This window comes from Diceros bicornis, chromosome 17 (assembly GCF_020826845.1).
Source record: "Diceros bicornis minor isolate mBicDic1 chromosome 17, mDicBic1.mat.cur, whole genome shotgun sequence".
Taxonomy (NCBI): Eukaryota; Metazoa; Chordata; class Mammalia; order Perissodactyla; family Rhinocerotidae; genus Diceros; species Diceros bicornis.
The window spans coordinates 2844532-2916379 of NC_080756.1; the positions used below are offsets into that span (position 1 = coordinate 2844532).

At 42.2% G+C, this 71848-nt stretch overlaps 2 protein-coding genes across 2 annotated transcripts; both read left to right on the forward strand.

The window, feature by feature from the left end:
• Positions 1-7674: 7674 nt before the first annotated feature.
• IL22 (interleukin 22) lies at positions 7675-12100 on the forward strand. The gene is made up of 5 exons (XM_058557444.1): positions 7675-7860; positions 8294-8359; positions 8483-8626; positions 9544-9609; positions 12023-12100. Exons 1-5 carry the CDS (start codon positions 7675-7677, stop codon positions 12098-12100), a joined length of 540 nt encoding a protein of 179 aa, XP_058413427.1.
• Positions 12101-31395: 19295 nt separating this feature from the next.
• On the forward strand, positions 31396-57766 carry IL26 (interleukin 26). The gene is made up of 5 exons (XM_058557445.1): positions 31396-31566; positions 31652-31708; positions 31883-32017; positions 57528-57593; positions 57680-57766. Exons 1-5 carry the CDS (start codon positions 31396-31398, stop codon positions 57764-57766), a joined length of 516 nt encoding a protein of 171 aa, XP_058413428.1.
• Positions 57767-71848: the final 14082 nt, after the last annotated feature.

The following is a 71848-nucleotide window of genomic DNA, read 5'->3' on the forward strand; positions in this document are numbered from 1 at the left end:
ATTTTTAATGACAACTCACACTTGTAGTGATTCCAGTAATACAAAATGTCAGTATAATTATTGATTGAAAGAGGGAAAGACCCTAAATCAAGAGATATCTCAAAGGGAGAACAAAAGGATTTAAGACAGTTTGACCACACAGGATGAAGGAAAAGGGAGACTCACGCTAAAATTTCAAGTCAAGAACAAGACTCATTAATTCATTCAACACATTTGGCCTGTCCAAGGTAAAACATCTAGTTAAGCTGCAGAATCTCTATTTCCCGACTCTTGGCTCTAGGCTAGCTTATGACTATTTCCACTCCTTTCTCTTGGCTGCTCCGTATCTTGTCCATGAGGAGGCTCCTTATTGTTAATAGCTAACGTTTCCCGAATACTTACTCTGTTGCAGGCACGAGCCCAGGCACTTCATACAGATCATCAGCAACTCTGTGTGGTAGGTGCTATTATTATTCTCTTTTTACAGAACATTTAGATAACTTAACTAAGGCCGTCCAGTTCATAAGAGGCACAGCCAGATTCAGATCTAAGCGGACTGACTAGAGAAACCACACTCTTTTTCTTTTTTTGTGAGGAAGACTAGCCCTGAGCTAACATCCGATGCCAATCCTCCTCTTTGTTGCTGAGGAAGATTGGCCCTAGGCTAATATCCGTGCCCCAAAATCTTCTTTATGTGGGATGCCGCCAGAGCATGGCTTAACAGGCGCTGCGTCAGTGTGCACCCGGGATCCAAACCGGCGAACCCCGGGCCACAGAAGTGGAGCTCGAGCACTTAACCACTATGACACCAGGCCGGCCCCCAGACCACACTCTTAATGGCTGCCTCCTGGCCACACCACACACTGGACCTTATGTTGATCACGGGACCTCAGTTCTTGAATTCAAATCCAATTCCGGCCCTATCAAACGTATGGCCCAAAGCGATCTCCAGCAATGAATCTGAAGAAGAAACCAGATTGAAGAGGATGAGAAAGGAAAGAGAGAGAGAGGGAGTAAAGGCAGTGGTGGTTTAGTTGGAAGACCTGATCTCAGTACTGGCTTTCTCTTGATGACGCTGTGGCTTTGGGCAAGTCACAAACAGATCTCACTCTTCGCAGCTGAAAAGGGCTAAAACAACTTGCCTTTTCTACAATGGAGGGTGGGTGAAAGGATGAGAAGAGAAAAATGGTGAGAGTTATTTTTTCAAGATATATTCATTTGTCTCCTCAACTAAGAGAACAATTACTAAATGCCCGCTGATGCCAGGCACTATGCTAGCAGCTTCATAAATGGAGTGGTCAAGAGGTAGTTATCACTGTCATCAGCAAGTCGCCTTTGCCTGTAATTCACTCAGTCATCCAACCAGAACTTACCGAGGGCCTCCGCTGTTCTATGAACTGCGCCAGATGGAGTCTGTGCTCTTAGGAAGCCAATGTTATAGTGAATGAATGAGTGAGTAAACGAATGAATAAAGCACATTGCCCCCTTTTCTCTCATCCAGCACTCTGCATGGCTCTGTCTCTGCTCTTTTTCCTGGGCAAACCTCAACCAGATGTTCCTTCTTACACTCGTGCATGCAAGCTGTTCCTTCTAACAGACAATACCACTGTGAGGTTTTATTATTTATTCTAAGTCCTCCCGTTGTCAGCCTGCTAAGTATTCCAAGCACTATTTCCACCTGGTTCTCATATTTAATTCCCTCCCGTCTTATTCAAGGGTTTGTAGATACTTATACTTTCCCTAAAGGCGTCTTAATTAACTTATATGAGTACAGTTTAAATTCCAGTTCTCTAATCAGAATTTAGGTACATTCTATGCTTCCCGCTACAATGGCATTATGATGTTAACTATTACTGTATTTTTTAAAAGTATTAAATACGGGTCCCAGAACCCCTACCTGGTAAAATGTTCCAATGGTAACCAAACAGATATTTATTAAATGGAATGAAATATTATTAGCTTAGTTGGTTTGGCTGTAAGAGTTTGGAAGAGATAACAAAATTGCACCTCTTTTAGAACATCCTACATTTCAGACTCGCCGCTGCTTCAGAGTGACCTCTCCTCCAACCAGCCTCCACTGGTGACACTTCTCCCGTCTCACAGCCCACACAGCTTCTGATGTAGGACAGCGACAAAGAGAAGGGGAAAGGGGCGTTTTCTCAGGACTGACATTTGCGATATTTTAAAACCAAATCACCTCAGAATTGGAACTGTGTTTGACCATTTGTATTTTGAAAAGTTCACCAGGGTCGTGAGAATGTAGGCGTGTCGAGTTTACGTGGCCCCCAGTTTCCCAGCGGAGGCTGAGAGGGTCTGGTAAATCTGCACCAAGAGCCCAAAACACGTAAAATATGAGTTTTTTAAAGTTATGTTTTAAAATAGTATTTAACCTGTGCAAATGATTGTGAGAAACATTAATAATTCTAAAACTGGTTGGGGAATTGGGATAAAAGATCCACTGATGTTAGTTAATTAACTATGACTTTGAATGTCTGGTGATATAAGCAAGTGTATTATAATTTTTTTATACTTATTTACTAGTTAAAAATAATAAATGAAAAGAGAGACTGGGATGGATCTATGGATTTTTTAAAATCTATGACAGCAGAGGGCAGGCATTAAGAAGCCAATGTCAAATTCTGTTTTTATGCACTAAAGTAGCGAGGAATTTGCATAAATGTTGCTTTCTTCTATAATTTAAACTGATTTCAGTACCTGGTACTAGAATATATACTCGTTTATATCATGACACGTTCCCGTGGGTATAGTCTTCCCTTCCAGATGAGGTACAGACAGAGTCACACGATTTAGTCCTCAGGCAGAAAAGAAAGGTGCTATGGTTGACAAGTGTCTTTGTGGGCAGAGTGTGAACGGGGCGGGGTGGGCTTGGTGGGAAGTTGTTCCTGGGTACCGTCAGGGTTATCGTTGAGTGAAACTGGGAAGTAAATAAAGTTCATGTCTGGAAACACCCCTCTCTGGCTTTGTTCTTTGCTGGTTACCTCTATCTCTCCTCTCTCCCGACCTTGAAAAAAGCACATGCTCTTCGTGTTCTCGGGAGATGAGTATCCCCACAGTCTCTTTCTCTGAGCCAGCTTGGTGTTCATTCACACCAAAGTGAAAGTGATTAATAACAGCTAATACCTTACTTCTCCTGTAAAGTAACTAAGAATGAAAAATAATACACGAGACCTCAGTGGAGAAAATTTTGATACACTATCAAAGGGTATAAAAGAAGATCTTAAGTAATAGAGAGATGGTAAATACTCTTGGATGGAATGAGTTCATATTATAAAGATGTTAATTCTCCCCAAATTATTCTTTAAATTAAATGATAACCCAATCAAATTTTCTGCTGCATTTCTCAGGAACTTGACAAATTTATTAAAAAATGTAAGTAAAATATATATGAAAGGTTCATGAATAGTTAAGTCAGCCTTGAAAAAGTAGAGCAAAGAGGGTAGACTTTCCTGTCTAGATATAAAGACGCTCCTCAGTAATAAAAATACAGAACTGGCTCAAAAACAAAAATAGAAAAATAAATTAACCAGTGGAACAAAACGGAGAGCTCAGAGAGGGCTATTTATAAACGGGAAATTCACAGAGGATAGGGGACTCACTGTTTAGTGGACTGTGTTGGGAAAACTGGCTCGCTAGGTGAAGATAAATGAAACTGGATTCTCCATTTTCCATCATATGCAAAAAGACAATGAAGACACGATTGTGAAAGGCAAGAACATAGAGCAAGTAGAAGAAAAAAGATAGAAGAGTATCTTTGTTATTTACGGGTGGAGAGAGGCTTTTTAAACAGTCTTGAAAAGCGCAAACTGTATAATGAAAAACAATGTCTTAGACGACATCCAAATTAAGTTTTCTGTCTAACAAAGAACAAATAGACAAAGTTAATAGAGCACAAATCGGGAGAAGAACTTGGTATGCCTATGACCAAAAAGAGAGTCATATATAAAATATACACGGTACTCTTAGAAACCACCACCACCACCAACGAAGGCCACTAGAACAACGGGCAACCAACGTAGATGATCAGTTCACAACAGGGGAACCCAAGTGGTTACAAATGCATGAAGAGAAATGCAAATTAAAGCAACAATGAGACATCATTTTAAGCCTCCAAATCTGGCAAAATTAAAGCTGAGTAACACCAAGTGTGGGTGGTGATGCAAGGAAACGAGACCTTTCTCCACTGATAGGAGAGAGCAGATCAATGTTGCCTTTGCAGAGAGTAATCTGGCCTATCTGGTAAAAGTAAATGACCCTATGCCTGTGACCCAGGGCACCTACTCCTGGGTAACCATTCTAAGGATATTCTCAAAGAATACCATTGAAATGACTGGGATGAGGTTGCTTAGTGCTGCAATGTCCATAGAGTGGGCAATTGGAGGTGGTTTAGGTGCCCATGAAAAGGGAACCAAATAAATAAAATGTGGGTACATTACGGAATGTCATGTTAGCAAGAGGAGCTACCCACCACAACACAGATGGATTGTAAGACCATAGTGCTGCGTGAAAGCTTAAGAAAGAGAATCATTCCTATAAAATAAAAATACCTACACACACTAAACAATACTGCATGTTTTACAAGGATGCATATGTATTCAGAAATGTATATCACCTACACGAGAGCAGTGGCTCTCGGCAGGCACAGAGGTGGTGGTTGTTGTTTGGAGCAGAGGGAAGGGGAATGATGAGGGTGGGATCACACACACACACACACACACTCACAGAGACACGCATAGATACAGGCACAGACACAAACACACACAGACACACACATACACAGACAGGCACACATACACAGACACATACACACAAGGAATCTTGTATGAAACAATGATCATGTGTATTGTACTGAGGAGTATGATGAATACAAAACTTTTTGCCTGAGATACCTAAAGTCTTACTTCTCCTAGAGAGATGTGTACAGTCATGGGCTGCATAATGACCTTTTGGTCAACGACGGCCCACAGATATGACGGTGGTCCCATAAGATTAGTGCCATATAGCCTGGGTGTATAGTGGGCTGTAGCATCTAGGTTTGTGTAAGTACACTGTAGGATGTTGGAGCAACGAAAAAATCGCCTAACAACTCATTTCTGAGAAAATGATCGTCATTAAGCGATGCTTGACTGTACTTTAAAAGAATACATTGTGGATTTCCAAGCATTGGCCAACACGTTGGATAGTAGTTTTCTCATTCAGTCAGTGAATATTTATTCATCACCTGTCAGGTGCCAGGCACTGCTCTGGGTGCTAGGGATAGTCTAGTGAAAGAGACAGAAAAGCCCACCTTCTGATTGGGGATTCTGGTTGGCCCTCCCTGGTATTAGGCCAGGTAAATTGTTGCATATATCTAAGATCAACCGTGGGTGTAGCCTTTGTGGGGCCTGGGAGCACGACAGTGGGGTTGCCCTTTATCTGGAGTGGCTTCCGGGGAAGACTTGAAAATTCACAACGAAACAACTGAAGAGAAGGCCCATTATGATCTGGAACTATTTAGTACACATATGTCTCCAGCTATTTTTTCACAGGAGCAGTTTTCTGCCATATCCACAATATCTCTTAATAACAAATATTTCTGAGACTCCTGATGTGATGGTTCAGAAAGCCACATAAAGCCCCAGAGCAGATTTTCACGTTAGTGGGTTTTGGTGAAGCTCACTAAAACCTAAGATCTTGGTTCCAATAACACTATCTTGTTAGTGGTTGTCCATCAGGGCCATATAATGAATAATAGGCTATCACGGTTATTACAGACTGGTGTGCGATTTTCTAGCGTTCTATTTTTGTTTCACAACTATTTATTCCCTATTCAGGAACAATAATGAAACTGACAAGTAGCACTGGGTCAAATCCCGATTTTAGAAGTACTATAAAGGCAGTCCCAAAATTACCTCCATGCATGTTCCCAAAGATATTTAGTAAATTATTTAAATTCACAGATCTATTTATCTGTTCATTCAATATGTTTCTGTTGAGTCCTTCCTATGTATGTAGCACAGTTCTAAGTGTTGGAGATACAAAGATGAAAGAGACAGAAACTCTTCCCCTAAAAGCATATAATTCAATGATGTCAAAACTTATTTTCCCATGGGAACGAAAGTATATATGCTTGTCAGTGTCCCAGGCAAACCAACAAAAGCCTATGTAATCCATAGTATAGCTTAACTCTAGTGCTAATATACAGAGTTCTGGACCCAGATGGCAGTATCTTGTGTAATAGGAAATTGGATAAAGAAACGTTTCCTCTTTTTGGGGTCATGAACAATCCCAAGCAAACGTTTGGAAAGGATCTAGTTTTTATTTACTCTCTGTCATCTTCCCTTTTGCATCTTTCTCCTGTTCTAATCCTTCACTGTGGCTCCTCGCCTAGGTCTGTGCCATCTCACAAAATGCTTACGATCCCACCATTATTCACTTCTCTTTTTCTAGTTCTTCAACACTCCTGATCCCAACTAGCTCTGAGGAGAAAAAGCTGGCCAATCTGATTTGCAGGAATTCACATTCCTTCCCCACAGATTGGTGAACTTGCTTCCTGCTCCTGCCCCTCGGAGGGTTTCCAGTCTAGTTTTTAGGTGTTATTTAGAATTCAGTGCATTTTTAATAATTTAAAGTCAACATGTAACTACTATATTGCCAGATGCTTTTCTTCAGACATCCACATATATAACAAAAGTTGTTAGAAAATTTTTGGAAATCTCATTTTGAGACTTAACTTGTGTGTTGTTTCGAATGAGTGCAGATAAAATTTCAAGATGAACTACTACGACGACCGTGTTCTTAAAATACTTGCATGATAAGAAAAATATCGATCAGGTTGTTCAACACTAAGATTGTCAAACTTAAATTGATATTGATTACAATTTAATGAAAAAATTTTAAGGTATGTTTGCATCTACCCTGATTGTTATTACCACTTGAAAAAAGCCACCAAATGGGAGGAAAACTGTGCTTAGATTAGCCAACACTTATTTTTAAAATGTGAGTCTTCTTCAGGATTCAGCATATTAAAAAATGACATAAAATTATTTTTAAAAATGGAATTACCCCCAAGCTGTCATTACTGTTTCTTTTAAAGCAGAGGATATAGGACACAGGTCCTTTATTTCTGATCACCTCTAATGAGATAAGAATCTAAGAAGCTGGAAGGAAAATGAGACCGTGACCAAAAATGCTTACTCAGTTACTATAGGAGATCAAAAAACATTATACCAAATCTGGAATCTACGAAGATAAAGCAATTGTTTTCTCTGAAAACTATGTAGGGTTTAGAAAGTTTCTGGGATTTGTCTGTAACAATACCTTCCGGGCCCTACTGATGACGCTTTAGGGAACGCTCGCCTATCAAGATGGAAGGATAGGAGGTGGCGTTTGTGGCCTCCCGTGGTGGTTAGGTAGTTCTCAGAAGACAGTACTGGAAATTAGATAATTGTTGATGTCATGCTTTTCACAACCAAAAAAATTTGGTGTCGTGGGGGCTATAAAAGTGGCAGCGTCTACCTTCCGATCACAAGCAGAACCGTGAAAACAGGTAAGTGTTTCAGCAAAGTGGGTATGATCGGTCGGTTTGATACTTCTTGATACTTAATTTTTTCCCTTTATGTTGACTTTGCTTCTTCTTCTCTTGATCCCAGGCTCTCCTTCCCTCGTTGCCAATTGCTGGAGTTAGATTTGTCTGCCATGGCCGCCCTGCAGAAATCTGCGAGCTCTCCCCTTACGCAGGCTCTGGCTGCCAGCTCCCTCCTTCTCCTTGCCCTGTGGGTGCAGGGAGGAGCGGCCGTGCCCATCAGCTCTCACTGCAGGCTCGACAAGTCTGACTTCCAGCAGCCGTACATTACCAACCGCACCTTCATGCTGGCCAAGGAGGTACCCATCTCAACTTCTCTCGCTGTCACATCTTAGCTACTTGGAGCCCAAATAGTTGTTAACAGTTTTCTTCAGAGCACATCTAAAATCTTTAAGAACCGCTCATTCATCTCTACAGGTAGACCAGAGATCATTCTCTATGTCTCTTCATAGACTCTTTGGAGATGGGGCTTTACCAAAAGACCTTCCGCCTTGGCCTTCAGGATACATACATTGAGTTTTACCCAAAAAAAGAGACATTTAGCAGCTCATCTGACTATTCATTTTTTTCCTTTCCTCCTGTGAGCATTATTTTAAACTCATGCACACATCTGAATTCTTTCTTTAGTCTTCGTGGAGTGGCTCTGGGGAAAGGGGTAGAGTCCATCTCTACTTACAGACTTTTCTTTTCTCTCCTCGATGTCCAGGCACTTAGTCTTTTCTTCTCTTCCAGGCTAGTTTGGCAGATAACAACACAGATGTTCGGCTCATCGGGGAGAAACTGTTCCGCAGAGTCAATGTAAGCCGCAGCTGTGATGAGCAGGGCAGTGTGCCGTCCGTGGATATGTGGAGCAGTGGGATGGTGGTTTGGGTCTTCTGGATGTCCACTAATATGACTCTGCTACTCCACTTTCACCTGCAGATGAGAGAGCGCTGCTCCCTGATGAAGCAGGTGCTGAACTTCACCCTTGAAGAAGTGCTGCTCCCTCACTCCGATCGCTTCCAGCCCTACATGCAGGAGGTGGTGTCCTTTCTGGCCAGGCTCAGCAACAAGCTAAACCACTGTGTAAGTTCTCCTCCCGGCCCAAGCCTGCCCACTCCTGGTGGCCTGCCCACTCCTGGTGGCCTGCCTTCCGTCCTCCTCCCACTTAGAGCCCTTTCCCCCCCCACCCCACAGCGGGCAGCAACGCCGTTATGGGAGCCATCTGGAATCACAGAGTGTCTGTTTTTGCTTGAATTGAGTCACATTTTGAGTTTATGGTGATGAATGGGGTTGAAAGACAAGGGCAGAGAAGGCTCATTTGTCCCTGGGGAAAAGCATCTCAGGTTATGTGAGATGAGAAAGCTGTTGGGAGCTGTCAGGGAAAACACCTAGATGTGGAAATGGATCCACCAAGTGTAAGTGGATGGAGGGAGGGGATGGGAAAGAGATAAAGAGGGAAATGAAGATTTACTGTTCAGTGGTGGGTGGGCAAAGATTGCGCCCTTTTGATGTCGTGGGAAGTGACTAAATCGGAGGCGTGTGAACTGGATGCCTCTGAACATTTAAAACTATGAAAAAGTTTTAAGTGGAGTGGGCAGAGCGAGGGAGATCCTGTATTTATTGAGGAGGGCCTGCTGTTCACACGAGATGTTTTGTGTACGTTTCTTGTTCTGAGCACGAATTTCTGATGAGGTACAGTTAGGGCTTTATTCTTGACTGAATTTGCATAAACCACTCCACTCTTTCCACAAGCTTAAACCTCAGGAGGATTTCCGAAAGGCGAAGAGAGGTCCCAGGTGAAGGAAATGACTGGATTTTGATGTCCAAGGGAATTCAAGAGCTCAGAAAATCTAGGTCACTGGTGAAATCTAGGTCGTTGTGGGCAAAATTGCTAAGAACTGTAATTGCAGGTGAATTGTAATAATCCTCAGTTAGGGACCGAGGGTCATAAGCTTCAGTGCAACCATGTGAAAACAGCTTCTCCGGTTTTCATTTTGTAGCATGTTGAGAGCAATGACCAGCACATCCAGAGAAATGTGCAACAGCTGAAGGACACAGTGAAAAAGGTACCGCTAGTAACTGTTAATGCTATATCAGTAAATACGAGAGACAAATGTTGTTTTTCTCTTTTTTACTTATTTTCTTTTTTCCCACTGTGTCGTGATTTTTACTTGATTCTCTCACCATCGGGTTGATTATGTAGGAGCCTATGTGCGTAGATGTGTCTATATGTTTATAAATCAATTTCCAAATTTAATTCTAGAACTGGCTGGGAAGTCAGGTTGTCTGGTCTCATCACCCCATGTTCCAGCGTGGCCAGGGGCCCCACAGGGCTGGAAAGCAGGTCTCCTGAACCCACCCAGGCTAGTGCTTTTTCCAGCAGCCATATACATTAGTGTTTGTATTATTAATTCTTGGGGAAATTTAAGAATCCTACTGAGTCCTGTAATTTGAAGAAGGATTTGTTAAAAAACAGAAAAAATGCCTGGGGCACATGTATTTGAAGTGATTTTTGAAGTCATTAGTTTGACAATTGAAAACTTGGCGAAATAAAACCCAAACAACAATAACAGAAGAACTGGACTTGCAGATAGGATGAATTTCTGGGATGACCAATACTTATATTTAATTATCATAATATAATACCCAACAGCTATTGATTTTAATTTAAAAGCAAGAGTGAACAACCCCTGATTTCTTTTACACAGTTTCAAATACAATGAAAATAATAGTAAGGGATTTGTGATAGTGAAATGAAGTCTGAATTGGAAGTGCTCCTTTCTTCCTCTCTCCTTTCACCTTCCTTTCCGGTCTTCTTCCCTCAGTCAAGCCCCAGTGAACATCTGTCTGGAGTAGGCTAGTGTAGGTGTCTACAGCGGATGATACAGTCATTCGACCTATTTGGGGGGGAGGCTCAGACTAGCAGTTGTGACTCATCCACAAACCAGAGGAACGATTAGTAGCAGTGAAAGTGATGCTCTTGTGAGCAGGTGCAGTTAACCCTCAGAAGCCCTCCAGCTCTAGCTGGTGGCATTTTCAGTAACGAGCGTAACCTCGGTCCTCCCTTGTTTCCATCTTGATTTTTTTAAAAAAATATTTCTTCCTGAGCATTAACAAACGTGACTGTTTCTTCCTTTGATAATTGAAGGCTTTGCAGTTTTTCATTGTGAAGGTCGATTCTCTTGTCATAGAACATTACCTACGCATAGAGGTATTGGCGTGAACTTGCAGGGCCTCACCAAGAGGTGCTTTGCACTTCTGGCTCGAAAAGTCCCTGATGTCAGCTTACTTTGTTGTCTTTAAAAAGGCGAAGTGTGGGAGGGAAAAATCTGATGGTGATCTGTGTGGGAAAAGAGAGATTTTAAAGCTTTTATTCCATCTTGAGAGAATCGACTTCCACATTGCAGTGTGTGGCCATGTGGAAGAATGGTTATGCTTTCTTTGGCCTGTAGCTCCAGAAACCACAGGCGAGAGAGGAATGTAATTCAGAGAAAGCTGAACTTGAAGAGCAGCTGGTCAGCACTGTCTGAAATGGGGGGGCAGAGCTGGGCAGTGTCAACTCCCTGTCAGTGGAGGTAGAAGCAGCGAGCAGGCTGTGGTCGAATGGGTGACAGACAGCAGGGTAAGATTAGCTGTAAATTCTTCTAGCCTTGGGAGTCTCTGAGATATAAAAAATATCCCTTGGCGTTATGTTGAAGGAAGCATGGAAAGGTGGCCTGGAATCCTTCAAAGCAGGGTGAGAAAGGAGAAGAGAGAGGACTGTGATGCCTTATGGTTTTTCTCAAAATAACATAGAACAAATTCAATAGATTAGATGAATTTTAGTGGTGGATGCTTTGGACTTGAATTTGGCTTCTCTCTCTCACTGACTTTAAAAGCCTTATTTGCATACTACTTGGAAGGAGAGGGAAAGAAAGGAAGTTAGAAAGTGTATCTGGCTTTCTACTCATTAAAGCAGCTGGATAGGACTTATTTGGTATTTTCCCCACAAAAGTGAAAACTTGCTTTTTTTCCCTTTGTCAGGAAGATGGGAACAGAACAAGCCCACGTCTATTGGGAAGTGCATGGTTTTGATTCAAGGCTGTTGGAGCTGAGTTAGAAATAATTCGTTGGTCATAGACCGGGTGAGGCTGAGGCAGGGCAGGGCATAACGGGTGGCTCTGCGTCCCCCGGGTACAGCACAGCTTCAGTCCGCTTGCTCTGCTTCGGAAGTGGCTTTAAACAGCTTCATTAAGTGAGGTACTGAGACCAACGCCTGTTGGTGCCCTCTCCGTTCAGATAGCCACAATTTTAAGTTCTTTGGCACATCGTATTATACTCTTGCTATAAGGCTATAATTATAATGATTAGTCTTTTACGAAAGGCTAAAACTTGATTTCTGTCTCCAACAACCTAAAGACGCCATCTCCCTCTAATTTGTTGCTCTTTAAAAAAAAATGGCATACATGCTCAAATACTTGTGCGCTCTTACTTCCACAGCTTGGAGAGAGTGGAGAAATCAAAGCAATTGGGGAGCTGGATTTGCTGTTTATGGAGCTGAGAAATGCCTGCATTTGACCAGAGCAAACTGGAAAACGGATACCTAACCCTTCTTGCCTGTTAGAAATTACAATAAGATCCCCAAGGGTTTTCTTTTACCAAAAGGAAGATGGGAAGCTAAACTCCACAGACATGGATGGATTCTAAAGAAACTCCTGCTGAACCTAAAAAGAGAACAGTGTCACAAGGTCGCTTGTGTCCATACACCAGAAGGTAGACCTTCTGAGCATAATGAGATTTATTGATAACATTTTATTGTAGCTGATGTTTTATACACAGAAATTTATTTTTTAAGCAATTTTCTATTCCCACAAGAAAGATTACTTCCCATTCCTTTTGGGGAAAAAAACCTAAATAACTTTATTTCGATAATCAATACTTTATATTTATGAATTTATTTATTGTTATAAGTACACATTTTATTTATGTCATTTTATTAATATGAATTTATTTATAGAAACATATGATATTGCTACTTAAGTATGAGGTTAATTTTAATATTTATGACAATTTTTATGGAGCTATAATCTGTTTATTTAACCTCAATAAACACTTTGATATCTTAAATCTTGTGGATTTGTGATTTTTTTCCCTTTAATATCATCATTGTCGTCATCATCCACATCCTCATCATCACCATTATGTAATCATTCCCACTTGCTAAATGGGCCAAGAACCTCGTATAAATGACTTTGTTCTTGATTCTAAGCAAAGGTGGCTATTAGTATTATCCTCATGTTACAGGTGAGAAAACTGAGTCAGAGACATGTTAAAAAACACTAACTATTAGTAGTTGACCCTCATTGAGCCAGGTCTACATGATTTCTGGGCTCTCTGTGACGTTGTTTACATAGGCGTATTATGTTGATTCAGCATGTAATTCCAAAAGAAAAAAGGTAAGAAATTGAAAAGAATCCATCTGCATCCTTAGGTTCGTGGGTAAGAGAAAGGAGTGAGACTGCCAGATGAGAAATCTGTGCAGCCTCTAGTGTTGTAGATGGACTGCTTTATTTCCAGCTCCAGCCTAGCAGCGAGTGTATTCTCTAATTTTCCTGTAACTCAGGAAATGAAGGGGAAGCTGACTGAGTCTGGGGGGTCTTAGCTGCTAGTGAGTTTAGTACTGATAGAGAAGTCTTGTGGGTGGAAGATGGGCAAGACACTATGAAGCACACTGAGAGGCAGCGACAGCTGTACGTCTTCAGGATTTGTCCAGTGGTACAAAGAAGAGAGAGGAGAGGTAGAGATAAAGTCGGACTAGTCCTGTCTAGAAGAATGAACAAGTGACACCACACTGAAGAATGTGTAGGACTTTCATAGAAGGTGAAAGCCAGCGGTCAGGAGAGGTCAGTGGTCAGCTGTTAAAGTGTTTCCTTCTCCAAAAAATCAGGATCCCTGGGTTTAGTCTACAGCTCACTCCCCAGTCGTTTGCCAAGTGCCTGCAGGATTAGTCCAGCCTGGTGGCGATTGCTGAGCACATGTGGAAACTGCAGGTCCACGTGTGGACAGAGTGGAGTTAATACTTTTGGGTATGGGCTCCAAACGCTCAGAGGTACCAAAGCTAAGCTTCAGGGAGGATAGAGTTATAATTCTTTCTGGGATAAGCTGGGGTTTAGGACTCTTTCCTCTCTTCTTCCGAATGAGTCTCAGTGTAATGACTTGAGCAAAATTTGGAATTGTATTTGTTTTTGACCAATTGAAATTGAGCCATAATTGGAAGAATATCCTTCAAATTAGATTCACAGATGCTTCCATCCTAGGGCAAGGAGTCTGAAATAAAGAGACTTAAAAATTCTGAATGCCAATGAACATACAGCGTTAAGGTGCCAGGATCTTCTTCAGTTCTAGAGGGCAGTGCTGACAAATTGGGCAGCCACGGGAGATGGTCCAGGTCCCTCGCAGGGAGTCCTGGCATTGTGATCAGCACCTGCTGCACCAATTATTTTTGGCGTCGGTGGTGGCGGCTAGCATTTGGCTGGCACAGCCCTCTGCTCTTGTTTCTGGCGTTGGCGGAGGCCTTGAGTGTCTCCTCCTCTAGTAGCAGATGGCAACACCCACGTGTTCAAGAAGAGTAATCTGTGAGCTTGTGTGAGACGCAAGCCCCCGAGACACTCAACAGCGTTTAGAAGTGATGAGAAGCCACTGGAGGGTTTCGAGTGTGGGAAAGACTTGCTGTGACTCAGGTGCTATAAAGATCACTCTGGCTGCTGGGTGGAGAGTAGATCGGAGAGGTAAGTGTAGAAGCAGGCCAAGGCGACAGTCGAGGGACAGCTGATGGCTGCACTGGAGTGGGTGAGAGCAGAGCCACAGAAAACCGCTGTGGCTCTCACTGGCGCACGCAGCTCGGGTTGCCTGGGAAATAAGAGCTGTGCGTGGGTCGTATTCACTAACAGGAAAAGTGATCCTTAGTTTTTCTTCTGGCCCTTCTTTAGGCTATATTACTCATTAGTGTGCAGTGCTTCATATGGGAATAGAAATACAGACAGACAAGTGATTTTGTTCTGAAAGGAGGTTAAGATCTTAAGATGTGAACGAAGACGCTTAGTCAGATGAGGAGAATGAGCCATACCAAGGCTTGACAGCTGAGGTCCTACTGTCTCTGAGGCAACCACAGCTGTAGTGACTTTACCCTTCAACTCTACTTTCCGGGAATATTTATTGCTGAAATAACAGGCGGAGAAGGCTGAGAGGACTGATCCTGGTCACCAAGAGGAAGCCGTGTTACCGCTACACCAGGACGGCTAGTGGACTGTGGCTGCTCCCAGGGCATTCACTGGGCTGTCTCATCAACAGACAACTGCATCAACCCAAAAGAGACAGGATCATCAAGAAGTCCACTTCTAGAGGAATGAGAGTTTAAGTCACTTCACCAGGTGGAGGAGCCCATCCACTGGAGATGCAGGCAGAGGCAAATGGACTGGATGGTGGAAGAAGCAGTTCACAATGACGAGTTTAGGTCCTGTGAACAGCTCTAGAAGCAGAAACTATAGCAGATATGGTTTCCGCTAATAAATTATTTGTTCCCTTTCCTCCTCCTCCCTCCTCCCCACTTTTATGAAGAGTACTTGGGGAGGCTAGTATTTTAGTTTTCAGGTGGGAAGATGGCCACAGTGACATCATCCTATAAGGATACGGGAGTTGATGACATTCTGAGTATTTCCTGTGTTCGAGACATACGTTTTTTGTGTTTTTGTCTCTTTTCCTAATATTTTAATTTTATTATTTTATTGAGGTCATATTGGTTTATAACATTGTGTAATTTCAGGTGTACATTATTATATATCAGTTTCTGTATAGACTGCATTGTGCTCACCCCCAATAGTCTAGTTTTTATCCATCACCATATATATACACTCCTTTACCCCTTTTGCCCTCCCCCCCGACCCCCTTCCCCTCTGGTAACTACTAATCTGTTCTCCTCATCCACGTGTTTGTTTATCTTCTGCATATGAGTGAAATCATATGATGTTTGTCTTTGTCTGGCTTATTTTACTTAAGACAATACTCTCAAAGTCCATCCATGTTGTTGCAAATGGGACGATTTTGTCTTTTTTTCATGGCTGAGTATACATACATTCCATATACAATGGAACACTGTATATATATCTACCACACCTTCTTTGTCCATTCATCAATTGATGGGCGCTTGGGTTGCTGCTACGTCTTGGCTATTGTGAATAACGCTGCAATGAACGTAGCGGGGCATAAATCTCTTTGAATTGTTGATTTCATGTTCTTTGGATAAATACCCAGTAGTGGGACAGCTGAGTCATATGGTACTTCTATTTTTTATTTTTTGAGAAATCTCCATCCTGTTTCCACAGAGGCTTCACCAGTTTGCATTCCCAGCAGCTGTATACGAGGGTTCCCTTTTCTCCACATCCTCTCCAACATTTGTTACTTTTTTAATTATAGCCATTCCGACAGGTGTAAGGTGATATCTCGTTGTAGTTTTGATTTGCATTTCTCTAATAATTAGTGATGTTGAACATTTTTTCAAGTGCTTGTTGGCCATCTGTATATCTTCTTTGGAAAAATGTCTGTTCATATCTGCCCATTTTTTGATCAGGTTTTTCTTTTTTTTGTTGTTGGGTTGTATGAGTTCTTTATATATTTTGGAAATTAATCCCTTGTTGGATGTATGATTTGCAAATATTTTCTCCCAGCTGGTGGGTTGTCTTTTCCTTTTGTTCATGGTTTCCTTTGCCTTGCAGAAGCTTTTTAGTTTGGTGTAGTCTCATTTGTTTATTTTTTCTTTTGTTTCCCTTGCCTGAGTAGACACTGTATTGGAAAAGATACTGCTAAGACCGATGTTAAAGAGGGGACCGCCTATATTCTCTTCCAGGATTTTTATGGTTTCAGGTCTTACATTCAAGTCCTTAATCCATTTTGAGTTAATTTTTGTGTATGGTGTAAGATAATGGTCTACTTTCATTCTTTTGGCTCTGGCTGTCCAGTGTTCCTAAAACTGTTTGTTGAAGAGACTTTCCTTTCTCCATTGTATGTTCTTGGCTCCTTTGTCAAAGAGTAGCCTGTCCATGGATGTGTGGTTTTATTGCTGGGCTTTCAATTCTGTTCCATTGATCTGTGTGTCTGTTTTTCTGCTGGTACCATGCTGTTTTGATTTCTATAGCTTTGTAGTATGTTTTGAAGTCAGAGATTGTGTTCCTCCAGCTTTGTCCTTTTTCTCAAGACTGCTTTGGCTATTTGGGGTCTTTTGTTGTTTCATATAAATTTTAGGATTCTTTATTCTACTTCTGTGAAGAATGTCTTTGGGATTCTGATAGGGATTGCATTGAATCTGTAGATTGCTGTAGGTAACATGGACATTTTAACTATGTTTATTCTTCCAATCCATGAGCATGGAATATCTTTCCATTTCTTTTTGTCTTCTTCAATTTGTTTCAATAGTGTCTTATAGTTTTCCGTGTATAAGTCTTTCACCTCCTCTGTTAAATTTATTCCTAGGTATTTTATTCTTTTTGTTGTGATTGTAAATGGGATTGTATTCTTGAATTCTCTTTCTGCTAGTTCATTATTAATGTACAGAAATGTAACTGATTTTTGTAAGCTGATTTTTTACCCTGCAACTTTACCGTAGTTGTTGATTATTTCTAATAGTTTTCTGGCGGATTCTTAGGGTTTTATACATATAGAATCATGTCATCTGCAAACAGTGAGACTTTTACTTCTTCCTTTACAATTTGGATACCTTTTATTCCTTTTTCTTGCCTAATTGCTCTGGCCAAAACCTCCAGTACTATGTTGTATAAGAGTAGCAAGAGTGGGCACCCTTGTCTTGTTCCTGTTCTCAGAGGATGGCTTTCAGTTTTCCCCCATTGAATAAGATGTTGGCTGTGAGTTTGTCATATATGGCCTTTATTATGTTGAGGGGACATACACTTTTCACCTAAACAAATACAAGAGTGGCTGCTGAAGATAAAAGGATGGACTGTGCCAATCTGGCCATCCAGATCCATCCTCTGTTTTCTTCCCCTCTGCTTTGTGCTCAGAGAGGCTGGCAGATGCGAGTTGCCCCATATATGTGCTTGCTCTCTGGCTTTTGATTGCATTTGGCACGTGGGAGAAGTTAGTAGGCGATTGAAGAAAGAGAGCAAAGTCAGAGTATTTATTCCTCTGGAACCCTCCTGCCAGAGTGCCCTGCAGGTTGGTTGTGCACTTCTACCAAACCTCAGCTCCTTGCAGATAGCCCTCCTCCACGCAGTTCTCTCTCCTGGTTCCGGAAATTGCTCTCAACTCTGTTTCCTACAGACTTCCAGCTATTGTTAGCTTTAGGGCAGTGCACTACTTCTTGTAGGGGTCCTTACACTCTTTCCACACCTTAAAGAAAATCAATCCCTTATTAAACTCTTCTCCATTACCCAATTTGAGTGTAATGTATGTTTTACGCTGGGATTCTGCCCTGCACATCCTTTTTCTCTCTTCCATTCTCCTGCCATCAGCTTAGCAGCTGGATGGAGTCTGCTAATTTAGATATCACTTATGGACAATAAAGAAAGCCAGTTTTTGGCATATCTGAGTTGTCTGTAAATTTTTGACCCTGCAAGAAAGCAAAATCAGGAACAATAGTATTGTGGTTTCTAAAATTAAAAGTTTTTTTAATAAAACAAATCCTATTTCTCCAACAGATTTCTCTACGGGGAAGTAGAGGTGCTTGGGCCAAGGGCAGTATGGCCACAGGAACCGAAGAGCTCTCTCCTCTTCTTTGGGGCAGGTGCACAGACCTTCCTTCTGCGCCTCCGGTCCAGGACCTTCCTTCTGAGCCTGCCCCCTGCTCCCACACACGGGAGCACACACGGGAGTCTTTAAGTCCGGCTACTCTGCCTGCTAGAGGATGGGAGGGTCATCCCACCTGAATAATCCTGACTCCTCAACCTTGCGTCTGGTGGCTTCTCTTGTGTGTGGCCCTTCTTTCTCCTCTTTTCTTGTCACAGCTGCCAAGGATATTCAGGGTGACCCTACCTGCCTCTTTTAGTTACAGTCCATTCCCGATTTCCATGGGGTCTAACCGTCTGGGTCATTCTCTGCATCCTATATCTTACTTCAGCATTGTGTGTGCAGGTTCAACTCCTAGAAAGTGACTGACTCTGACCTTACTGGCAGACGTTGTTTCTTTTTGAAACCCGCATGCTGTGAGATGCTTTTTGGAGCTGTTGTTTCTTCTGTGACATTTTCATCTTGCCATCGCTGCAGATGCTATTTTTAGGCACAGCGACTGCCCAGGAACTTTATGAGTCTTGCATTGCTGCTTGACTCAAGGACACCCTTAGATATCTCAATTCAACTTAGCTCAGTAAGCAATTCTTTACATCACAGGGTGTGCAAGAGCCCCCTGTGCGAGGGGCGGTGAAACTCTAAGGTTAGAGATCGTTTGGATGCTCTCCCCAGGGCCTGCAGTCTTGAGAGGGACACAAGCAGAAACTGTCTGGGGCACAAGGGCTTGAAATGTGCTGTGGGAAGGGCACCCACACGATGACATTGTCACTGCTGAAGGCACCGGAGTTGTCTTTGAGCTGATCTTCTGAAGGGTAAGAAGGATTTCAACAGGTTCAAATGTCTTTCCTCTGTGAAATTTCCCCTTTTTGTTGCCCTTTGCAACCTCGGCATAGTTAATTGTTCTTTCTTCAGGATTCTCAAAGCACAGTTGACCTCTCTCTCTCTCGGCGTTTATCACACTGTGGTTTAATGATTTGTTTTGTGTCTCTCTCGACACATAACGAATGTGGTTTTTCAAGGACAGAGACTGCTGTTGATCTCTGTGTTCCAGGACCTGAAAACGCCCGGCGCTTCACAAGTGCTTGGTAGACAGGAGGTGGGCGGATGCAAAAATGATTGCACAGCATTTTGGGCCCAAGGACCTGGATGAGCAGAGGGTGGAGACATGACAGGGGACAGAGAGCTGCGAGGGCCAGCGGTCCAGTGTGACAGGAGCACAAGGTGTGTGGGCTGATGCAGGGGATGACCAGCCGTTGGTAACCTTAATTCCATACGGCTTCCTATCTCTAGTCCCTGGAAACTCAGTCGTTGATGGGACTGATAAAAAGCTACTCAGTGAACTAGCAGGAGTTTTGCTCATGCCATGCCTGGGCCTCAGCCTGAGGTGAGCTGATAAGATGATTGCATCAACACTCTGTTCTTTAGCTTTCTCCTTCTGGAGTCGGGACAATTGACGCCCACTAACACTTCCCACCACAACTGCCTCACAAGAATGACGGGAAATGTGATGTTGCTGATGGTGTGGAGTGAAAGTCATTCAAAAAGCTAAAACAGGGGGCCGGCCCAGTGGCACAAGTAGTTAAGTGCGCGCGCTCCGCTGCGGCAGCCCGGGGTTCGCCGGTTCGGGTCCCCAGGCGTGCACTGACATGCTGCTTGTCAAGCCATGCTGTGGCGGCGTCCCATATAAAGTGGAGGAAGATGGGCATGGGTGTTAGCCCAGAGCCAGTCTTCCTCAGCAAAAAAAAAAAAAAAAAAAGAGGAGGATTGGCAGATGTTAGCACAGGGCTGATCTTCCTCACCAAAAAAAAAAAAAAGCTAAAACAAAGCAATTAAATAGCTTCTGACACAGCCAGATGAGCAATGTTACCTCCAGGAGCACATTCAGCCTGTAGGAGGCCATCCTCAGCCTCCTGGGCCCCTTCCGGTGGTGAGCACTGAGGTGTGGAGGCTGCTGGGAGCCCTGGTCCAAGGCCATGGCAGCACGTCCCCAGTTCTCTGTCCGTGGTTTTGTCTTCAGAAAGTGGTTCCAATGTACTGGGGTTTGTCCCCAGAGCAGGTGACATCTTCTCCTCACTGCCTCATAAGCTTTGAACTGTGGATTCCTTGTCCTTAAGACGGGGAGAGTGACACCTACTCTCCTGTAAGAATTAAGTCACTCCATCTTGGCTGGAAGTGGAAATTTCTAAGTTGACTGTTAATGATGTTCAGAAAAGGGAAATAAGATGTGGCACCCCCAAGCATCCCCCATCCCCAAGTGGGGAACCTGAGGAGTTACCTATTTCCCCCACTTTCCTCAAAAGTAGGCACGCCCCAGGCAGACTTTGCCTCATGTCTTTTTGGCCAGAAATGGCACAATCATCGGCTTAGATTAGGGATGGGAAAACTTTCTCTGGAAAGGGCAAAATAGTAAATATTTAGGCTTTGTGGGCCACATATGGTCTCTGTTGCGTATATTTCCTTCTCCTCCTCCTTCTCCTCAACCCTTTAAAAGTGTAAAAACCCTGCTTAGCTCACGGGCGTTACAAAAAGAGGCTGTGAGCCAGGTTGGGGCCATGATTGGCCAACCCCTGGGTAAGATCATTCACGGTTCATATTCTGGCTCTAGGCACATTGACGCCCAAACAAAATTCTGTGAGCTGGGTTAAAAGGGAAGGGTTTTGTGGGCAACTAATGAGATCTTCTATGAGCAGCAGAATGACAATACTCAGCATTGAGTTAACAAAAAGTGCATTAAATTTTCCTATCAACCAGGAGTTGTTATAGCAGAACCATGACTATAGGACTGTTTCATCTTATTAGTCATTTTTTAAAAATAGACTTCATTTTCTTAGAGTTTTAGGTTCACAGCTAAATTGAGAGAAAGGTACAGAGATTTCCCACATACCTCCCGCCCCCACACACGCATAGTCTCCTCCATTCAACGTCCCCCCCAAGAGCAGTACATGTGTTACAGCAGGTGAATCTGCATTGTTCTTAGCTATTTTTGAGGACAATGATTTTTTTTTTTATTACAATAGAAAGTAAATCTCTGAATCACATGTTATGGGCCATCTCAGACTCTCTTGGCCTCTCTTGTTCCCAGCGGCTGCTGCAGTGAAACTTCTGGCTCCTGCTACGGGACTCAGAAAAAGTGCCGTGCGGCAGGTGGTGGGGTCTGTCTTTCCCTGACCTGACGGGGCCCCGTAATACTCAGAGGTGTCAGGAGTTAACGCCCCAGTGGCCAACCTTCACGGGAGGAAGCTGGCCTCCCTCCGGCCCCTGGTCTGGCTCAGGCACGGCGTTTCTGCGCAGCCCGTCTGAGACGTCTCACCTGGGCGAAGGCCGGCTGCCTCTCTTCATAAGGGACCAGCCAGACCACTGACGTGCCGCTGCGAACGTGCTGCCCGTCCTGGTGGCCTCGTTTCTCCTTTCTGCCGTTCTTGCTGCTCCCTAAGGAGCATCGGCACACGAGCTTCGCCTCAGGCCTTATTTCTGGGGAACCTGGGCTACGGCAAGTCCTCGCTGGAATCTCAGCTCCATGAGGGTAGGGATTTTGGTTTGTTTTGCTCACTGCCTAGAATGTTGCCCTGTAGGTGCCCAATATATATCAGATCTGTATGTGTATCTTGTATATAAGATCTGCCATGAGCAGTAGAGTGACATATATATATATATATATATAAATATATATATGTATTTGCATTGCATTTTGCAAGAATCAGTGAGTGCACTGATTCAGGGCAGAACCCCTGGAGGACATTAGCACCAAAACAAGTTTGTGGGAAGGATGAGACCTCTTATTAGCTGATTCCTGCATCAGAGAGCCCCCAGGCCTGCCACACGAAAACACGGATGTGTGTAACTGCAGTCAAGTGACCTGCTGGAGTGTAGGAAGTCGTGAGACAAAGACACAGAACAAAAGGAGTGGTGGCATCACTCTGTGCGAGGCTGCCGTCAGCACGGACGCTCGGCTGGCCCCGTCCTCCTACACTTCTGGTCTGGTCTGAAATGCAGAGGAGAGGCAGGAAACCATCCTGAAGGCAGGGGAGGGGAGCCCGTGTGGGCTCTCCGGGTCTCAGAGGCACACGGAGAAGACACAGACTGCTGTGGCTCACAAACGTCCAGAGTGGCCCTCCCCGAGCAGAGCTCATTGTGGTCATGTCAGCACCCAAATACCTTCCTGCCTCCTTCTCAGAGCCCGGACTGCCCTCCGGTCTTTCTCACCTCACGGGGATCCTGTGCTGATCCTGTTGGGGTGTAGCTGGTAATCCACTGAGCACACGCTCTGTGCCAGTCACTGTTTAGATCTGGGGTGACACCAACGAACAGACACACAGAAGTCCCTGTCCTGACAGAGTTTAGATTTTCGTGAAGGGAGACAGGAAACAAAAGCTAAGTAAAATACACCATATGTTAGATGATGAGAAGGGCCTTGGGAAAAATGAAACAGAAAAAAGAGCCAGAGGGGCCAGAGAGGGTTAATTCTAATTAGAGTGTTGCAGTTGTCTGCCAGGCTGCCGTAACAAAGTTCCTCGACGGGCTGCTTAACCCAGACGTTTGTGTCTCACAGTCCGGAGGCTGGAAGTCTCACATCGAGGGGTCACAGGGCTGGCTCCCTCTGAGTCCTCCCTCCTTGGTGTGGAGACGGCCGTCTTCTCTGTGTCCTCACGTGGTCTTTCCTCTGCGGGGTGTGCCTGTGTCCTAATTTCCTGTTCTCATAAGGACCCCAGTCAGATTGGACTAGGGCCCACTCAGACGATCTCATTTAACTTGATTACCTCTTTAAAGACCCTATCTCCAAATCTGGTCACATTCTGGGGTACTAGGGGTTAGGACTCCATTATAGGAATCTTGGGGGGACACCATTCAGCCTGTAAGAGGTATCCTGGGATAGTCTTGCTGAGACAGTGGTATTTGAACAAAGGCTTGAAAGCACTGGCCATGCAGACATCTGAGAGAAGAGCATGTCAGACAGAGGGGACAGCAAGTGCAAAGGCCCTGAGGTATGGGCATGTTTGGTGCGTATGCAGAGCATCGAGGAGGTACTGTAGCCAGAGTGGGCAAGCAAGGGGAGAGCAGCAGGAGAAGAGGCCGGAGGGGAAGGAGAGCAGCAAAGGTGGGTGGCCCTCAGGCCGGAAAGGACACTGGCTTTTACTGGGAGTGTGAGGGGACGTCCTTAAGGGTGAGATGGTGCTGCCGTTGGCCCCCAAGTTCAGGCGTGTCGCTCAGTCTGAGTCGAGTGGATCAGGGGCTTACGCGGGTGCCCTGGGGCCACAGTGCTGAAGAGATGGGCTAGTGAGTAATACGTCTTGACAGACAGATCCATCCATTTCTGGGACCCTCAACACCACGCTTCCTGAACTCTGCCTCAGTTCTGCTGCCACTACCGCGAACCTTCTTTTGACGCACGTAGAAAATGAGACAGAAAGGCTATTTTTCAGTCCTATGTGCTTTGATAAAACTCTGGAGGGAGCTCGGAGGTGTGCGTGTGCCTCCTGTCTCTCTCTGTCACTTCGCTGGCTGAGAGTGATGGGGACAGCAGCAGAGGTCTATTCTCTGTCTCCTTTGTGGTGGGCTAGCATGGGAAGTCTGCTCCTGACTCCTTATTTTTGTTGTGGAAATCATGTTAGGGGACCATAGGCTTTGCAGGTTTTACGGATGATGTGCCTTTCATTGCCAGAGAACGAGTGGCCGATATCGATGACACCAATGTGTCAAATCTGAAAATGCTAAAATAACCAAAAACCCATACAGGTTTGAAGAAGACCGATACTGCTAAGAGCTACTGGAAAATATAATAACTTTTTTAATGGTAGGTTTATCCTCACACTGCCCATCAGAAGATCTTGGGCTTGTACATAAATCATGTTTATTTATTAACCCAGAGGCAAAATGCTCCAGTGGAAATACCGCTGGGCTTGCTGCGGGGAGATGGGGTCAGGGCCCAGGTGTGCTGCTCCCTGGCTCTGCGCCTTCAGGCAAGGCAGGTCCCCTCTCTGTCTCAGCTCTCTCACCTGTAAACTGGGAGAAACAAGACCTCCTTTACCTCTCATGGAAGTGTTGGGAAGACCAAGTAAAGGAACATCTTTGTGAAGTATTATATAAAATTAGATATTTTTATAACACGTATGCAAGAGCTATAAAATACCACAGAAATTTAAGTTTTACTATTCCTTAGGGGATTTTCTTCTTGCTCCTTTTTGCTTAGGTCACCGTCCCATCTCTTATTTTCTGTAGTGTCCACCACAACGTCAGATGTTGTTTTGTCTTGCTCTCCAGTGGTGGGGGGGAGGCCGCATAGGGAGGGGGAAACACGTGGGCTTTGGGGTCTCACAAACACGGATGGAATCCTCCCCTCCTTGAGCTGGGAGTCACTGGGCGTGTGACTCAACTTTCCTGGACCTCAGATCCTTCTTCTGTAAAAAGGAGCAACACCAGATGCTCTAAAACTAACTACATTCCTAAGCATAATGGGAAGCATTTAGTTATGCCTCATATTTTAAGATATAAAAATTTCCTTCTTAAAAATGTTTTTCTCAGGGGTGGCCTGGTGGTGCAGCAGTTAAGTTCGCACGCTCAGCTGCAGCGGCCCGGGGTTTGCAGGTTCGGATCCCGGGTGCGCACCGACGCACGGCTTGTCAGCCCATGCTGTGGTGGCGTCCCAGATAAAGTAGAGGAAGATGGGCATGGATGTTAGCCCAGGGCTGATCTTCCTCACACACACCCAAAAAAACAAAAAAAATGTTTTTCTAGAGCTCCTAAAATGTTCACATTTACAACATTGTTATAAAACATTCTCTCCTGGATTGTACAAGAAGGGAAGTACCAGGACCACAGACATGGCTCACAGCTGTGACTCAGACACGGCTGCGTCTGTCCTGCTGCATCAGCAGCTGGGCTCGCCTCTCTTCTCTTACTGTTCTTTCTTTGTTTCTTTCTCTTTCTTTGTCTTTTCCTTTCTTCCTTCCTGTCTTCCTTTCTTTCTTCCTTTCTTTCCTCCTTCCCTCCCTCCCTTCCTTCCTTTCTCTTTGTTTCTTTCTTCTTTCTCTGTTTTTCTTTCTCTCATTCTTTCTTCTTGTTTTCTTTCTGTCTCTCTGTTTCTGTCTGTCTGTCTCTCTGTCTTTCTTTCTTTCTTCTCCTTCCCTCCTTCTCCTTCCCTTCCTTCTTTTCTTTTATTGAGGTGAAATTCACATAACATAAAGTTAACCATTTTAAGGTGAACAATTCAGTGGCGTTTAGCACATTCATAATGTGTGCAACCACGTTAATTGTCTAATTTCAAAGCATTTTCATCACCCCCATGGAAACCCCACACCCATTAAGCAGTCACTTCCCATTCCCCCCTCTTCCCAGCCCCTGGCAACCATCAGCCTGTTTTCTGTCTCTATGGATTTACCCGTTCTGGATATTTCGTATAAATGGAATCATACAGTATGCGACCTTTTCGTGTCTAGTGTCTTTTACGTAGCATACTGTTTTCAAGGTTCTTCCATGCTGCATGTATCAGTACTTTATTCCCTTCTATGACGGAATAACATTCCATTGTGTGGATATACTACATCTGGTTCATCCATTCATTCGCTAATGGACATTTGGATCCTGTTTTCTTTTTAAAGAACCTAAGGCAGACATATAGCTCCTTTCCTCAAATCTCCCATATGACCCAGAGTGGAAGCCAAAGTCCCACTATGAGCCTAAAAGGCTCTGTGGGATCTGAGTCCATGTTTCCTCTCTGCTGTCACATCTCCCCACCCTCCTCACTTGCTCTGGTCCAGTGAACAGACTTCTAACTGTATTGAACATGCTAAGCACGCTCTTTCCCTAAGGTCTTTGCACTGACTGTTTCTTTTGATGTAACAGGTATCCCCATAACTTACTCCCATACATCATTCTGGCTGTTGCTTCAATGTCTTTTCACTGAGGCCTTCTGTGTTTACCTTACTCCAGTCTTCTCCTTCTCAGCTCAACGCCTCCATCCCCTTTACTCTGCCCATTCTTCCCAAAGCATCTAATATTTTCTAGCTGTATATAACTTATATCTATTATTTTCAATCATTGTCCATTTCTCCCTCCCCACCACCACTAGAATGTGTTATGAAATCAAGAGTGTTCTCTGTTTTGTTAATTGATGCATCCCAAGGCCCAGTAAGCACTCAGTAAGTATTTGATGAATGAATGAATTCGTTACGAATGGTGAAAACCTACAGGGTACAAGTCACGCAGCACAGGGACCACTGGCCGAGGCTCTCAGTGAATTTCCATGTGCTTCTCCTCTCCATACAGCTCCATTTATGGAGCTTCCATATCTCCTTTCCTTCCCATCCAGACCATTGGCAGCACTCTTCACCCCTTCTCTAGCCTGTTCTCATCCATCCCTCCATTGACGTAAACATGTGAGTAGCAGGTTTCCTGGGTGGAATTGTCCCATAGAGAGAGACTGCCTTTTCTGGAGGGACAAAAGCAAGGTACCATTGCCTCGAACATATTTATCTATAATTATTTCTTATCTACATCTTCTGGTTTTATCCTGGAAAAAACATATTGAATTTCAGTGTTTTTTCAGGATGACTGGTTTAAAATAGATCCACCTACTTCCTATTTATAGCTGTATTGATTTTAGGATTTATGACCCTATGGAATTATACCAATCATTGATGTAATTAAATATCGCATTTTGACAAATTTAAGATGCCACCTATTGGAAGTTGTACCATTATTTTATTTACCACTAAGAAAGGAAAAAAGTGTTGCTGATTAAACTATGACATGATGCTTTCTTAACATTTAGCACTTAGTTGTTGCTTTGCAAGAAAATTTGTAATTTTGGTCATTCCTCCAGAGACAAATATTTACTTCTCTAACATCAGATTTGCATCCTGCTGCTGTTCTGTGCCTTCCTATGATCACATTAACTATCGATTCAATGCTGAATCACAGGGTAATCTTTCCAAAGACATCTGAACAGCAATTAAACTCAACACCTGTGGTGACAACCATGTACACCGTTCAACCAAAGTGATGACATCATTGGCGCCTGCACAGGAGGACACAACTGCACATGGACTGTGCCTCGGTGACATAACTGTAAGACTCTGTGGATCGTAAAACAGGTTGTGATTTCAGAGATATTAAAGTGTGAAAAAAAAGTGTCTTAGAGTCAGTTAAATGCAATGCCTAGCAATTTAGGAATCCCACTTGTTTTTTTCTTCCCTCCTATAGTAGAGCAGGTATGAAGTTGCATCCCTGAGGACTCAGAGGGAACTGTGATCCTCTGCATGCCTCAGTGAGCTCATCTTGCTCATTGGGCATGCTTGACCATCCCAGAGGGCCGCTAGAATCCTTTTGGGTGGGAGGGGACTTAAATTTTAAGGGAAATGGCTGCCATGCAGCCAGTTGTGCTTTTGGGCAGATCAGTTTGGTCTCCTGTACTCTGCTAGGAGTAGCAGCCCTAAAATATCCACTTCATGGCCCTGGTCATACCTACACACTCTGAAAGATTGTCAGATCATTGTTTGTCCTTCCCTTTTTGTCAATTTCCTCAATCATTTCTCAAAGCTTCTGAAGGCTCCTGGTGAACTTTAACATTATTCAGAGTATTATACATGCATTTTGCTGTGGTCTGAATGTGTGTCCCCACCAAATCCGTGTGTTAAAACCTAGATTCCAAGGTGATGGTATTAGGAGGTGAGGCCTTTGGGAGGTGATTAGGTTGTGAGGGAGATGCCCTCAAGGATGGGATTAATGCCCTTATAAACGAGGCTCCAGAGAGATCCCTGGCCCTTCCACCATGTAGAGACACAGGAAGAGGTTGGCAGTCTGCAACCCAGAAGAGAGCTCTCAGAAGAACATGATGATGCTGACATGTTGATCTTGGACTGTCAGCCTGCAGAACTGTGAAAAATAAATTTCTGTTGTTTACAAGCCATCCAATCTGTGGTATTTTGTTATAGCCCCTGAACGGACTAAGACACATTTATTATTTGAAAAACAATAATGCAATAGCTACCACTGCCAGGGTGCTTCTAGAGCTGTCATGGTGCTAAGCATTCTATTTATATTACTCTAGTCTTTGCTCATGACAACCCTCTGAAGTAGGTATAATTATTGTCCCATTTTAATGATGACAAAAACTGAAGCTGAGAGAGGATTAATAACTTTCCCACAGCCAGACAACTAGTGAGTAGTGGATCTGAGTCTCAAACCCAAATCTCCTTGTAATTAAATGAAATTTTTATGCAGTTCTGTATAAGAAACTTGTGAAAGTGATATAATAAAAACACATCCAAATGAGCAGAGACTTGTCTTTAAAATTGATGTCCAAGGACATTCTGTACTTATTCTAATGGTTCTTCTGTTATTTAAGACATTTTTGGGACCCCCTTTCAGAACTGTCTTCATGACCTGTGTTTTGAGTATCCTTTATATTGATCACTATTCATCCTTTCAGGTCAGATTGGACAGTGTAAAGAACCCTAGGGAGGCAGGTCTGCTGATTAAGGTGTCGGATGATTATGATCAACAGGGTGACATAGTTTTGACCACAGTTTTCTTGAGGTGGCTGTAAACCAAAGCAGAGGCATCCTTGGGATATGTATGATCTTCCTTGGGGCATGATGATTTGAGGGATATAAGACATTTATGGAAATGCAACTCTCAGAGGTTAAAAAACAGTCAGAACCCACATTGACTTCACTTATCAATATCAGCAATTTGAGTTGCACTTACGTTTTGTTGGTACACATCAGGGACCCTGAATCAGCTGCTCGAGGCCGTATATGACTGCTGAAAGTATTTTGTGTGGTCCTTCTGTTGCACCCACGCAGTGTGTTAATAGGCTGTACAATGAGGCAGACTTTAGGCTTGGTGGGGATATGATTTAGCCCCAACTGTCCTACATCCACCGCTCAGGGTGTTCGTGTTGACCCCACACCCTCGGAAGGCATCTGGGCTTCAGACCCCTGGTGTTCACAGTCTTTCGTCCAAGGGAACTTTGAATAGTTGGCGTCCCTCTGCTAAAAAAACTCTTAGGGTATTTCATGTCCCAGGTCAAACACTCTTTAAGCTACTCCTAGCTAAAAATAATTCTTCCTGTTCCTGAATTTTTATAACATTTCAGTGAGCCTCCGTTTGTGCTCCCAATCTGCTGTCTTCTGCTGTAGCCTTTTGTGAAGGGTCCTCAGCTCATGTGGGAGGGTGTGTCCCTTACCAGCAGTGCTGCTCCTGTGGAGCCCTGGCTTGGGCTTCAATAGATCCGCTCACTTTCGGAAACAGCGGAAAATACTCCCACGTGTTTGAGCCTCTCCCTTTGTGCTTGCTCCTCGCTTCTCTGCCGGCCCTGATTGCCTTGATTGAGAACTTGGTCTTGGATTCTGATGTTTCCCATGGACTCTTTTGAAGAATCTCTTCTTACTCACATTCAGATCCCCAGGGTTGACTTGCCCGGGTACCACATTAACTCTATTCATGCTAGGCTTTGGTGACCTCTCTCTGCCTCTCAGTATATGATCCGGGGCTATGTCCACCTCTTATCTTGAGGCTGCTGCCCAAAATGAACCATACTTATGACCATGGGAAGAACTGGGTTGGAATTGAGGATGAGAGTCCATGGAGCATCCACTGTCATAGCCCCCTAGTGATACTGACCAATGGACTTGCTCTGCTTGCCGTGATCTGAGCCAAGTAATTACAATGAGTTAGAGATCAAGAAATGAAGTTTAATTAGATTAGCTGGCAAATCAGAAGACAGGTGACTAACGTCTCAAAGGCCCATCTTCAAGGATTACAGAATTTTGAGGTAGTTACGTAGGAAAAATAAGCAGTAAGGAAGGGGTTCAGAAATATATATGACGGACTCCAGGATACCTCATTGTTCTTTTCTTCTGTGGATGATGATGAATATTCTACGGGTGTTCTTTCTTCCTGGAGTCCATCTCATTCCCTGGGAAAATTCATTAAAATTGTTAAGAACAAAGCTATCAGAGTACCTCAGCAGGGGTAAGGGCACAGGATCAGGGCCAGAAAATCATGAGAGCATGAGACAATCTATAATAATCACATGCTAGAAAGGTTTCAACTAAGAAAGGGTTATTTAGTGTAACAAGATGGCCTTACCTATGTTCACTTACACTAGTACCCAGCATTGTTTTTTATATGGGCAGATCCTTGATAAAAATTTGTTGATGGAATAAATTAAAAATAAAGCTAAAGTTTTAGTGGTGTCTCCTGATGTGGAAAGGAAAATATTTATTCAACTAATATTGGATATGCTTCTTTAGATGAGTCACCATGGCAGGTGCTGAGGATTCAAGGATGGAAAGATAGGGTCTCTGCCCTCAAGGAATTCGCACTCTGCTGGAAGTCTAGAGCTAGAGGAAAAGTCTGGGTGGTCAACTTGGACAGAGATGATAGAGAATCTACTCAACTGTGGGTCTTAATCCCAGGTCTGGTTCCAAACAAATCTTAAATATGTAGGGGAGTATTTATCTGAGCTGGAAAAATTCTTGAGAAAGATTGGAAAACTTTCGTCTTGCATCTTGATGCTGGCCGCAGAACTATGGCTTCTGAGGGTAGGGGAGGGGCCAGGTGAAGTATTTGGCCAGGGGTGAGTGTAAAACCAACGTGAGTTCGCTAGCGGTTTCCCAGAGCCGCACATTCTACCCTTTGGTTAAATTTTTCTGGGATACTGGTTAGAAAAGTGGATTTTTTTTTTTTCACGTGGGAATTAAAAAAAATCACACATCCTCCTGGAGTTCAGGTTCTCTTATTGGCATGGCACGACTCTTAAAATAATGAAATCCGTTGTGACGTACAGCTGAAGTTCTGACTTTTTTTGGAAATGGGGCCCCAACCTTGCCAGTAAACTTGAACTTTTAGCTAACATCACAGACGGTGTGGTCAGTGGTTTTTGATTATGAAGCAAGCTCTAAAGAAATAGAACAACCAAAGTGATCTTTCTCTATATCAACTGTAAGTTATCTTTCTCAGCATCTCATTGGAGAGGCGGCCTTGAGGGCTAAAATAAGTAGGTTATCCTCTCATCTAACCCACAGGAGGGACTCTGGCTGCTGTGGGTGACACTGGCCCAGAGCGGGTGCAGGGAAATGCGGGTGAACTGCACATTGAGGTCTGGGTTGCTCTTTGTCACTCTGTCTCTTGCCATTGCCCAGGACAAGCAAGCTTCCTTCTCCAAAAGCTGTCACCCAAGAGGAACACTGTCCCAAGCTGTTGACACACTCTATGTCAAGGCGGCATGGTTCAAAGGAACAATTCCAGTAAGTATTAGGCTCTGCTTAGAATGATGACCTAAAGGACATTTGCAATTCTGGATAAAGCTTATTTCTCTTTGTTTTATTGTAGGAAGACCGCATAAAAAATATACGATTATTAAAAAAGAATGCAAAAAAGCTATTTATGGTAAGCCAGAGGGTCTTTTTCTTTTTCACATTTCTACTTGTTTGAGGCTTTCTTCCTTGTGTTTTAATTTTTCCAGATGGTCATTAAGTAATAACCAGGGGTATGTTTCTGTGGCATTTTACAAAAGCTATTCATGGTTTACCTTATGCAACTTCTTTTATCTTATATTTATAGAAAAACTGCAGATTCCAAGAACAGCTTCTGTCCTTCTTCATGGAAGATGTTTTTGGTCAACTCCAACTACAAGTTTGCAAGGAAATGCACTTTGTGGAAGACTTCCATAGCCTCAGGCAGAAATGGAGCCGCTGTGTAAGTATGCACAGCACATACGGTGAGTTTGATCCTAGAAACCTATCTAGAAAACTGATGTAGGAAGCCGTCTCCACACTGAAGGGTGAGTAACAGGGGCTTCTCATTGTTGGCTTGTGATCCAGAGGGAGAATCCGTCACCAGGGAAGCAACATCACTTATAATGACACTGTTTATTATTTCTTAAGGAATAGCACACAAAACATACTGAAGAGAGGTAAAATAACATGGAATGCTCCTCAAAAAATAGTTATTTTTTTATCATGCCCTCTTTATATGATTCCCAAGTAATTAATTCACTCATTTAGTAAATATTTGTTAAGCACCAACTATGTGCCAAGCACTATTCTAGGCTGGTATTATTTTCTATCTCTCCCCTTTCTTCCTTCCTTCCTTCCTTCCTTCCTTCCTTCCTTCCTTCCTTCCTTCCTTCCTTCCTTCCTTCCTTCCTTCCTTTCCTCCCTCCCTCCCTCCCTCCCTCCCTCCTCCCTCCCTCCCTCCCTCTTTCTCTCCCTCCCTCCCTCCTTCCTTTCTTGCTTTTTCTCTCATATTGAGAGATTTTAGATTGCCTTTTTCTTATTTATTTATCTAATTTTTTATAGTTATACCTTTTTTAAGGCATAGTCTCAGTTAAAACTTAAAAAAGGGGGGTATATAAATCTTTGGTACCTAAATTATTTGATGCTGCAGTATGGTCACAGTCACCATAAGCAATGGGGAATTAATCAAGAAGGTAAAAGCGACCACATTTCTACAAAAACATTCATAGTAATAAAGACAAGTGCAGAAAACCCCCCAAAACAAACATAACCCACAGTCAGCCAATCCAGGGTCTGTGCAATAGTAGGTGCACTTCCTCTGCGGGGAGACCTCGTCTGGGTGGCAAGCGTGCTTTGTCCCGCCTCCAGCGGGTGCGCCTCTCACCGGTGCCCAGGCGGGCAGTGCTGATGACTGCCATCCTGGGGGCGCCAGCTGGAAGTGAGCTCCCCACCTTCCAGTGTCGTGCTCATTGAGGCTTCAGGGCTGGATGGCTGGAGGTGGATTTTTGTTTTTTAAGAGTTAGGACGTCTTTCTTTTTTCTGTGGTCTGTGAAGTGTTCAATAACTCAAATTCCAGTCCATAGTACAGAGGCTTTTTATGAGGGTGAGTCGGTCAGTTAGGTAATAAATGTCAACAAACTTACACAGTCTTTTTCTTTGGTTAGTTTGTGTTAAAGTTGTGTCCTTGATTGGGACTTGGTTTGCACGGTTTTTGAGAAACTCTCCTATTCCGCTAAAGCAACAACAACAATAAAAACGACAAACCGGTACTTTGCAGAACACAGAGAGAATGCTCCGGGCCCATTCCCTCACCTGGAATAATGGAAAGATCGTCACTTCCCTGGCTTATTCTATCCTCGATCTATGAGGTCATCTTATTAAAATAGACAGTGAACAGTACTAAGGTCTCTTAAATTAGAGTTGAGTTGTTATATAACTTTATATTTCACTTTGCCCCCAGCTGGTTAGGTTATTACTACCCAGTGAGTTTCCCCACTGAAGACTTGAAGGGGAGGAGAACAACCCATGAAGGACTTGATGTTGGGGGAGAGAGTGGGACACTGGCATCCTCCAGGGACAGCAACCTTCTCTCTGTCAGTATCTGGAGACAGGATCCTCGTCAGCCTTTTTTTTTTTTTTTAAAGTACTTTCTGTTTCTCTTTCTGCTAGAGACCTTGGTTCCTCTGTGTGGGTGCTGTCCAGGCATTAGCCATCAGGTTTAATTTAATGTTATTCTAGATGAAGCTTGTTAATGATGGTGAGGCACCGGAGGACATCCTTGCCCGACACAGTACAGAGTATCCAGACACCTGGAACCCCCAAAGCCACGTCTGTTTTTACCATTGATTCAGTTTCCTTGGTTCAAACAGCCAGAGAACGCATAATGACAGCTGTAACCAGATCCAAGCAATGTTCTAGATGAAAGTTCTAGAAAGCATAGAACTGTCTAGGGACTCTGGTTTTCCTCGATTTGTTTTCGGAGAAGTCTTTTCCAAACCGGACCTCAGTATGTTAGGAGTGATGCTTCTTTCTGGGCCGCACGGCAGATGGGAGCCAGGCGACACATGTTGCTGGTCGTGGCGGCTTTCCACGGTGGCTGGCTCCCCCTTTCGACCAAATACGAGCACACCACCCGATCACCCTCCCCCAGGCTTCCCTTCTCACCGTCTCCCTCCTGAGGCCGACCACGGTTCACTTCGGTCCCTGTGTCTCACATGCTGTGGGGTGTACCAGCCGCCTCTGGGAAAAGAAAGTCAGAGGACCAGCCTGAGCTCTGGGGAGCCTTCGCAGACAATGCTTTAGGGAAATACGTGCTTGCCTTGCGTTTCATCTTCTGGCCAAGCATAACTTGATATTTTTGGTAACAGAAATTGGTGTCTTAAATTTACTGAGCATCTGCTATAGGTGGAATTCTAAATTAGTGGTTGGGACAGGGTTTAGCAGAGAGAAGTTATAAAATATGAAGTAGGCAACATTAACTTCAACGTGATAATTTCTTAATAAAAATGGGCACTAAATCTAGTCAATAAATAAACAGCCTATATTTAGAAAATAATTACACTTGCTGTATTTCCCTTGCTATTGGGGCTGTTATGGAGAAAATGAGGAAAACACAGACCTTGCCCTCTAAGAGTTTTACAGTGTGTGTGTGTGTGTGTGTGTGTGTGTGTGTTTGTGTGTGTGTGTGTGTTGGTAGGAGGATTCTAGGGGGAAAGAAGGGGAGGGCAAGGTTACTTCACAAACAATTATAACAAGAGGAGGAAGAGAGAAGTGCTATAGCAACAGTTCCAGTAAAGCTCTGGGGATTCAGAGCAGGCGTGGAGCAGGAAAGGTTTCGAGGAGGGAGGGCTTTGAGAGGGGCCCGGGATCTGTGGGTTCTACTTCCACAGAACCTCGAGATATTTCAAAACTAGCCCAAGGCTTCTTTCAGGATCTGGAAACAAGGGGAAAGGGCCCAACCCCTGTTTCCAGGACCCAGAACTCTAGACTACTGCTCAGGGTAGTGTGATGATATAGGTACACAGGATTTCGAGGGGTTGATTAAAAAATGAACACTGCATTTGTGATGTTGTTTCCAGAGTTAAATGCTGTCTGAGTTCAAAGCAGTTGACTTACATGCAGAATTTTGGTATATAGTCCGTTTGCTAAGGTGTGCACTTACTTGAGATCTGAAATTATGCCAACAGTAAAGCCTTCGTGAGTGCTCTTCTGAAAAAGACATTTTTCCTCAAAACTTGGAAAAACAAAAAAAGCAAAATATGTGATATAGATTGCTCCATAAAATTTAGAGAATCCAACAATTATTTATTTTGTATTTTAATACATTGAAGATAGTAGTAAGGATTACTATAGCTCTTTATAAATTGTTACCTTGTAATGGTATTTTTAAATGTTATGGTTCTATGTGAATGTTTTATTTCTGTTGACACTTTGTTAAGTGTTGTCCAGAATTGTTAAAAAAAGATTACTCTGCTAAAGATGCCAAGATATTTTAATTTATGATAATACAGTTTTTCATATCATAATCTGCCCTATTTTACCAAATAGGATTTGACTCTGGGTGAATTCATTGATTAGATATTGAACTAGGTGGAATTTTTCACTTATCAAGAGCAAAGTACTAAATTCCTCCTGTAAAATTGACAGTGCACTTCCTTGGTATTATTAGGACCATTTGGGTTGGGGAATTATTTCAGTCTCAGTGATGGAATACTGAAATATTGTATGACCAAATCTCATTAGCTTGGGAGTATAACCTGAGTTATATCTGAGTTATCCTTGGTGGGGTTTGTTTTGTGTCATCAGAGAAAGAACTTAAAAACTACGTCTATCCAACCAGGAATTAGACAGTGGATCACATGCCGTCAGCTGGAGACGATCAATCTCCCTCTCCATTTTGCGGTTCACGTGGAACCTTAAGATTACTGGCTGTAGATAATGGCGCAACTGTTTTGACGTTAATATCACCAACCAACTGTTGAACATTTCTAGGCTTTTGATTTCTTAGTTCTGAATTCAGATACAAAATTAAGATGTCATGGCAAATTAATAGTCCTGTTTTTACCCTTTACTTATTCTTTTCCAGGTAACTTTGTGCCACTTATTACTGTGCGACAAAGGCAAGGAAATAAATAATTATCCACATTTTGAGAGTTTATGGGTTTACACTTGATGGGTAGCCATTACGTGGCTGGGACCAAGGGTTTTTCTTCCCCTCTTTCATTCTTTACTTCTTGCTTCCTCCCTCCCCCTACGTCTCCTTTCCCCAAATGTACACTCAGAATATTCCATGTACCTGTTCTAAGTCAACTTGCTAAATAGTCAATTCTCCAAATGACCAACTTTTTGAATCTATTGTTTCTTTTATTTATTTAGTTTTAATTGACTGGCTTTTATTTTATCTTCATATGAAAGAATTCCTTTGTTTTAAGGAATATTCTAATTTGTCTCAGTTCTGCATTCCTACCTTTGGAATTGGAGACTGAGTAGCAGAGAGAAGGGAGACCAGGGGAATAGAAAAGAATCATAAGAAATGAATATTTTTGAACATGCAGATTTCTTATGAATCTATTTAACATTAATATATTCTTATGCATGGGAAGAATGCATTTGTAAGAATTCTCCAAAGTCAAGACACATTCAAGTATATGTACCAATTTCAGTGTTAGAGAAACACTAAGTGTTGTAACAAATCCTTCCACAAATTTTAGCAGCTTCCCATTTTAGAACTTTATTTCTTACTCATGTAAAATTTCAGTAGGGATTTTTCTGGACGAGATCACTTTCTTCCACATTATGACTCAGGGATCCAGGCCCCTTCCACGTGGCAGCTCTGCTATTCTGTAGGCCTTTTGCATTCAGCAGGTGAAGGGGAAGAGAGCAGGAAGAAGACACATCAGCTTCTTATAAGCCTTGCTCCCAACAGGACACCTGTCATTCTCCTCATATTCCATTGGCAAGAACTAGTCACATGGCCGCAGGAACTGCAAGGAATCCTGGGAAATGTAGTCTAGCTGATGGCTAGGAAGAAAAGGAAATAGATTTTGGCCAAAAGCTAGCAGTCTCTGTCATAATTACTCAAGAATTTTTCATTAGTATATTATTTGTGGCCAGGGCCATGCTCACCTTCTAGGATACTTTTGTGCAAATTAGGAAAAGGATATAGCCTTGTGTGAGCATGGTACAGTGAAGGGAACACTCCCTTACACTGGGCACTCATGTGCCACGATCTGCACAATGGTACAGGGTGGTTCTGTTCATTTGTGCAGTCAGCGAATGATTTCTTCTTATGAATGTATTCTCATGAATAAGAAGGGGACTGAGGCAGAGGAAAATTGAACTTTCCTTAAAATGGTGTTATAAAGACAAATGAAAACCCAATCAACTGAAACTAAATGGTTAAAAGAAACAAGTAAATTTTGTAAATTGACTTTCTACAAATTTGCTTATAGCGGCCTGGGCTGCTTCTCTGTGTTCCAGGCCCTGTGCTGGAGCTGGGTCAGAAAGGCCAGCGTGGTTTGGTCCCTGCTCTCCAGGGCCTATGCTCTTATTGGGAGAGCTGTAAACAAAGAAGTTCAAAGGATCATGAGCGGCGACACATGGGAAGGCTGTTTTCTGTCTGACGAAGTCACTGTGGAAGCACAAAGGAGGAAGTTGTTAGTTCTGTCTGCTCTGGGGCTTGGGGTGTATTTGGGGAAAGATTCGAAAGAGTGTTATTGAAGGAGGTCATGATTGAGTTTAACTTCCGGGGAATAAGGGGCAGGAATGGCCGGGGAGAAGCTTGAATAAAGGTTTGGTGGTGTGAAACACCATCCTATATTCAGGAAGCTGCACGTAATTGCGTATGAATGTAAAGTGGCTTGGGGAATATGAGGAGCAGGCTGGTTGTTTGGATTTTAGCCAGAAGATGCTGATAGGGCCCAGGTTATGAAAGGCCTGGTAAGGTTGGCTAAGGAGTGTGGATTGTATCCTGAAGAAAATGGGAAGCCATGGAGAGGCACGGCATGATGAAATACTCTACGCTTTAGAGAGACCTCTTTGGTGAGTGCAGAGGGGTGTAGGTGGGGATGAGACTCGAGGCAATAAGGGGAGCAATCACGTGCCCGAACTAAAGTGGTGGCACACTGGTGTCGTTGGGAAGGGCGAGGAGAGTCTGAGGAAGATAGCAGAGCCTGGGATGACCCCAAGCTTTCTACTGGGGGCGCTGGCTGGTGGTGTTGTCATTCACTGAGAGTGCAGAAGGAGAAAGCCTGGAGGAAGGTTAGTAAGTTGCTTTAGACCTGCTAAAAGTTTGAGGAGTCCGTGCATAAGTGTAATCATGAGTAGGATGTGTGCTCTTCATATATATTTCATGTATGCTTAATATTTATGATGCATTTATTAACAGATTTATTGAGATATAATCGACAATTAACTGAACATATTTAAAGTCTATAATTTGGTAGTTTTGACATATGTATACACTTGTGAAACCACCACCACAGTTAAGACAGTGAACATATCCATCACCCCCAAAAGTTTCTTTGTGCCCCGTGGTAACTTCCTGCCTCTCTGTCCCTGTCCCTCCATCCCTAGGGAACCACTGATCTGCTTTCTGTCACTATAGATTTGTTTGCATTTTCTAGCATTTAATGTAAATGGTGTTACATGTGTTATACTCTTTGACATCTGGCTTCTTCCAGACAGTGTAATTATCTTGAGATTCATTCATGTTGTTGAGTGTATCAATAATTCATTCCTTTTTGATTGCCAGGTAGTATTCCATTGTAATGGTATACCAAAATTTATTTATTTATTCACCTATTGATGGATATTATTTTTTTCCAGTTTTTGGGTATCACAAATAAAGCTGCTATGAATATTCGTATATAAGTCTTTGTTAGGACAGGTATTTTCATCTCTTGGATAAACACCTAGGAGTGGAATGGCTGGATCACAGTTTAGGTGTATATTTAATTTTGTCAGAAATGGTCAAACTGTTTTCCAATATGGTTGTGTCATTTTATATTTCCACCAGTAGTGCTGCCCAATATCCTTGCTATCACTTGGTGTGGTCAATGTTTAAAAATGCTAGCCCATGTAGTGGGAGAGTAGTGGTATCATATTATGTTTTCAGTTTGCATTTCTGCAATCATTAATGGGGGTGAGCGTCTCTTGATTTGCCTATTTATCATCTATATATCTTCTTCGGTGAAATGTCCAAATATTTTGCCCATTTTTAAAAATTGAGTTGATTGTTTTCTTACTGAGTTTTAAGTAAGTATGTTTTAAAATATATTCTGGATACAAGTCCTTTATCAGATAAATGATTTGCAAATATTTTCTCCCAGTCTACGGCATATTTTCATTATCTTAATAGTGTCTTTGAAGAGAAGACATTTTAAATTTTGGTGATGTCCAATTTATCATTTTTTTGGTTTAATGGATCATGCTTTTTGTGCCACATTTAAGAAATCTTTACTTAACAGAAGGTCTCAAAGAATTTTTACTATATTTTCATCTAGAAGCTTTCTAGTTTTAGGTTTCACATTTAGGTCAATGCCTTTTTGCATCTGTTGAGATGATCATATGATTTTTACTTTTTAGACAATTGATACAAATTACACTGATGGGTTTTCAAAGTTAAGCCAGCTTAGCATTTCTGGGGTACACTCTATTTAGTAATAATGCATTATCCCTATCATACATTGTTAGGTTCAACTTGCTAAAATTTTGCTAAAAATTTTTGGATCTTCATTTATGAGGGATGTTAGTCTGTAGTTTTCTTTACTTGTAATATATTTGTCTCATTTTGGTATTAGCATAATGCTGGTCTCATCAAGATGGAAAGTACTCTCTCTTCAATTTTCTGGAAGAATTTGTGTAAAATCTGTCTTTTTTTCCCTTAAATGTTTGGTATAACTTACCAGCGAAGCATTTTTGCTTCATAGGGGTGCATATATATTTTTGAATTAGTGTTTTCAATTTCTTTAGATAAATACCCAGAATTGGAATTGCTGGATAGCAGTTCTATTTTAAATTTTTTGAGGAACCTCCGTTTTGTTTTCCATAGTGGCTGCACCAATATACATTCCCACCAATAGTAGAAGAAAGTTCTCTTTTCTCTACATTCTTGTGAACACTTGTTGTTTCTTCTTTTTGATAATAGTCATTCTGACCAGTGTGAGGTCATATATCGTTGTGGTTTTGATTTGCTTTTCCCTGATGATTAGTGATGTTGAGCATCTTTTCATGCACCTGTTGGCCGTCTGTATGTCTTCTTTGGAAAAATGTCTATTCAGATCCTTTTTCCATTTTTTAGTTGGATTCTTTGATTTTTTGTTATTGAGTTGTATGAGTCCTTTATATATTTTGGATATTAACCCTTTATCAGATATATTATTTGCAAATATTTTCTCCCATTCAGTACGTTGCCTTTTCATTTTGTTGATGGTTTCCTTTGCTGTGCAGAAACTTTTTGGTTTGATGTAGTTCCACTTGTTTATTTTGGCTTTTGTTGCCTTTGCTTTTGGTGTCAAAACATCCATTTATTGATTTTCTCTCTGGATGATCTATCCATTGATGTAAGTGGGGTATTAACATCCCTTACTATTATTGTATTGCTGTCAATTTCTCCCCTTAGGTCTATTAATATTTGCTTTATATATTTAGGTGCTCCTATGTTGGGTGCATAAATATCTACAAATGTTATATCTTCTTGTTGGATTGACCTCTTTATCATTATGTAATGCCCTTCTTCGTCTCTTATTACAGTCTTTCTTTTAAAGTCTATTTTGTCTGATATAAGTATAGCTACCCCAGCTTTCTTTTGGTTTCCAATCTCTTGTGGGCAGCATATATATAGGTCTTGTTTTTTTTCCATTCAGCCACCATATGTCTTTTGATTGGAGCATTTAGTCCATTTACATTTAAAGTAATTATTGGTAGGTGTATACTTATTGCCATTTTGTTAATTATTTTCAGGCTGTTTTGTAGTTTATCTGTTCCTTTCTTTTGTGGTTTGATGACTTTCTTCAGTGTTATGCTTAGATTCCTTTCTCATTATCTTTCGTATGTCTACTATAGGTTTTTGCTTTGTGTTGCCATGAGGCTCACATATAACAGCCTATATATACAACAGTCTATTTTGAGTTGATAGCAAGTTAAGCTTGAACACATTCTAAAACTCTATGTTTTTACTCCCCCCCCATGTTTTTTTTTCTTTTTCCATTTTTTTTTTTACTGATGTTTTAATAGTTTATAACATTGTGAAATTTTGGGTTGTACATTTTCATTTGTCCATCACCATATATATCTCTCCCTTTACCCTTTGTGCCCACCCCCTACCCCATTGCCCCTGCTAACCACAATACAGTTTTATCTGTCCATGTGTTGGTTTATATTCCACATATGAGTGAGATCACACAGTGTTTGTCTTTCTCTTTCTGGCTTATTTCATTTAACATAATACCCTCCAGGCCCATCCGTGTTGTTGCAAATGGGACAATTTTGTCTTTTTTTATGGCTGAGTAGTATTCCATTGTATATATACCACATCTTCTTGATCCAATCATCAGTCAAGGGACACTTAGGTTGCTTCCACTTCTTGGCTATAGTGAATAATGCTGCAACGAACATAGGGGCACATAACCCTCTTTGGATTGTTGATTTCAGGTTCGTGGGATAGATTCCCAGTAGTGGGATAGCTGGATCATAGGGTATTTCTATTTTTAATTCTTTGAAGAATCTCCATACCGTTTTCCATAGAGGCTGCACCAGTTTGCATTCCCACCAGCTGTGTATGAGGGTTTCTGTTTCTCCACATCCTCTCCAACATTTGTTGTTTTTTGTCATGGTGATTACAGCCATTCTAACGGGGGTGAGGTGATATCTTAGTGTTATTTTGATTTGCATTTCCCTGATGATTAGTGATGTTGAACATCTTTTCATGTGCCTATTGGCCATCTGTATATCTTGTTTGGAGACGTGTCTGTTCATTTCCTTTGCCCATTTTTTGATCGGGTTTTTGTTTTTTTTGTTGTTCAGTTGTGTGAGTTCTTTATATATTATGGAGATTAACCCTTTGTCAGATATATGTTTTGCAAATATTTTATCCCAGCTGATGGGTTATCTGTTCATCTTGATTCTGGTTTCATTTGTCTTGTAGAAGCTCTTTAATCCGATAAAGGCCCACTTGCTTAATTTTCTTTAGTTTCCCTAGTCTGGGTAGGCATGTCATCTGAAAAGATTCCTTTATGACCAATGTCAAATAGTGTGTTGCCTATATTTTCTTCTATGAGTTTTATAGTTTCAGGTCTCACCTTCAGGTCTTTGATCCATTTTGAGTTAATTTTGGTGAATGGCAATAGCAGATGGTCCACTTTCATTCTTTCGCACGTGGCTGTCCGATTTTCCCAACACCATTTATTGAAGAGACTTTCCTTTCTCCATTGCATGTTCTTAGCTCCTTTGTCGAAAATTAGCTGTCCATATATGTGTGGTTTTATTTCTGGGCTTTCAATTCTGTTCCATTGATCTGTGTGTCTGTTTTTGTACCAGTACCATGCTGTTTTGATTACTATTGCTTTGTAGTATGTTTTGAAGTCAGGGATTGTGATGCCTCCAGCTTTGTTCTTTTTTCTTAGGATTGCTTTAGCTATTCGGGGTCTTTTGTTGCCCCATATGAATTTTAGTATTCTTTTTTCTATTTCCGTGAAGAATGTCATTGGGTTTCTGATTGGGATTGCATTGAATCTGTAGATTGCTTTAGGTAATATAGACATTTTAACTATGTTTATTCTTCCAATCCATGTGCATGGGATGTCTTTCCATTTCTTTGTGTCATCATCAATTTCTTTCAACAACGTCTTGTAGTTTTCATTGTATAGGTCTTTCACCTCCTTGGTAAGATTTATTCCTAGATATTTTATTCTTTTTGATGCAATTGTACATGGTATTATCTTTTTGAGCTCTCTTTCTGTTAGTTCGTTATTAGCATACAGAAATGCAACTGATTTTTGTAGATTGATTTTGTACCCTGCGACTTTGCTGTAGTTGCTGATTATTTCTGATAGTTTCCCAATGGACTCTTTAGGGTTTTCTATATATGAAATCATGTCATCTGCAAATAGTGAGAGTTTCACTTCTTCGTTGCCTATTTGGATTCCTTTTATTCCTTTTTCTTGCCTAATTGCTCTGGCCAAAACTTCCAGTACTATGTTGAATAGGAGTGGTGAGAGTGGGTAGCCCTGCCTTGTTCCTGTTCTCAGAGGAATGGCTTTCAGTCTTTCCCCATTGAGTATGATGTTGGCTGTGGGTTTGTCATAAATAGCCTTTATTATGTTGAGATACTTTCTTCTATACCCATTTTGTAGAGAGTTTTTATCATAAATGGATGTTGTATCTTGTCAAATTCCATCTCTGTGTCTATTGAGATGACCATGTGGTTTTTATTCTTTGTTTTTTGATGTGGTGTATCACGTTGATTGATTTGCAGGTGTTGAACCATCCCTGTGTCCCTAGTATAAATTCCACTTGATCATGGTGTATGATCTTTTTAATGTATTGCTGTGTTCAGTTTGCCAATATTTTGTTGAGGATTTTTGCATCTACGTTCATCAGCACTATTGGCCTGTAATTTTCCTTCTTTGTATTGTCTTTGTCTGGCTTTGGTATCAGGATGATGTTGGCCTCGTAGAATGAGTTAGGAAGTATTCCATCTTCCTCTATTTTATGGAATAGTTTGAAAGGGATGGGTATTAAATCTTCTTTGAATGTTTGGTAAAATTCACTGGAGAAGCCATCTGGTCCTGGACTTTTATTTTTTGGGAGGTTTTTGATTACTATTTCAATCTCTTTACTTGTGATTGGTCTATTCAGATTCTCCATTTCTTCTTGGTTCAGTTTTGGGAGGTTGTATGAGTCTAAGAATTTATCCATTTCTTCTAGATTGTCCAATTTGTTGGCATATAGTTTCTCATAGTATTCTCTTATAATCCTTTATATTTCCGTGGTATCCGTTGTAATTTCTCCTCTTTCATTTCTAATTTTATTTACTTGAGGTTTTTCTCTTTTTTGTTTTGTGAGGAGATCAGCCCTGTGCTAACATCTGCCAATCCTCCTCCTTTTTTGCTGAGGAAGACTGGCCCTGGGCTAACATCTGTGCCCATCTTCCTCCACTTTACATGGGACACTGCCACAGCATGGCCTGCCAAGCAGTGCGTTGGTGCGCGCCCGGGCTCCGAACCAGTGAATCCCGGGCCACTGCAGCAGAGCACATGCACCTAACCGCTTGTGCCACGGGCTGGCCCCTCTCTGTTTTTCTTAGTAAGTCTGGCTAAGGGTTTGTCAATTTTGTTTATCTTCTCAAAGAACAAGCTCTTTTTTCATTAATCCTGTCTACTGTTTTTTTGGTCTCAATTTCATTTATTTCTGCTCTGATTTTTATTATTTCTTTCCTTCTGCTGACTTTGGGCTTTGTTTGTTCTTCTTTTTCTAGTTCTGTTAGGTGTAATTTAAGGTTGCTTATTTGGGCTTTTTCTTGTTTGCTAAGGTGGGCTTGTATCGCTATGAGTTTCCCTCTCAGGACTGATTTTGCTGCATCCCATATGATTTGGTATGGCATATTTTCATTTTCATTTGTTTCCAGATATTTTTTTTTTTTGTGAGGAAGATCAGCCCTGAGCTAACATCCATGCTAATCCTTCCCTTTTTGCTGAGGAAGACCGGCTCTGAGCTAACATCTATTGCCAATCCTCCTCCTTTTTGTCCCCCAAAGCCCCAGTAGATAGTTGTATGTCGTAGTTGCACATCCTTCTAGTTGCTGTATGTGGGACGCGGCCTCAGCATGGCCAGAGAAGCGGTGCGTTGGTGCGCGCCCAGGATCCGAACCCAGGCCACCAGCAGTGGAGCGCACGCACTTAACCACTAAGCCATGGGGCCAGCTCCAGAATTTTTTTGATTTCTCCTTTAATTTCATCAATGATCCATTGGTTGTTCAGTAGCATGTTGTTTAATCTCCACATTTTTGTCAATTTCCCAGTTTTTTTTTTCGTGGTTGTTTTCCAGTTTCATAGCATTATGATCTGAAAAGATGCTTGTTATGATTTCATTCTTCTTAAATTTATTGGGGCTTGCTTTGTTTCCCAACATATAGTCTATCCTTGAGAATGTTCCATGCATGCTTGAGAAGAATGTGTAGTCAGCTGTTTTTGAATTGAGTTCTTTGTATATGTCTGCTAGGTCCATCTTGTCCAGTTTTTCATTTAAGTCCACTGTTTCTTTATTGACTTTTTGTCTGGATGATCTATCCATTGATGTAAGTGGGGTATTAAGATCCCGTACTATTATTGTGTTGTTGTTAATGTCTCCTTTTAGGTTTGTTAATCGTTGCTTTATGTACGTTGGTGCTCCTATGTTGGGTGCATATATATTTATAATTGATATGTCTTCTTCGTGGAGCGTCCCTTTTATCATTATATATTTCCTTTCTTTGTCTCTCTTAACCTGTTTTATCTTGAAGTCTACTTTGTCTGATATGAGTATGGCAACACTTGCTTTCTTTTGTTTGCCATTAGCTTGGAGTATTGTCTTCCATCCTTTCACTCTGAGCCTGTGCTTATCTTTAGAGCTGAGATGTGTTTCCTGGAGGCAGCATATTGTTGGGTCTTGCTCTTTAATCCATCCTGCCACTCTGTATCTTTTGATTGGAGAGTTCAATCCATTTACATTTAGGGTAATTATTGATATATGAGGGCTTAATGTTGCTGTTTTGTCATTTATTTTCTGGTTCTTTTGCATTTCCTTTGTTTCTTGTCCCATGTGTTTCAGACTGCCAGTTCAGTTTCCTTGTTCTGTTTTATGACTCTTCTAGTTTTCTCTTTGTTTATCATATGTGATTTTGTTTTGATTATTTGTTTAGTGGTTACCTTGAGGTTTGTGTAAAAAATTTTGTGTATGAGATAGTCCATTATCTGATGGCCTCTTATTTCCTTATGCTAAGTCAATTCAATCTTTTTCCTCTTCCCCTTCTAAGTCGTTCTTGTTATAACTTATTCTATCTTGTGTTGTGGGGGTGTGTTTACAGTGATGAGGTTAAATTTATTTTTGGTGAATTCCTTCCTTTGATCTTTGAATTTGGTATTTAAGTGGTTGCTAACTTATTCCGGTAAAGACCTACTATTTTTCTGAGTTTATCTACCTATTTTTCTCCTTGCTCCAAGCTTTGTATTCCCTTTCTCTTCTTTTTTTCAAGCCTGAGGGTCTTCTTGAGTATTTCTTGTAGTGGGGGTCTTGTGGCCATGAACTCCCTTAGCTTTTGTTTATCTGGGAAAGTTACTAGTTCTCCATCATATTTGAAGGATATTTTTGCTGGATAGAGTATTCTTGGCTGAAAGTTTTTGTCTTTCAGTATTTTGAATGTATCATTCCAGTCTCTCCTAGCCTGTAAAGTTTCTGTTGAGAAATCCACTGAGAGCCTGATGGGAGTTCCTTTGTACATTATTTTTTGTTTTTGTCTAGCTGCCCTTAATGTTGTTTCTTTGTCATTGACTTTGGCCAGCCTTACCACTATATGTTGTGGGGTGGGCCTTTGCCTGTTGACGTATTTAGGCGACCTATTGGCTTCACTTACTGGTATTTCCTGCTCCTTCCCCAGATTTGGGAAGTTCTCAGCTATTATTTCCTTGAATAGGCTCTCTGTTCCTCTTTCCCTCTCTTCTCCCACAGGAATACCTATAATTCTTATGTTACATTTCCCAATAGAGTCAGATATTTCTCAGAGACTTTCTTCATTTCTTTTTAGTCTTAGTTCTCTCTCCTCTTCCTTCTGAAGCATATCTGTATTCCTATCCTCTAAAATGCTAATTCTTTCCTCCATTTTGTCAGCTCTGTTCTTTAAAGATTCCAGATTCTCCTTTATCTCCTCCATTGTGTTCTTCATCTCCATCACCACGGATTGGTTTTTCTTTATGATTTCAATGTCTTTTGTGAAGAAACTCCTAATCTCATTGAATTGTTTGTCTGTGTTGTCTTGTATTTCATTGAGTTTTTTTATGATAGCTATTTTGAAATCTCTGTCATTTAGGTTATGGATTTCTGTGTCTTCAGGGTTGGTTTCTGGGTGCTTGTCATTTTCCTTCTGGTCTGGTGATTTCACGTACCTTTGCATTGTGGTTCCTGTATTTGCTTTGTTTTTCCTCATCCTGGAAATATCTGGTTGCAATTTCCACTCGCCACCACCATGTGGGGGTAAAGGGCTGTGTAATCTGAGCCCCCTGTGCTCTGCCCTGGCTGTTCGCTGTGATCCGCCGGCCACTTCGTCTGGTCTGGTCGGCTGAGCTGCAGGGTCTGGCATGCAGGGGTGGGGGCTCTCTCTTTTGCCCTCTGGGTCCCTGGAGTGGGGGGCTTCTTTCTCGCTCCTTGTTATCTGCTCTCCTGGGGTGCTCAGATGTTGATGGTACCCCTGTAGCAGTTCTGAGTCCTCTCTGTGGGAGTTTCCCACTGGCTGAGAGAGCCCGAAGAGCTACGGTTTCCCTGCAGAGGGCCGCCCCTGCCCCCTCTCTGGGAGCCGTGCAGATCGCTGATCTGATGGGGAGGGAGAGGAGTTCTCCTTACCTCTCCCCACTTCCTCCTGGGGCCCCACACATTCCACTCTCACATGTGTGGCAGTGTGGATCTTTCCAATCTTGCTTTTCGCTGTCTAGGATTCCATTGTTGGTCTGTGACTGTTCCTTTTCTTGTATCTTATTGGGGAAGAGTTTACAGGAAAGCTCACTCTGCCATGACACTGATGTCCCCCCTTCCCATGTTTTTTGTGTTTGATGTCACATTTTACACCTTTTGTTTTGCCTTTTCCTTAACTAATTATTGTGGTTATAGTTATTTTTACTACTTTTGTCTTTTAATCTACATACTAGTTTTGTAAGTGATTAATCCAGTACCTTTACTATATGTTTACCTTTACCAGTGAGATTTGTACTTCCATATGTATTCCTGTTACTAATTAGTGCCCTTCTTAAAGAAGTCCTTTTAACATTTCTTGTAAGTCCAGTTTAGTGGCGATGAACTCCTTTAGTTTTTGCTTGCCTGGAAAACTCTTGATGTCTCCTTTAAATGATAACCTTGCCAGGTAGAATATTCTTGGTTGGAAGTTTTTTTCTTTCAGCATTTTAAATATATCGTGCCACTTTCTTCTGGCTTGCAAAGTTTCTACTGAAAAATCTACTGATAGTCTTATAGGGGGTTCCCTTGTATGTAAAAGTTGGTTTTCTCTTATTGCTTTTAAGATTCTCTCTTTATCTTGAACTTTGACATTTTAATTATAATGTATCTTGGTGTGGATCTCTTTGAGTTCATCTTATTCGGAACTCTCTGCATCTGGATGTCTGTTTCCTTCCCCAGGTTAGGGAAGTTTTCAGCCATTATTTCTTCAAATAAGATTCCTGTCCTGTTCTCTCTTCTCCTTTTGGGACCCCTATAATGTGAATGTTGTTCTGCTCGATGTTGTCCCATAGGTCTCTTAAGCTATCTTCATTTTGTAAAATTATTTTTTCTTTCTGTTGCTCTCATTAGGTGAGTTCCACTGCCCTGTCTTCCAGATCACTAATCCTTTCTTCTGCTTCATCTAGTCTGCTGTTGAGCCCCTCTAGTGTATTTTTCAGTTCAGTTATTGTATTTTCTCCTCTGTGACTTCTGTTTGGTACTGTCTTATACTTTCTCTTTGTTGAAGTTCTCACTGTGTTCATCCATCCTTCTCAGTTCAGTGAGCATCTTTATGACAATTACTTTGAACTCTTTATCAAGTAAATTACTTACCTCTGTTTCATTAAGGTTTTTTTCCTGGAGTTTTATCTTGTTCTTTCATTTGGAACATATTCCTTTGTTTCCTCTTTTTGCTTGACTCTCTGTGTTGTTTCTATGTATTAAGTGAAACAGCTCTCTCTCTCAGTCTTGAAGGAATGACCTTGTGTAGGAGATGGACCTCATTGTTCAACCTTGCCCTAGCTCTTGAACCATTGTGACTATCTGAGCAGCCTGATTTATTTTTTATATGTCCTGGTTGTTGAGGTTGTATTCAGACCTGTCAGTGTTCCAAAGGGAGGGATCTCAGTCAACACCTAGTTTCAGGCTGATTGGAAGCCAGATTCTAAGGCAGCAGCTTTTTAAAATATGCAAACATGTTTAGTTCTGTGGGACTACAGTCTTAAACCCTGCTGGCCTCCAGACAAGGTGTGCCGTTGGTGACAGTTGCAAAAATTGGGGCTCCAGACGGGTGTATAAGTTCCTTTTGGGGAGGTACTGGCGAGCTGTAGTGAGGTCAAGGGAGAGGGCAAAGACAGCATCTCCTGACCTGCATTCCCTGAGAGCACCTCTGAGGCCTATAGATTTGTGGTAAGTCTGAAGCCTGCCCCTCAGGCTGAAGCTCCAGGTCAAGTAATCAGGCCTTTTTCACAAGAAAACTGGGGTGTGTTTTGGTCTTCTGTCTGTGCCACGCCCTGGGGATGACAACCTGCCAAGAACTGTCTCCCTGATGGTTTCATTTTCAAGGGGCCCACAAACACAGGCCTCCCTGGGCACCACAGCCAGGTGCCCAATGTGTCCTCTGTGTGGACTGTGCAAGCCCACTGGCTTTAGCAGAGCAGTGAGCATGCCTGGTAATTTTTGATTGAAAGTCAGACAATATAAATGTTACCTTATTGGGTCCTAGATACTTTCTGTATTTCTGTAAATATTCTTGAACTTTGTTCTGGGACAAAGTTAAATTACTTGAAAAGTTTGATTCTTTCAGATCTTGTTTTTAAGTTTTGTCAGTTAGGACTGAAGCATTGCTTAGTGCTAATTTTGCTCCTCTATTGAATCAACACATTTCTGTGAACTTTACCCAAGTCCCTGTGATTTGTCTTTCCCTTCCTCTTTTTTTCCTCCTCCTCCTTCTTCTTGCAATTTATTTGTTAAAAAAATTGGGTCATTTGTCTTATGGAATTCTCATAGTCTGTATTTTCTGATTGCATTTTCATAGGTTCACTTAATATATTCTTTTCTTTATTTTCCATACATTGGTAATTACATATAGAGACTTGATCAGATTCAGGCTTGATGTTTTCGCTAGATCACTTCACAGGTAGTGTTACACTTTCATTAAGAGGCACATAATATATAACCTCTGTTTTTATGATGTTAGCAGTCATTGATAATTATTGTCCAGATCTATCAATTCATAAGGCGTTGAAAAATGATGCTTTTAAAGTTTCATTATACCTTCTTTATTTATAAGCAGGGATAATTCTATAAACAGAAACTACCCCTTACTATTTGGCTGTCCTGAAGAACTTACCACACAAGGAATGTGGTACTTAATTCTTTTTTCTATATTTACCAGTTTTCAATATAAGGAGCTGATTTTCTAATATTCTTCCAAGGTGATCAATGAGTTGTTATTTTCTCTTCATTTCATTATCAACTCATGGACTTAAATTATTTTTATTTTTGAGAAGGCTTCTTGACTTGTATAAGCCATCTGCCTTTTGGGTTTCTTTGCTGGTCTGCTAAGACTGGCATCTTCTTGAGCCCCTCTTCAGATACAGCACCATGGTAATCATCACGATAGACCCCAAGATCTGGAATCCTAGTGCCGCTGTATTTGAATGTCATTCATCATTTCCAGTAACGTGCTATGCATTTTGTAGCACCTAATAAAATATTATATTTTAAAATTAGTCTGATTTGGGTATAATTGTTCAAAGAAAACAAGTTATGGGTCATGTAAACATCTTTATTTTTATAATCTTTGCTAGCCACAGTATTTGGCTAAATGGTATTTGCAAAGTTGACTTATGTGTATGTAAGAAGACATTTTAAAGATTCTTATGGAACTCAAATACTTTCAGACTTGAAAGGGAACCTACAGTTGCTGAGTTGAATTCATAAAATAATTTGCCTAATTGTTAGTGATCAAAGTTGAAACTGAAAAAAAAAATTCCATTAGTTTTCAAGATTTCATTATCTACTTTAATTAACATTTTGAGAGCCTAAATAGTAATTGGTAATTAGAGAGATAAATTTCTTTATATTGATTGTATGTAATTAATTTTGAAGTCTGGTAAGTCTCAGCAAATAGGATATTTGTGTCTCCATTTCTTATAGTGTGCTTGGTAAGTAATTTGTATCATTAATTGCAACTATCTTAGCTACTTATGAAGCATTGCCAATTATTTGTCTTTGTAATTTCAAATTTTTTTAATTGCAATTGGTTAACTGATAAAACTAGAAGTAGGAAATGTGACCAACCCTGTTTTATTCTTTCATTAACTGCAAAGTCCAAAACCTGTCTTCAACAATACCAATAATCTCATCTTGTGGTTGTTGGAAGAATTAAATGAGATAACATATTGTTATGCCCAGCATGCACTAGTTCTGCAAAATTGTTAGTGTCTTTCCTTATTGCTTTCCATACATAGAACACTCATTTTCTTCCAATTACATTTTCTCAATAATTTTCAAAGGAGTGGTTCCCTTAACAGTCAAATACCTTTAAGTGCCTAATGTTAGTGTTAGCTTGCATAATGTATATAGTTTATAGTAGTACTCTGATTTAAAGGTAAAGAGATAATTTATTCTTGGTAAATGTATTTTCTAATTTCATTTTACAATCTCTTTGCTGACAAATCCATTCCTTGGTTCATGATATATAATTTCTGTGTCAAAGTTATGGGGCATAGCTCTATCACTTCATGTGCCAAATTGCATGGACTCATTCTTTTTTTTTTTATTGAGATATCATTGACATACAACATTATATTATTTTCAGGTGTATAACATAATGATTCCATATTTATCTCAATTGCGAAATGATCACTACAATAAGCCTAGTTAACCTCTCTGTGCATGAACTTATTCGGATGAATGATAATTATGCTGAAAATTAAAAAAAATCTGCAATAACGTTATGCTACCCTAGCATCTTTTTGTATTTAAGGTATTTAGAAACTCTTTCTAGTTTTTTTCTACGATTGGAACATGAAGAAACGTTTTACGAGGGTCTAAGCTTATTGTAGGTAAGTGAGATTATATACACTTATCTATATCAGGTGCTTCTGTTAGTTGTAGAGAATAGAAAAATAGGACAATGTTTTGTAAACTCTTCTGATATATGTTTACTCAGGTATTGGTTATCCAATAATTATTAATTTTTTTTAAAATTAATTGTCTGATCATGAATTTGGTGTTGAAGAGAGATGCCAGCTAATAGTTCAGTCACTCATTCCTCCTTTTCATGCAACCTCCTTGGTTGCAAATCTAGTCATGCTTTCTTCCAATAACGGTAATTTTAAAATTTTCTTTCCAAGTTTCCTCTAAACCTTTCTGGTCTCAGCGGTTTCGGGTTGATGTCTTGGTGCCCACACTTTCACCAAACTGACATTTAAATTTTTTTAAAATCTATTTTCAAAATAGGCTACACTGTTATACTTTTCTCAATGGTTATTTTAAATGTACCTCAGATAATATTTGTAAGAGTTCACATGAAAAACTGCAAGAAGTTAATAAGATTTTCTTAAAACTCTACACCTGCTGTCATACAATAAAATTAAACTAATTTAATCTTTAATCCATTATCCATCTATTTTGGAGGAAAGAAAGCTTCAGGAAACCAAGGCCTTGGCCAGAGTAGGCCATTAAGGTCAACTAAAAAAAAAAAAGCCAAATAAAACAAAAAGACATGGTTACAATCCAGTCTGAAATTGTATGCTGAGGTAAATAAAATATATAAGATCTTAGGTTTTACGCTCCTCCAATGGTTGTGAGAATACTGCATATGTTCATAATAGGACGTAATAGAACTCTTTTTGTAGAAAGGATCTGGGGTCATTCTTTTGTGAGGGTACAGTATGTGCAGTTGACTCTCCGAGGGGTGGTGCTCTGTGAAGCTGCCCTCTCGCTGACCCTCGTATTTCATTTCCTCCCAATTATCAGTGGAGATATATTTTCCGCTTTCACTTAGCTGTCAAACACAAGGCAAGTTTGTGTGATTTTTCAAACATGTGAGGATATTGGGGATACAAATTAAGGATTGCATTATTTGCTCATCCCATTGTTTTAAACAAAGCTTTAACATTCACGAATGCCTAGGACATGCTTGAGACTATTATTAAATGAATGGGCTTCCTGGACCCTGAAGCCATAGCTGATGCTTGCGTTTCATTCACTGATTCATTCCTTCAACAAAAACTTATTGAGAGTCTAGTCTTTGCTGAACACTATTCCAGGTGCTGGGGATTCAACAAAGATTGACAGGTAATATCTCTGTCCTTACAGAACTCCTTGAAAATGCTTTCAGCTGGTTTCAGCCAGTCTCAGACTGAGACAGGCACTGTGAGGCAGCAAACGAGGCTGTGCTGCAGAGGGGCTGGAGGCTGGGGCCACACCGCAGATAACGGAGTCTGGCGGTTTCCGCTGGCACCCGACGGGTGTTCAAACCGTCTCTGCTCTCTCCAGCCTTGGAGCATCGTGCTTCCTCTGCCTGCTCATCCCTCCTGCCTGCTCCTTCTGCTGCATCCTACGAGCCCTTTAAGATGCAACTCACTTGTTTCACTTGTTTTCTCCTTCTGGAGACCTCTGGGATCCCACAGTCGATTGCTCCTGCTCTGCCTCCCAGAGCAGATTTTTTTTTTTAATAAATCACAGTATTGATCACATAGTACTGTAAGTTTGCAGCACTATCTGTCTCAGTAGATTGTGAGCCATCACTTGTGCCCAAGGCAATTTTCATCATGTCGGGCACTTTTATAAATTGAATAAATCCATGCTGGGTGGGCAGAGACACTACGTGTGCCTAGCGCATAGTAAGCATGCAGCAGAAATGTATTGACTTGAAGATGAGCGATTAGGCCGTGGCCTTGGGTTTGTTATTCCGTGACTATCTCACACTTCTCTTTGAGCTGATCCCTAGTGATTCCAGCTGACTGAGAAACTGCCTCCAGTCTAGATTGTAGCTGCTTTGGTTGAATTTGTCAGATCATCAGCCATTCCTACAAGGAAACTGCTGACACCTTATTGAGCATTCTGTTTTCAGCACATGCAACTCTGTACAGAAATATAAGGTCAAGGAAATCATTTTTTATAAATTCCTCCTTCCAAGCAAAGCAGTCTGAATTGCGGCAGTAAAATCTGGCTGTCCTACAGGGGCTGTAGACATATTTACAACAGTGGGAAAATGAGAACCTTCTGGGTCACATCTTTACTAGGGTCATTTATGGTAAATGGAGCTCAAGGTACCAGAAAGTGTCTCATAGGCCAGCAGAGCTCTGGTGACAACAGTGGCACTATTAAATGTTTCTGGTTTTTTTTTTTTTTTTTTTTTTTTTTTTGTGAGGAGATCAGCCCTGAGCTAACATCCGCCAATCCTCCTCTTTTTTTTGCTGAGGAAGACAGCCCTGGGCTAACATCGGTGCCCATCTTCCTCCACTTTATATGGGACGCCGCCACAGCATGGCTTACCAAGCAGTGCGTCGGTGCGCGCCCGGGATCCGAACCAGCGAACCCCGGGCCGCCGCAGCGGAGCGCGCGCACTTAACCGCTTGCGCCACCGGGCCGGCCCCATGTTTCTGGTTTTTTGCCAAAGCTTGTTTTTCTCCTTTTCTACTCTCCTGTTCCTGTTAGGGCAGCGTGTGCCTTTGATGGAGTGAAGTCAGAGGCCTGTTTGGTACTTCCCGTAATGCAGGTCGAAGTTCTCTGGGCAGAGGGCAGCGTCCACAGGAATGCCTCAATGATCTTTAACTTCTGGAACATCCAGGATTTGGTTGGCTTCTTTGGTCTCCCACTCTCAGTGTTAAATCTTTAAATCCTAACACATGAGTTTTTGATATCGTCCATGTGACTGTCGTCCTCTGTGCTTTGTAACTGATCCCTGAGAACTTTGATATAGTGCCTTGGAATTAGGCAAGTATTGATTCTCCTTATGAAGTCCCCTTTCTTCCAACGGCACTTTGGGCCAACTAACTTTATATTAGATATTTCAAGCTAGAAGGACTTAGCATCTAATCAAACTCTCCATTTATAAAATAGTGGGCAGACTTCTCTAAATTCTTTGCATAGTTACTATCTTGGCTGGAACTAGACCTAGTATTTCTAGAATTTCCTTTTGTAGTTCCAATCTGAAAAAAAAAAAATGAACAAAGAAAACACCACACACACACACACACACACACACACACACGATTTCTTCTTTTGTTTATTACCACGTTGTCCATTTTCAGGTCGAAATCTTCTGTCTCTCTCTCTTTGCCAATCAGCTTAGTCTTTTAAAGCCATCTCCAACATTTCCCCTTGTGTAATACAGTGCAGAAATCTTTGAGTTAATCTTTGGAACTGGATTTTGAAGGTTTTCAACGAGAGATTGCCTTAGTTGGAATATCTTTTCCAAGTTATGCTGTTTTTTTACAGTATCATAGAATGGCTTAAAATACAGACTCTGAGGTCAGAATACTTGGGTTCAGATCTCAGCTCTTCCCTTACCAACTGTGTGAACACAGACCAGAAATGAACTTCTGTGCTTCTGTTTCCTAATCTGTAAAACGGGGATACCCACAGTGCCTATCTCATAGGGTCGTTGTGGGGCCTGAATGAGTTAATATGATTAAAGCCTTCAGATCAGTGCCTGACACGTAATACTGACATAATACGCGTTGACTACTATCATTTTTACCTAACTATCTTCTAGTGTTTCTGTCTTCACTTGAAGGGGACTTGGGATAACGAGGAGAGTCCTGGGACAGCTCAGTTTCACCCTCTGATGCTGACTTGGTACTTTCCTGATTTTCCTCCAGCGACCTTACTCACTGGCTCTGTTTGGCTCCTCAGTCTGTCCGTAGTGCCTGGCAGACGGCCCGACACAGCGTAGGCGCTTCACGAGCGTTGTTTCCTGAACGAATGAGTTCTTCCTGACCGTATTCGCTGATGTCGCTACCACTGCCCCGATCTGTCACGCGTTATTTTGGCCTCAAGGATGGTCGGAGTTGAAATGTCCTCTTCTTGATTCAGGGCTCTTATCACAGAGAGGGCCAACCCTGTGCTGTGAACCCCGCAGACCGCACCCTAACTGGAAAATTCTGTGTCTGCAGCTCTTGTGTGCCCCATCAGGAAAGCCCTTTTCCTTCCTGTGCAGGTCTCACCTGGAGGTGGAGCCCCACCTGGGCAGAGTCAGGACACCATCACCACCTCTGAGCCCCTGTAGCAGCCTTTAGGACACTGTCCAATCCATCAGTTATCTTCTCTTGATGGGAGAGGAGCCGGAACGCTGCCCCTCCTCTGCGTCTCCTCTCTGGGTTCCGGCCTGAAGGGACCTGTTGGCTGACTTTGGCACATTTCATTTGTTTTAATAGGTGCTGTCATTTGGCTGCTTCCACTTCATTAAGTCTCATCTTTATTGATGCTCCCGACACTATCTTGTCACTAGGACAGGACCCCCTGGGACACTGTGGGCGAGTGACTTAACCACTGGGCCTTGGTTTCCTTTTTCTGTGAATTGAGAAGAATTGGCCTGTACAATCTCCTTGGTCTATGCCTGCGCTAAGGTTTTATGGGTAAAAACTAAATAGATAAATGAGGCATTTTCACCTTTTTCTTCCCTTCCCTTTTGTCTGATTAACCCCATGGAAATTTGAGGGAGAAGAGAGGATGGTGTTAATTTCCTCCTACCTGACTCCTAAGAAATTCTTGTGCTCAGAGAGGTTTGAAAATTCACCTCCTCAAAGGAACCTGGCAGTTCCCCCTGGCCAGGTTACAAGCTGTCTTCTCAAGACATCAGCCTGCTCCTTCTCCTAATTTAGAAACTAATATTAATATCCTGGTGCTTTCTCCTGGTAAGCGACACCTGAATATTATACCATGCAGTATATGTAACAGCCAGGGTGATTTTTCAAAAAGCAAATTTTTTCTTGTCATTCCCACTCTCCCATGCTTCCCACATCTCTGTTGCCCAATTGCTCCAGCCACGCTTTCTTTCTTTCAGTTTCTGGAAAGCATTAAGTCTTTCCCGCCTCAGGGCCTTTGCATGCCTTTCCTTCTGCCTGACTTATTCTTTCCTGTGCATCTTCCCCAAACTCCCCTTCCCTTTCTTCACTTCCTCACATAGCTGACTCTTTCTCATTTTTCAGATCTTAATTTAAATGTCATTCTCCAAAAGAGCCCTCCCTGGGCACCCAATGTAAAGTAGGTCATTCCTGTAAATCCCCATCAAAGAGTCTTGTGCATTACAAACACAGCTCTAACTGTTATTTGTAACTTTTTATATTCTGTTTGTTTTCTTATTTATCATCTGCTTCCCCCATGAAGCTGTACGTTCCATGAGGACAGGGATCGTGTGTTATTTCTTTGCCCGTGCACAGCTGTGCCCACACACTGTACCTGCTCAGTAGAGGCTTGTTGAATGGACAAAAGAGTGGGTATTATTAGTGCCCATTCAACGATATTGTCTGTATTTCCCATCGATTCCTTAGATTTCCTGTGCCTCCTCAGCTAGAGAGATGAAACCCATTACCAGGATGAAAAGGACATTTCATAGTGTAAGTATTTCAAATCCTTGTTTTTGAATACTTTGTTTTTTAAAATATGAAAGATTTCCACTTTTATATCTCTACTTTATCTGCAGATTGGAAACAAAGGGATCTACAAAGCCATCAGTGAACTGGACATTCTTCTTTCCTGGATTAAACAATTCCTGGAAAGCGTTAAGTAATGCAAGAAGCCAGGTGCATTGATTTGATTGTTATTTTGAAATATGATGAGAATCACCAGAAATAAATTTATAATAGTGCATTTCTTTTTAAAAATTACGTACATAGTACTGACAGCAGGTTAGATGATTCAGAATAGACTAGAGGAATTTAACATAATAAAGTTTTGGAGATAAGTAAATTGTCACTAATATGTACATTTTCTGAATTTTCAAAGAATGCTTTTATCCTGAACGTGTTTTGTTAGTCCCGAGTACATTACGTAAATTTAATTTAAAGGTGTATAACCAGAATTAGCTCATGTAACATTTGTGGAGGGAAAATGACAGATTTCTGGGATATAATATTCTAGGATAATGTTATTGAGACTTAAATAGATGCTCTGTATGTGATTACTATCTACTTAAGGGTTTGATGAGTAATAATTTTGCCCAGTGTGAACTTAGCTCCTAGTAGATTTTGATGTTAATTAAATAAACTGTGTTTCTTTCTCCTGGATGTCCTTTCCATGACAGCATGCTGGAATTTCATTGGGTACCTTGGGTAACAACAGATCAGATCACATAGGACACACACGGAGACTAACCCCTTGGAATGGTTTCCTAGGAACGCCTTTGACAGATAACCCATGCCTCAGAGACCACAAGTAACCAAGATGAAATGGTGCCAAAGCTTGATAATGCTCCTTCTGGTGCTGTACAATTAGGAAAGTCGACAGAGGCCAAGCAAAAGTCTAAATGCAGCTCATGTTCCACCACGGCAAGCTTCTCATACTGTCCCCAAACCTTACTGGCACAGCTAGCCCTCCAGTTAAGTGAGTAATGTGGCCCGACCGTTGTTTTCCATGACACAGACTCTGCTTCGCTGCTATCTGCATACTATGCAGGGGCGGTTTCAGACAGCAGCTTGTGTGATGGCCAATTTGCTTCCACAAAGCATCGGTTGTGCACCTGCTGCACCCAGACAATCTGTGATCTGGTGTGCGTGATGTGAATGGGAGGGCTTCCCCAAGGCCTTCGTGGATTTTGTCCTCAGCACCTCTTCTCTTCATTGCTTTCCCACCATCCAGGTCTTTTCAATCACACGGTCACTATTCTATTCACTAGGGACTACCCTCTCTTCGTTTATCTCATATTCCAAAATTACCTCTTTGTTCCCTGCCCCTCCTCCATTCTGCCTTCCCCATCACCCCCCCAAGCTCCCGTGTCCTATCTCTAGTGGGGACCTCATTAGTGGACAAATCCACAGGGAAGGAAAGGTGTGGTGAGCAGAGGAGACTGGCCAGGGGAGCCTGGAAGACCCTCTTCATCTTGTGCTGCTGATCTAGGGCTTCCCAGCGCAGGCTCCTGGGCATCGGTAATGGGCAGCCTTCTCTCTTGAGGAACACTGGGAGAGCTGGGACCTGGGGGGATCAGGAATCTGCCCCTGGCTTTGCCATGGACTTGAGAGCAGGCAGCTCACCCCGGCCTCTCACTGCCCCACTTCTAGGGCACTCGGTTTTCCAGGAAATAGGCACCCCTCACAGCTGCACTTCCACAGAGTCCAGAGTCTGCAGTTTTGGTTACAAACCATTCTTAAGCTGCCCCATTACTTAGGGACTCCAGACACCAGAGGGGCTGTGAAATATCCATTAGCGGGTCAGCACACTTTAGGTCCTTAGGGATAGAATTTCCCCTGTGTCCCCCAATATTTTTTGTTGATTGAATTCAATGTTTCTGTTTGTTTGATTGTTTCCCAAATTCTTTGGTTTTCCCACAACAGTCATAAGGCTGCTAAACCCAGCCAGAAGCACTACAGGAATTTAAAAGTCATCACCGAGTGAAAAGACAATACTAATGTGCTGGCGCCTATTCACTAACAAACATTTTTCAAACGCCAGGGAAAAAAGCACAGTTTACCGTGTTCAAGTAAAGACTGGTGTATTGAACAGGCAGCTGAGGAGAGAGAAGCTGAGTCCTTATGCACAGTGAGGGAACTGTGTTTGGTGGGGTCACTGTGGGCTCAGGGTCCTTCTCTCCAACTGGACTTTATCAGAACCAGAGATGGTTACATTTCAGGCAACGCCCAGCTGCCCCCAAACATCCATGAGATGCTCTATAAACCCCAAAGCCATTTAGCACTCATAGAGGGAGATTCCTTCAGTGGATCCCTCCCGGATCATACCGAGGAGATAAATTTCCCATTAAAATGTTTTGCCGGTTCGTATGTGATTAGAGCTGAAGGAGCTGAACCTGCTTTTAGCACCAGGTGGAGCAGAGGGAGCCTGGGGCCCAGTGAGCAGCCGGGAGTGGTGGAAAGAGCCCTCAGTGGGGTCCAGATACCTAGCTAGTCCCGACTTCCTTCAGGTCTCTGCCTGCATCATCAGAGGCTCACCCACACAAAATCTCCACCCCCTAAGCCGACCCCTCATCCCTGTCACTTAGCTCTAAACCACTTGTCTCCTGCTGGCATGCTTGTATTGACTTGTTTGCTGATCGACTGTCTTGCTGTGTCAGAATACAGGCTCTGTGGGGCAGCACTTTTGTCTTCTTGTTCCCTATAGGGTCCTCAGCACCCGGAACAGGGCCGGGGCACAGGGCACTACATAAGCATGTGGTGAATGTGTGAACCCACGGGAGAATGGATTGAGGCCTTGGCCCTGCTGCTTTTAGGCTGTGTGGCCAATGTCAGGTCACTTCACCTCCTGGGCCTCCGTTTCTGGATTGGTCCTGAGTGAAATTAACAACCACAGTGACCTATGCGGATATCTGCACAGTGAGGGACTGAGGTCTTCTCTTACTCCAGCTACGCTGCCCTCTGAGGGTCTCACACACTCCTCTCTTCCCACCACCTGCCCCCAAGCCCTGCTCTGCCTAGTTAATTTCTCCCGCTGCTTTAAGATTTCATTCAAACATCTTCCTGCTGTTAATGGTTTCCTCCATGCTTTACTTCTTCACAGAACCTACCACACATACCATTCCTCTGGATGTTTAATACCTGTTTCTCCCACTAGACTGTCCCTCTCTGATTCACTGCAGTTCTGCCCAGACCCTTCTACAACCTAAGTGCCCAATAAATATTTACTGAATGAATAAGTGAAGGAAGTAGTGAATTGGATTCAACAGCCTCCAAGGTTTCTTCCAGTTAGGGCACATCTGCTGCCGTAATTTTCCCTGGTTGGCGTGAACCTTGAGGGATGTAACCTAACAGGGCTGCCTACCTGGAGTCCTCTAAGAGCACCTATACTGTTGTTTGCATAACAATGAATTTAAATCAACATACTTTTTTACTTGCCCCAAAGAAAAGGTAACTATAAATAAATATATGACTTTTCAAATAGGTTACTAAACTTAACTGTGTTCTTAGCTGAAACATGTTCACTTGAGTACCGTGGAGAACCGTCTTGCAAACCCCAGGTGGAATGTGTCTCATACATTGGGAAACGCTGCATTATAATGAATTTCCACTGCCTCATTCTGGCCCAACTGAGAAATAGTTGCAAATTAGAACTTGATCATTTTAACCTACCCACAGACACCAGTTTAGAAAAAGTCAAGCCACGACGTTCAGGTTTCAAACTGGTTTCAGAGCTCCTGTCATTGTTTCCAGAGTCGGAGGCTCGAAAGCACGCGCACGTCACTCACTCCACGGTGTGACGACTGTGGCTCTCGGCAGAGGAGGCTGGGATGGCACCACGGCCTTGTCCTTGCCCCTCAGCCCTCTGGGAGGGCAGTCCCTGCCCAGGGGGCCGTGATCCGTGCAGCTTCCCAGGGAGGGGCGCCGGGGAGTCACGGTCCCTCCTGTGAGGGAGGCTTGTGGAGCTGGCAGATGCACACACGGTGGCGGGAAGGAAAAGTGCACAGCTCAGTGAGGCTGACAGAAGGAGCAGCAGCAGATCTGAGAAGCAGCTGTGGAACCATGCTGTCTCCACACGTCACGAGGGCCCGTGAGTTTGGACTCCCTCACAGGGGCTGTGCCGTGTTTAAAATGAAACCCAGTCAACCCATAAACATTTGTTGAATGCTTACCACGTGCTAGTCACACGGTCGTGGCCGAGGTAATAACGATAAATAAAACTCAGAGTTTCTCTCCAGCAGTTTAGAACCTAGGAAGAGAGGCAGAGAGGAAGATACAGTCACATGGTGAAATGTGAGCAGTAATGGAGCCCTGTAGACAGTGCAGTGGAGGGGAGGTCAGGTCACACTGCCCTGAGGGGGTGAATGTGGAGGTAATTTATCCTGTCGGACTCAGCTCAGGGGTCCTCTCTTCCAGCAAGCCTTCCGTGATCCCCTCCTCCCAGCCCCCACTCCCAGGCTGGGGTCGATGCCCGCCGCACAGCACATTTTCAGAACAGCGTTTATCACATTGCACTCCCAGGCTGGGGTCGATGCCCGCTGCACAGCACATTTTCAGAACAGCGTTTGTCACATTCCATGGTAATTTTCTGTTGCTTGCTTGTCTCTTTCTTGAAGGCGCAGACCGAGTCTTATTCAGCGCCATGTCCTCAGTGCTCAGCATGGTGTGGGTCATATAGCAGGCATTCAGGAAATGTTTTTTGGAATGAAACAATGGAAAACAACAATGGCAGTGAGGCTGGAAAGGGGAAATGGATTTTTTTGGGGGTAAAATTAATAGAACTTGGTGACCAACTGGTTGAGGAGGGACTGGTGTTGAGGAGGTAGTCTAGGATGACTCTAGGGTTTTACATTTCTGTAGTAATATAGTAAATGAGGACTCAGAAACATGCACTGTAATGAGATTCTAGCGTCTCCTTTTGGCCAAACACAGAAAGACTTTGGAATCTGGACTTCGTAGGAGTATGGAATCGCAGAATTTGAAAGGACCAGTCAGGCTACATTGTCCGGCTTTGCATCTTATCCCATCTAGCATATGCTTACAGTTAGGAAAGACAAACTCCTGGAAGAGCCCTCTCTATCTGTAAATGATCCTGCCTGTTAGAAAATTGTTTCTGTTGGTCTGAAATCTAACCTCTTGAAACTTATCATATATTTTTCCTAGTTCCAAAACTTGGGGTTTAAAGTAATTGTGACCCACCTTCCACAGGACAGGCGGAATATTTAGGAGGGTGATGGGGAAGAGGAGGCTCTGCCCCTCCTTTTACAGGTTCAGCTGGAAGCTGCGTCCACCCTGTGTGTGCACAGACCAGGCCAGAGACTAGTTGCAGAGTCACACCAGCTGCGAGGAAGGTGAAAATGCAGACTTCATTTGTGGTAGCCATGCATCCAGCTAAAAATTGAGGGTTCCGTGTATGAGAGAGAGGGGAGAACGGGGGTCAGGCGACACAGCTACGCCTTCAACGTTCGCAGTCGTTTCCTCTTGTTTTCGTCTCAACTTCATCATCTCCCCCCGCCTGATCTCTTCTCCAGGGTGAACAGCTCCCGGTTCCCCCTCTGTTCTCAGTGGTGGGGTTTTGGGTGCTTTCAATGGCTGGAGGTTATGCCCTTCCAAATGCGTTCCCAGCTGCTGTTAACGCAGCTTTGCTGCGTTCTTGGAGCCCTGTTTTCTCACAGTTATTCTCTTGCTTTCTCTTTTATATTTTATTAAAGTTTTAAAAAATTGTAAAAATAATATATGCTTGTTGTAAAATTGAAAAAATACCAAGGCATATAAAGAAAAAACAATCGTATCTCTCTGCCTTACCCCCACCTTCCCGAGGGGGCCAATGACGGTGGTTTGCTAGGGCTCCTCCCGTAATGTTTCTATTTTTATCAACAACAATAAAAAAAAATACATGGGTATTTTCCCCTTTTTTAGAAACAAAAATGGTATCACACCCTTTAATTTATCCTTCAACCAGCTCGCTCCACTTAACACATCAGGGACGTGTTTCCAAGTATGTATGTATATGTATAGAGTTCATTTTAATAGCTGCAAAATATTCCATGGAATGTGTACAGCATGCTCTATTCAACCATTCCGGTTTGTTGTTTTGGTTTATAGTCCATACAAACAGTCTGTATTGAGCATCCTTGTGCGTACATTCTGGTCTGTACTTTTATTTTATAGGAATGCTTTCTAGAAGCAGAGTTGCAGGGTCAGAAGATATACTAAATACTGCCAAATTATTTTTCGTAGCTCTTGTATTGCTGATTCCTCCCACATTCTTGCTAGTGCTGGATATTATTGCTCTTTTCCATTTTGCCAGCCTGAAGGTTGAAAATGGCATCACGCTGTTTTAGTTTGCATTCCCCTGACGACTTGTTAAATTGATCATCTTTTCATATGTATACTCCACTCACACTTTCTTTTTCTGAGATATATACCCCAAAATGTCCTATGGGCCATTTACTTAATAATAAGTTTGAAATCTTACCTGAACCTAAGTACAAACCCTGTTGACTAGGGTGCTGGAAATCCTAACCAGGTCTGGTTCCTAACCTCCCCCTCTATGACGGGATAGAAACTCTTGCGAGGGAGTGGGTGAAATGGCTTCCCAACCATGTGGTTGCATTTCCTTTAAACAGATCTGTTTTCAAAGCAGTTGATTCGAAATGAGGCTCTGGTGATTTTCTATTTTCCACTTACCCATATCATTTACAATTGAGTCCTGCCTAGTTTAGATCAGGCTTAGACTGAGGAGGCATCCTTGGGGGTTGGATGTGAACAGCCACGAGAGTCAGGAGCCTCTGCATGGTTAGACGATCTTTGAGACTCTGGAACTGGTGAGAAAGCACTCTCTTCACAGAAATCAGGTCCCTCTAGTCCTTTTTAGCCATGGTAATTTTCAAAATTTGGTGATAATTTCATGCAAAGTACAAGCTATAGTGGCTGCTGGAGTCCCAGCTTTTCATCTGCATGTTATGGATGGGACCCTACCCTGGGGATCTCTAGTCAAAATGATTGGTGCAGAATTCAGGAATGGGCCATGATCCAAGAAGGTCCGATCAAAGTGAATTCCAGGATTTGCTCACTGAGAAGAGAGTCTCTCTCTTTCCAATGAGCCTTAAGCCTGAAAGGATACAGGCTGAACTACTGCAGCCATGTTGCCACCATGAGGACAGAGCCTGGTTGAGAATAAAGCCAACACTTTAGTCACTCATTTCCTGGGAATCCTCCTTCCTCTGTGGTTCTTTCTACCTCACTTGGATGCTGCTTCACAGTCTCTTAAGTGAGTTTCTGCCTGAAAACTACAAATTGGAGGACCCCAGGGCTTGGTTTTGGTTTTGGGCCTCTCCTAATTCTATTAGAGGTAGCTATTAGATCTATCCAATTCAACCCCATGGCTTTAGATACTATCCATGTGCTGATGACTCCTTTGGTGTCTCCACGCTCACCTAGCTCCTCACCTCATACTCATACATCCCACTGTGTACTTACTTGACAGTTGCATGTAAGTGTCTCTTTTGACATAATATGTCAAAATAAGAAATTTTGTTTCTCCTTCTAAAATAAGTTCCTCTTCTAGTCTACAGCAACTTGGAAAACAAGGCAGAATGATGTCATGGTTAGGCACAGACTCTGGAGCCAGCAGAGTCTGGGTTCAAATGCGGGCTGCCATGTAAAAGCTGAAGGAGCTGAGTCTCTCTGGTCCTCTCTTCCCTCATCTGTACAATAGGGGTGATGGTAATAGTACCTATTTTGTAGCATCATTTATGAGGACTGAATGAGATAATATATGTAAAGCGGTTCGGGCCATGACTGGCACATAATAAAACTATAAAGCATGAGTTATTATTACGATATGATAAATTACCACCTACTCAATTGCTAAAGCCAACTATCTAGGATTATCCTTGATTTCTTCTCTTCCCTCATATCCTAAACCAAATTCATCCTCATGTCCTTTCGGTTCTACCCCTCAAATATACTCCAAACCCTTCTGCTTCTCCTGCCCCCATTAGTGTACTCTGGCCCGTGTCACCAGCATCTCTGCAAAAGCCACCCCCCCCCCCCAACTGGTCTCACTCTCTCCACTGGCCTCCTGCCCCCGAATCTGGCCTCCTCACAGTTTCCAGAGAGAACTTAAAAGTGTAAGTCAAAGCATATCCCTTCCCGTTTGACATCTTTTAGTGGCTTCCCTTGCATGAGAATCAACCTGATTATCTGGCCTAGCAGGTCCTATATGGACTGCCTGGCCTTTCTCACTGACCTCATCTCTTGGCTGGCCTTTCTGATGCTGAAACATTCAAGTTCATCGCCTGGGCCTTTGTACTTGCTACCTCCTCCCCCTGGAATGCCCTCCTCCAGCCCTTGGCACAGTTGGCTCCTTGCATTCATATCTCGGCTCAAGGCTCCCTTCCTTCCAGATGATGTTCCTGACCGTCTTCATGAGAACAGAGGTCTGGTCCACACAGTGTGTGAGCTTACTTATCTCTTCGTTGTTGGCACCTCTCTGATTCTTACCCCCACTCCTGCCTAGTTAGATTTCTCCTCAGAATTCTTGCCGCCACGATGCCTGCAAAATGCTCGTGACACACCACTTATCACATCATGTTGGAACGTTGGACTCCCTTGTCTAACTCTCTCACCAGATCAAGAGCTCATTAAGAGCAGGGAGGATGCCTCATCGACCTCTGCACCGCCAACACTTAGCGAGAGGCTGGAACATAGTGGAGGCCCAAAAACCATAGGAATGAATTTATGAGGCATTATTTATTACATGTAGCAAAGATTGGACAAGTTCGTCAAAATGAAAAGAGGCATGAGGATATCTGTGAGGATAAAAGTAACAATTCTCATAAGGGATGTTTTGAGGAAAATGATTCTTGCTGTTAAACTGGTTACTTTGTGGCAGAAGAGTGCATTGAGGAACATGAGGTAGATTTGCCTTTCCACATTTTTCTAGTAGATGTTGGGTCTTACTGACAGCTATCAGTTTCCTTTAGTCACTTGCAATTTTTCACTCAGCAGCTTCTCAGGAAGGTGACAGAAGAGTGTTTTATTCGTTTTAGAACAGATTTTTTTTAGAGTCTGGGTCCAATCTGGGAAAGGTTGAGTTTATCACTTATTTCTAGCAGTTTCTGCTCTTAAAGCATGAAACAGGTCTGTTTCTTGACGGTGCCCAATCTATTTTATGGCTTTTCCACTTTCCCCACAACCACACTTTCTGAATTCTGACATACTGTGCGACCTTCAGAAATGTGTTGTCTGTGCATGGTCCTTGTTAAATGCGTGGTCCAACACGAGGCTTTCAACAGACACAGACGTGTATCTTCACAGAGTATGATGGCTTACAGAGCACTCTGAGCACGCTGTTTCGTTAATCTTGAAGATAATCCCATGGGATAGAATGAGCATTGTCCTAATTGGTAGCTTGACATTCAAGAGTCGTCATCAGGCCCCTGCTGTCACCAGTCTTAATAGCGCAAAGTCCGGCAGGCAGTGCGCGCCCAACAAGCTTTCGCTGAGCGAGTGACCGAGTTTACAAACCCATCTCTCCCTAGCCCTGACATGGACGCCTCCCTCTAGACTGTCCATTGTTTTTATTGATGTCACAATAGTTTATAACATTGTGACATTTCAGTTGCACATTATTTGTCAATCACCAGATAAATCTGCCCCTTTAACCCTTTTTCCCACCCCCCAACCCCCTTCCCCTCTGGTAACCACTAATCTGTTCTCTCTGTCCATGTATTTGTTTATCTTCCACCTATGAGTGAAATCATATGGTGTTTGTCTTTCTCTGTCTGGCTTATCTCACTTAACATGATACCTTCAAGTTCCATCCATGTTGTTGCAAATGGGACGATTTTGTCTTTTTTGTGGCTGAGTAGTATTCCATTGTGTATATATATATACTACATTTTCTTTATCCATTCATCAGGCAATGGGAACTTGGGTTGCTTCCACATCTTGGCTATTGTGAATAATGCTGCAAGGAACATAGGGGTGCATAAGTCTCTTTGAATTGTTGATTTCAAGTTCTTTGGATAAATACCCTAGACTGGTCCATTTTTTTTAAAAGCCCCCTGTATAAGACAAGCTTATTCTGCTTTCATGATCTCGTATATGCTATTTTGTCCATTGGCTATGCCCTCTTCACTCTTCCATTTCCAGTCAAATTCTATATTTTCTTCATGATCCCCCCTCGGTCTATAAAGTTTTCTGCAGCTACAATAGCTGACGATGGACTATTCTCTGTCAGTTAATTTCTCAGTGTTATCAACGATTGGCTATAAATACATATTGAACTTTCATATGTACCTGATTTTGTTGATATTAGTTGCAATTCTTCAGATTTATTCTAACATCACTTTCCAAGTATTTCCATTAATTTGATCACATTGCATTTTTTAATTCATTTAGCCAACAAAGATTGATTTGTTTTACTTATTATGTGTCAGGCTCTGTTTTAAAAGTTAAGCAGGTGAAAATACCATTCTAGCGGGGCGAGTGCAAACAATAAAGAAGTAAATATAAAGGCAACCATGGGAATGGGAGAAAATATTTGCAAAGCACATGTTTGATAAGGTGTTAATATCTAAAATATATAAAGAGCTTACACAACTTAGTAGCAAAAAACCAAATAATCCAACTAAAAAATGGGCAAAGAACTTTAATAGATATTTCTCCAAAGAAGAAATACAAATGGCGAATCGATACATGAAAAGGTGCTCAGCGTCACTAATCATCAGGGAAATGCAAATCAAAGCCACAATGACACACCACTTCACACCTGTTAGGATGGCTATTATCAAAAAGACAAGAGATAATAAGTGTTGACAAGGATGTGGAGAAATTGGGAACTTTGTGACTGTCAGTGGGAATGCAAAATGGTGTAGCTGCTATGGAAAACAGTATGGAAGTTCCTCAAAAATTAAAAATAGAATTACCATATGAGGTAACAATCCCATTTCTGGGTATATATCCAAAAGAACTTAAAACAGGATCTCAAAGAGGTGGCAATCCTATGTTCACTGCAGCGTTATTCACAATAGCCACGATACGAAAACAATCTAAATGTCCATGGGCAGATGAATGGGTAAAGAAGAAGTGGTATATATATACAACGCAAAGAAGGAAATCCTGCAATATGCAACAACATGGATGAACCTGGAGGACATTATGCTAAGTGAAATAAGCCAGTCACAGGAGGACAAATACTGCATAATTCCACCTACATGAGATATCTGAAATGGTCAAACTCACAGAAACAGAAAATAGAATGGTAGTTGCCAGGGGCTGGGGGAGGGGGGAAATGGGGTGTTGCTATTCTATGGGTACAAAGTTTCAGTTATACAAAATGAATAAATTCTAGAGATTAGCTGTGCAACATTGTGCCTATAGTTAACAATATTGTATTGTGCACTTAAAAATTTGTTAAGGGTAGATCTCATGTTAAATATTCTTGCCACAAAAAAGTAAATATCAAGTATGTCAGATGATGACAATGTTAAGAAGAACAATCAAGCTGGGAAGGACCAGGGATGGGGGCAGGGCAGGGGCTGGTTTGCTCACTGATGAGAGCATTTTTGCACAGACCAGAAGGATCCTCACAATGACTAATTAGTAGTCAGCAAAGGTATTATGTATTGATTTTGTGTTCTTGTGGATATAAAAACTGAGGCTTGAGGAGGTTAGATATTTTCAGTAAAAATGCACAGTTATTATGAAGCAGACTAAAACTATAACCTACAAGACTTTACACTTCTCTGAGCTGCCTTCTGTACTTTCTCTCAGGAAATTACTTAGTTATCTGATGACTTTTAATAAATAGCAGAAACAATTTCTTAAGTATGGAAAGCCATATTCTCTTGATTGAACAAACTATTTTTCTGTATATGTAGTAAATGTATTTTCTGAATCAAAAATTGGGCAACAAATTCTGAAAAGTTCTGAAGTACTTAGAGGGACAATGGGACCAAGCAATTGAAGTTGACACCAAATAAGGACTATGTGGCCACTGTAATAATACAGATGCTTTGGACCTGACAGCAAGCATGAAACACACACTAAGGTGTACCTCGCTCCTGAGAAAAAAGCCAACGTTACTGACACCAGCGTTTCTCACTTGGTTCCTGCAATATTAGCGTTTCCCCAACACGTTAATAGTTGTTTTTTTTTTTTAACTTACAAATGTGTTTTCTTCTTTAATAAGTTTGGCAAATGATGAAAACTATATATTCTAGCTAGGGAATTTTACTACATAGCAGAATATTAAGGACTTGATGAAGTTCTGCTTTAAAGCACTCTTTAACTTTGTTTAACCTGTTTCCAGAAGTTGTTTGATCCAAGAATATGTTAGCTTTATCACTTAGGAGCATCTTGTGTCTTTGTTTCACAGGAAATAGTTTGGGAAACACTGATCCACACAAACGATAATCTTGAGATGAAGCAGAGCTGGAAAAGATTCACTACTTCTGATCTAACTCTAGGTGTCACTCAAGGAAAACAAGATAAAGGTTAAAATGGACCGACTTTGCTTCTTGAAGTAACAGATGGAAGCCCATTTGTCCTTCCAGTTACATTACATTATGAAAAGAGTGTGCAGTTCACACTTCAAACTCTCTCTCTGGACCTCTTTCCTCAGCATGTATATATGTAGAAATCTCTCATCTTACGAAAAGAAACTTTGCCTCAAGTTCACCTTTAACCTCTAACCACAGAGCTATCATTCTTCTTCCATTTATAGCTAACTTTACTGCAAAAGCAGTCTATGCTTGTCCTCTGCTTCCTCAATAGCCATTAACTACTTAAACTACTCCAGATCACCCATCCATCCATCCATCCATCATCCATCCATCCATCCATCCATCCATCCATCCATCCATCCATCCATCTATCCATCCATCCATCATCCATCCATCATCCATCCATCCATCATCCATCCATCCATCTATCCATCATCCATCCATCCATCCATCCATCCATCCATCCATCCATCCATCCAACAAATAGTTATTTGTGCCAGGCACAGGGAACAAAACAAAGTCTTTACCCTCATGGGGCTTACCTTCTTTTAATGGAAAATAGGCAACAAATAAACAAGCACAAGTATATAATAGGTTGAATGATCAGACCTATAGAGTAAAAATATAAAGTCAGGTAAAGAGGATGGGAACAGGAAAGGATGAGGATGGTGTTTGGTCATGTCTTTGCCACAACGAATGGTTCAGTCAACCCAGGATCAATGGAATTAACCTGGCTGTGAAGATTCATTCAGAGGGAGTCCAATCATTTTGAAGCTCACACATTTCAATCAAAAATTGAGGGAAGGAATACTGTCTTTTCCTGATGTGAATGAGAAAGAGACTGACACCAGCTACTGTTGTGGTCATCTCGTTACCACGAAGAAACTTTGCCTAAGAATGAAGCCACTACAAAGTTTAGAGGATTGCACAGATGTGGAGCTGGATTCTAAATTAGAGTATGTCCCAAACCTGCCCTCTGTGGTAATCAGGTGGCATACTTAATCAATGTTTTAGGCCAAATTGAATAGAATTTTCTGTTACTTGCAACCAAAATCCTCCTAACTCTACAGTTTAGATTTCAACCTTCACCGATGTGGGAACTGGAGGCCTAGATACAATTGCTGGGATTCTGAGCTGTTCCTAGAGGTTCCTTCATTGTCTCTATTTCCACATTATTGCCCTCTGTTTGGACAGTGATGACGTCCCATCAATGTCCAGGTGCTGAAACCAGGTTTAAAAGGCCCTAGAGCTGCCAGGACTATCCCGGGCTTAGGTGCTGGGGCCCCAGGTAGCCATGGGTCCTGGGCCACAGAAACCCTAGGAGACAGCTTTTAGAGTCTGAATGGGCTGCGAGGGCTACTTGTGGGGCCGCTGACACATATTTAGGCAAGTTTTTCCAGAGAGCACATGTGACCTTCATGGCACTCCAGAATCCTCTGGCGTGGTGAATGGTCTGCATGCCCAGCCAGGCACTGCTTCCTGTAAGCACCACCTGCTGCCCACACTGGATCTCCTGGGTCAGCTTCTTCCTGGTCTGGATAGCCAGGGAGAACTTTTCAAAGTGCAAATACTATCATGACATCCACCTCCCTCACCCTTCAAAACCCTTCAATGGCTTTTCATTGCCCTTATTATGACAAGCAAGCTCCATATAATGGCCTCCAGCAGGGCTTACACTAGGATGAGGTCAGGGGGGCACCTGGTGTGCAAATTTTAAGGAGGCACTCACTCTCA

Excerpts from the sequence above, each read along its gene's own strand:
- IL26 (XM_058557445.1), top strand. The coding sequence starts at position 31,396 with ATGCGGGTGAACTGCACATTGAGGTCTGGGTTGCTCTTTGTCACTCTG. Across the intron at positions 31,567-31,651 it reads GGTTCAAAGGAACAATTCCA|GAAGACCGCATAAAAAATAT; the intron begins GTAAGTATTAGG and ends GTTTTATTGTAG. Across the intron at positions 31,709-31,882 it reads ATGCAAAAAAGCTATTTATG|AAAAACTGCAGATTCCAAGA; the intron begins GTAAGCCAGAGG and ends TTATATTTATAG.
- IL22 (XM_058557444.1), top strand. The coding sequence starts at position 7,675 with ATGGCCGCCCTGCAGAAATCTGCGAGCTCTCCCCTTACGCAGGCTCTG. Across the intron at positions 8,360-8,482 it reads AACTGTTCCGCAGAGTCAAT|ATGAGAGAGCGCTGCTCCCT; the intron begins GTAAGCCGCAGC and ends TTTCACCTGCAG. Across the intron at positions 8,627-9,543 it reads GCAACAAGCTAAACCACTGT|CATGTTGAGAGCAATGACCA; the intron begins GTAAGTTCTCCT and ends TTCATTTTGTAG.